This window comes from Jatropha curcas, chromosome 6, assembly GCF_041381405.1.
Source record: "Jatropha curcas cultivar XTBG-Jc1 chromosome 6, XTBG_Jcur_1.0, whole genome shotgun sequence".
Lineage (NCBI taxonomy): Eukaryota > Viridiplantae > Streptophyta > Magnoliopsida > Malpighiales > Euphorbiaceae > Jatropha > Jatropha curcas.
The window spans coordinates 12,129,738-12,201,826 of NC_143156.1; the positions used below are offsets into that span (position 1 = coordinate 12,129,738).

At 37.5% G+C, this 72,089-nt stretch overlaps 2 protein-coding genes and 1 long non-coding RNA gene across 5 annotated transcripts; 1 reads left to right on the plus strand and 2 right to left on the minus strand.

The window, feature by feature from the left end:
- Nucleotides 1–16,117: 16,117 nt before the first annotated feature.
- On the minus strand, nucleotides 16,118–18,234 carry LOC149495554 (uncharacterized). The gene is made up of 3 exons (XR_016321505.1): nucleotides 18,101–18,234; nucleotides 17,964–18,030; nucleotides 16,118–16,322 (listed from the first exon to the last, which is right to left on the minus strand). It is a non-coding gene; the product is annotated as an uncharacterized LOC149495554 (long non-coding RNA).
- A 7,583-nt stretch (nucleotides 18,235–25,817) lies between these two features.
- LOC105644235 (calcium and calcium/calmodulin-dependent serine/threonine-protein kinase) lies at nucleotides 25,818–29,920 on the plus strand. Its single transcript, XM_012229518.4, has 7 exons — nucleotides 25,818–26,659; nucleotides 26,768–26,822; nucleotides 27,462–27,572; nucleotides 27,746–27,978; nucleotides 28,602–28,809; nucleotides 29,595–29,654; nucleotides 29,744–29,920. Exons 1-7 carry the CDS (start codon nucleotides 25,965–25,967, stop codon nucleotides 29,918–29,920), a joined length of 1,539 nt encoding a protein of 512 aa, XP_012084908.1. The 5' UTR covers nucleotides 25,818–25,964.
- Nucleotides 29,457–35,750, minus strand: LOC105644234 (uncharacterized). Of its 3 annotated transcripts, XM_012229515.4 has the most exons (6): nucleotides 35,485–35,750; nucleotides 35,238–35,309; nucleotides 32,429–34,148; nucleotides 32,126–32,330; nucleotides 31,072–31,307; nucleotides 29,457–30,106 (listed from the first exon to the last, which is right to left on the minus strand). In XM_012229515.4, exons 2-6 carry the CDS (start codon nucleotides 35,262–35,264, stop codon nucleotides 30,099–30,101), a joined length of 2,196 nt encoding a protein of 731 aa, XP_012084905.1. In that variant the 5' UTR covers nucleotides 35,265–35,309; nucleotides 35,485–35,750; the 3' UTR covers nucleotides 29,457–30,098. The 3 variants fall into 3 exon arrangements, with proteins under 3 accessions (XP_012084905.1, XP_012084906.2, XP_012084904.1); XM_012229516.4 differs by lacking the exon at nucleotides 29,457–30,106 and having other exon boundaries at nucleotides 31,034–31,307; nucleotides 32,174–32,330; XM_012229514.4 differs by lacking the exon at nucleotides 29,457–30,106 and having other exon boundaries at nucleotides 31,034–31,307.
- Between the last annotated feature and the right edge of the window lie 36,339 nt (nucleotides 35,751–72,089).

Genomic DNA, 72,089 nt, shown 5'->3' on the forward strand with positions numbered 1-72,089 from the left:
AAGTAAAAGTGATTTCAAATAGGAATATGGTTCAACTTGCCCATTTGGAAGCAATATTTAATTTTCCTAAAAATTAATTTTTTTACAATTTATCTCCTAAACTTGTCCTAAAAAAATATATATAATTTTTCATAAAAAATAATTCTTAATATTTTTAACCAATAAAAATTATTTATAAAATTTAAAATTAAGAAAGAAAAATTATGTAAAAACATAATAGTAATTATAAAAAAATGCAGTGTCTTGTCTTTAATTTTAAAAAAAAATTAAACAAAATATTTGATCTAAAATTACAGAAAGAAAAACATTTGGTTTGAAAGTATTTACTATTTTTATTTAATTATTTCCTAATTATATTTTATCTAGATCAAGTATTTAATTATTTTTTAATTATATTTGAGTAAAATATTGGGCTTTTTGTTCTTTTAGTTCAAGTTCAAAGAGTAAATTGTTCAAAAAAGTTAATTTTTGAACAAATTAAATATTGTTCCTAAGTTCTAGAGGCAACCTAAGTTTTATTTCTTTCAAATAATAAATAAAAACTAGAAATCCTCATCTATTATGAAATAATTTGGAAACTCTTAAAGAATACTTCAATTGATGGTAAAAGTTTGTATGAAGAAAGAAATTTGATTATGAGCTATGTCAAAGTGAATGATGTTAGATAATCCGTGATCGCTTGTTACATGTTGCATTCATGATATACAATTAAACGTGGTTTATATTAGAAATATGTTATATAGGGGTGATGGTACAAATTGATGAATATATATGATGTGATTAAATAAGTCGGACTATCATTGGAGTTGTGGGAATTGAAGTGATGTGGATCACTTGGGATGAGAGCATGAGCATAGTAAGAATGTTGTCAATGGAGTGTAAGAGGAGGGAGTGACGTCCCTTTGTCCACTCTGTAACTTGATATGTATAATTGATATTTTAAAGGAAATTGTGAAAAGAAAATGAGCAAAATAGTATGAGGTTTAGGATTCATCTAGTTCGAATCAAGATTCCTAAATGCACGTGATAAGAACCATAGAATGTGGATTCTAATTATAAAGCATGTTTGGGTGTGTGTATAGTCCTTTTTGAAGGATGTGATTAAATGTCATATTATCATTGAAAGTTGTGGGGATTGGATGTTAGATTATTTAATAATCTGTATGTGTTCCGTGTGATTAAAGGGCTGGTTCTAATTAAGGTGGCCCAAGATGATGGTTATTGGGCTTAATGGATAAGAGTCAGTTAGAGTTTTAATATCCTTCCTATGCCTTATAAAAGTAAAAGGAATCGACAGCTTAGGGTGAATACAGAAAAGAAAACAAAATAGAGAGTGTGACGGCTACCTCAAACACATACGATGATAGCTTGTTTGAGAGAGCTCATAAAAGAAACTCCCGTAGCTGTTGATTATTCTCTGACCATTGAGAGAAAACTTACGGACAAAAGGCCAGAGGAAGAAACATAGATCTGCTGTTATGGTGAGAATCGAATTGCCGCAATGAGGTAACCCATAACATAGATCTGTTGTTATGGATCAAGGTACGCTTCTGTTTATTGTCTATTTCTATCAAACAAATTCTATGAACAATAGATCTGGGCTATATTAAAGATTATTTAACATGTGGTATCAGAGCCTGTACCTGTTCTAGATTTGTTTGATAGCGTTTTGTTTGGCTTAATTTATGGAAAATTAATTTCGTATTGTGATGATTGAACGAAGCCAAAATTATAGAAATTTGAAAACTGTTCGTTTTCTTTATAAATTATTTTGTTATAATTTATAGAGAATGGTTATGACATATTATTGTGTTATATCGTTAAAGTTTTGAGATCTTAATTCAATCTCATAAAAATTTTGCATAAATCAATGTTTAATGAATGGAAAACTTGTTAGTCATCAAAGTGGCCTTGTTTGGATTATTTTATACATTGATTATGCAGGTTTCAATTGTTCATGTTTGTGTGATGCCGTTAAATGACATGAAAGTTAACAGTGAACAATTGAGATCATTGATTATATTATTAGGTTACCCAAAGGTAGACCATTAATTATAATCAATGACATTAAAGAGACTTATCATTGTACTAATTAATATGAATGTATATCCAAAAATAACATGCATATTGTATGGAGCATTATTGAATGGTTGAAAGGAATAAAAAAAAACATAACTGGATTCCAGAAAGGTGCATAGGCATGCTGCAATGAGCACGGCCGTGGCCTGACTTCCAGAGAGAAGCACGGGTGTGCTGCAATGAGCACGGTCGTGCCCTAACTTCTAGAGAGAAGCACGGGGCGTGCTGTAGTGAAGCACGGGCGTGCTGTAGTGAAGCACGGGCGTGCTTCTCTCTGACTTACATAAAGGCTCACAAGTTGCTCCACAATGAAAGTCTATTTAAGTATTTTTTTTCTTCTTGGCATCATTATTGATTAAAGCTATGCTTTTAAATATTACCCAAAAGTGAATCTAGATGCATGATTAAAGTTGTTATTTGTTTGAATCCATTTTTGCTTACTCAAAGCATTAACGTATGAGTATATGTGTAATGTTGCAGCTTCCGTTAACATGTTTGCTATGGGCACTAGGTTGATTAAGTTCAATGGATCGAACTATGCTGATTGGTCCGAACAAATCCATTATCAGTTAGGAGTTCTGGACTTGGATCTAGCATTAGCCTCTGAAAAGCCAGCAGCCATTATAGAGACCAGCACTGAAGCTGACAAGTCTCATTATGAGGCTTGGGACGGTCTAACAGGCTAAGCTTGAACTTAATGAGGATGACAATGGCTGAAAATGTTAAGCCATCAATGCCTAGAACAGACAATGCGAGAGAGTACATGCTGAAAATTAAGGAATACTCTCAATCAGACATAGCTGACAAGTCCATCGTAGGATCCTTGATAAGTGAGCTAACGACCAAGAAGTTTGATTGGTCACAATCCATTCATGATCATGTGACTGGCATGCAGAATTTGGCAACCAAACTGAAATCAATGGGAATGGATGTGAGTGAATCCTTTTTAGTTCAATTTATTATTAACTCACTTCCTCTTGAGTTTGGTCAGTTCCAGGTGAATTACAACACCCTTAAGGAAAAATGGAACATTCAGGAAATCAAGGCCATGCTGATACAAGAGGAAGAGAGATTAAAGAAATTGAAGGAACACTCCGTCAATCTCACATTTCATAATGGAGCTAGCAGCAGCAACAACAAATCAAGGAAGAAAGGCAAGAAAAGGGACAGTGCCCCAATGAAGGTTAATGAGGGCCAAATCCATAAGGAATTGAAGTGCTACTTCTGTAGGAAGAATGGTCACTTCAAGAAGGACTGTCCTAAAAGGAAGATTTGGTTTGAAAAGAAAGGTATACTTTATGTTTCAGTATGTTTTGAATCAAATCTTATTGAAGTGCCTAATAATACCTGGTGGTTAAATTCTGGTGCAACTACTCATGTGTGTCATATTATACAAGGATTTCTTTCGATCCAACCCATAAATGAAACTGAAAAGTTCCTATTCATGGGAAACAGAATGAAGGCACGAATAGAAGGAATTGAGACTTATAGATTGATCCTGGACACTGGTTGTTATCTGGATCTTGAAAAGTGTCTCTATGTTCTTGAATGTGCTAGAAATCTAGTTTCTATAGGGAGGTTGGATAATGTTAGTTTCAGTTTTAAGATTTGTACTGGTATTTTTTCATTATACAAACATAAGTACTATTATGGTTCTGGTACTTTGATTGATGGTTTGTATCTTTTTAATCTTGATGCTGAATTTATTAAATCCCTATTTAATGTTGAACACAGTATAGGTAATAAACGTAGTGCACATAATGAATGTTCTGCTTTCTTGTGGCATCAAAGGTTAGGTCACATATCCAAAGAAAGGATTTTGAGGTTAGTGAAATGTGAAATCTTACCTCAATTGGACTTCACTGACTGGGATGTGTGTATTGATTGCAGTAAAGGTAAGCAAACTAAGCACACATTAAAGAATCCAGCCACAAGAAGCAGTGAATTGCTTGAACTTATACACACTGATATATGTGGCCCTTTTGATGTTCCCTCTTGGGGTGGTGAAAAATATTTTATTACCTTTATCGATGATATCTCATGTTACGATTATGTATATTTACTACATGAAAAGACTCAATCAGTGGATATCCTTCAGATATTCATTCATGAGGTAGAAAGGCAGTTAAATAGAAAAGTTAAAGTGGTGAGATCTGATAGAGGTGGTGAATATTATGGTAAATTTAATGAAAATGGACAATGTCCAGGTCCATTTGCAAAGTTCCTTGAAAGTTGTGGCATTTGTGCACAATACACAATGCCAAGTACACCTCAACAGAATGGTGTAGCTGAAAGGCGGAATCATACTCTTATGGAAATGGTTAGGAGTATGCTAAATAACTGTACTTACCTTTATCATTATGGATGCATGTATTAAAGACTGCTGCATATTTACTTAATAGGGTTCCTAGTAAGGCAGTTCCTAAGACCCTTTATGAACTGTGGACGGGAAGGAAACCTAGTCTGAGGCATCTTCATGTTTGGGGTTGTCCAGCGGAAGTAAGGATATATAATCCACATGAAAAGAAGCTTGATGCTAGAACGGTTAGTGGATTTTTCATAGGATATCCTAAAAAGTCAAAAGGGTACAGATTTTATTGTCCTAACCATAGTACGAGAATTGTTGAATCTGGTAATGCTCGGTTTATTGAAAATGGCCAAATTAGTGGGAGTAATGAACCATGTAAGGTGAATGTGCAAGAGATTCAGATTGAAAATCCAACTCAGATGGATTTTCCTAATGTCTCTTCTTCGGTTGTTGTTCCACTTGTTGTATCATAGTTTAACAACATGGTTGAACAACAAAACAACATTCTGAATCCACAAAATGACCATATAAATGATGAATCAGCAAATAATGAACAATTCACAAATGATCAAGTGGTTTCATAAGAAATAGTAGTACGGAGGTCACAAAGGCAAAGAAGGCCAGCTATTTCTAGTGATTATGTGGTTTACTCACTTGAGCATGAATGTGAATTGAGCATTGATAAGGATCCAGTCTCTTTCCAAAAAGCCATGGAATGTGATAATTCTGAAAAGTGGTTTAATGCCATGAAGGAAGAAATGGAATCAATTAGTGATAATCAAGTCTAGGATTTAGTCGAGTTGCCTGAGGGGTCAAAACAAGTTGGTTGTAAATGGACGGGACTCTAAGGGCAACATTGAAATATATAAGGCTAGACTTGTTGCTAAAGGTTACACTGACAAGGATGGCATTGATTATAAAGAGACCTTTTCTCCAGTTTCCAAAAAGGACTCTTTAAGAATTATTTTGGCTTTGGTGGCTCATTATGATCTAGAGCTTCACCAAATGGATGTAAAGACAACCTTTCTTAATGGTGACTTAGAGGAGGAAGTATATATGGAACAACCAAAGGGGTTTATGGTCACAGAAAAGGAAAACTTGGTGTGTAAGTTAAAGAAGTCAATATATAGACTGAAGCAAGCTTCCCGTCAATGGTATCTTAAATTCAATAATACCATCACTTCATATGGTTTTATAGAAAATACTATTGATCGATGTATTTATATGAAGGTTAGTGGGAGCAAGCTCATTATGTTAGTCCTATATGTTGATGACATTCTTCTTGCTGCGAATGATGTTGGGTTATTGCATGATGTAAAGGGTTTTCTCTCTAAGAACTTTGAAATGAAAGATATGGGAGAGGCATCCTTGTGATTAGAATAGAAATATTCCGTGATAGATCACAAGGACTGTTAGGATTGTCTCAAAGAGCTTACATTGATAAGGTACTAGAGAGATTCAGAATGGAAAAAATGCTCCACAGGAATGGTTCCAATTCAGAAAGAAGATAGGTTCAGCGAAATGCAATGTCCTAAAAATGATTTGGAACGTAAAGAGATGGATTCTATTCCATATGCATCAGTGGTTGGGAGCTTAATGTATGTTCAGACATGTACTCGATCGGATATTAGTTTCGCTGTAGGAATGTTAGGGCGATATCAAAGTAATCCCGGGATGGACCATGGAAAGCTGCAAAGAAAGTATTTACGTATTTACAAGGCACTAAGGATCATATACTCACTTATAGAAAGTCCAGCCATCTAGAAGTGGTGGGATACTCGGATTCAGACTATGCCGGTTGTGTAGATTCGAGAAAGTCTACATTTGGCTACTTGTTTCTTCTAGTTGGAGGAGCAGTATCATGGAAAAGTGGAAAGCAGTCTGTAATTGCTACTTCCACTATGGAGGCTGAATTTGTGACATGCTTTAAGGCCACTGTTCATGCATTGTGGTTGCGAAACTTTATCTCAGGTCTAGGCATTGTCGACAGTATAGCTAGACCATTGAGAATTTACTGTGATAATTCCGCAGCTGTCTTTTTCTCTAAGAATGATAGGTACTCTAAGGGTGCAAAGCACATGGATTTAAAGTACCTATCTATGAAAGAAGAAGTGCAAAAACACAAAGTGTCAATTGAGCATATCGGTACTGATCTGATGATAGCGGATCCGCTAACTAAAGGCTTACCGCCCAAAATCTTCACTGGCCATGTTGATAGGATGGGCATTATAGATAAGTCCTTGTTAGCATGATGTTTAAACTTGTATATATATATGCATATGGTTGTTTTGCTCATATTATTGTGATATTTGGGAATTCAATTAAAGATGTGTTTTGCTTATTTATGTGTTATCCACATTATAGTTGTATACAATAATGGTTTGAGTGAGATAACAATAACATTTGATTGTAACAATGTATTGTTTGTTGAATAGTTTCTCTATTAAAGTTTTATGAATTGAAGTGGTCTGAGATATATGGAAGGAATCATATCGATTAATGACTTGTGACCGCCATAATCCGATCATCTTAATTCAAATTAAAGTAAACATGATAGACTCAAGCACATGGGCCAAGTGGGAGATTGTTAGATTATTTAATAATTTGTATGTGGTCCATGTGATTAAATGGCTGGTTCTAATTAAGGTGGCCCAAGATGATGGTTATTGGGCTTAATGGATAAGAGCCAGTTAGGGTTTTAATACCCTTCCTCTACCTTATAAAAGTAAAAGGAATCGACAGCTTAGGGTGAACACAGAAAAGAAAACAAAATAGAGAGTGTGACGGCTACCTCAAACACATACGGTGATAGCTTATTTGAGAGAACTCATAAAAGAAACTCCCGTAGCTGTTGATTATTCTCTGACAATTGAGAGAAAACTTATGGACAAAAGGCCAGAGGAAGAAACATAGATATGCTATTACTATGAGAATCGAAATGCCGCAATGAGGTAACCCATAACATAGATCTGCTGTTATGGATCAAGGTACGCTTCGCTTATTGTTTATTTCTATCAAACAAATTCTATGAACAATAGATCTGGGCTATATTAAAAATTATTTAACATTGGAGTGATGTGGATCACTTGGCATGAGAGCGTGGGTATGGTAAGAATGTCATCAATAGACTATAAGAAGAGGAAGTGACGTCCCCTTGTGCACTCTGTAACTTAATGTGCATCATTGATATTGAAAAGGAAATTATGAAAATAAAATGAGGAGCAAAATGGTATGATGATCCGGGATACATCTAGTTTGAATAGGGGTGGGATTCCTAAATGCACATGATAAGAACCATGGGATGTGGATTGTGATTATAAAGCATATTTGGGGTGTGTGTATGGTCATTTTTGAAGGTGATCTCACAAATCAATTGCTACTTGATATGATTACTTGAAATTGTTTTACTTGTGTATAATGATTTTGACTTGCGCAAGGCTCTTATTCCTAAAGCGAGCTCAAATTGAGCTTAACTCAAACTCGAGCCGAGTTCGAGCTTTTATGGAGTCCATCTCGAGTCTAAAATTTTCATTCTCATTGAATTGTGAAACCGAGTTCAAACCGAGATAAATTCTATCGAGTCGAGCCAGATTCGAAGCTCTGCTTCACTCATTTACATCCTTAGATATGAATGAGAAATTTCGAGTTTGAGTCCTTTTAATCACAATTATTTTCACCAATTTGATGAGCTAAGAGGAGGGTTACTCTTATTGTATAGCCCGTAATATTATTTGGGCTTATTGGCCTCCAATGAATTTTTTAAAAAAAAAAAGCCTTAATTTCAATTTTAGTTGCATTTATTGACAAATGGTTACAAATGCAAGAATATAAAATTCGGTTGGTTACGTTAACTTTTTGTACTTGATGATAAAACTAAAATATGGTCATGCATGTGATTTAGATCCAAGAATACAACAACACAAACTCCAGTCAGTGTCGTACTTGCAATTTTATGCAGACCCACAAGCTTGATTCTAGTGAGCCATATACCGATTTTCGTTTCCCGAGTGGACCACGCCACGAAGGATTGACAATTGTATTTTCCATCACTAAATTCTAAATGATTGCAGATAATAAAAACTTTGGGTATGTTTGTTAAAATTACTATTTAGCAGTTATTAGTTGTTTTAGTAGTATTTGTTTTAACAATATTTAGTTTTAGTTATTTATTTATGAAACGCTAAAATTAAAAGTTATATGAGTTAACTTTTCAAAAAACGCTATTATAATCTCTAAAAGTTATTTCAAACGCTATGTTATCCTAACAACTTTTTAAGTAGCTATAGTTAAAATACTAATTAAAAAAATTATTATCGGACAAAGCCTTTATGTATTTCTCCTCACTTTTTACTTTTTTTTTTTTTCATAATTCCTACGAGGCCAAAATTATTTTTAATTTGGTTTATTCAATTTAAATGAAATCAAATTAATGGAATTATTTTTAATTAAATTTAACTGAATTATATAACTGAATTAAATTGGTCAAATTAATATTTTGTATTAATCTAGCAGAAATAAAAAGATATGGAAATCAAACTAAGCGAATGATTTTACCCGAAATTTCTCATTAATCGATTTTAACGAAATTAACTCTAATATTTATTTTTTAAAACACAAACGATGCAGTTTAATTATTCAGTTAATTTAATTACTTTAGTTTTAAATATAAAAAAACCACAACCGATCAACGAATAAATCTAAATTTATTAACCTAGCTGAAAAACAACGGTCATTGATCGAACCAAATTAGCCAAAGTAAAAAACTCAAATATTATTCTACATATTTATTTCTTTTGATATTATTATCCATGTTTAACTAAAAGATAAAAAATCAAAATTAAAAAAAAAATCTAGGCAGAATTTAAAAATAACTTGATTATACGAAAGTCAACTTTTCTTCTTTAATTTTTGTTATTTTGTATTTTAATTTTTAATTTTTGTCGTTTAGAAATGTGACGATATTTCTTTATTTTGTTTGAACAAAAATTAGATTTAATTGATACAATAGTAAAAATATTGTCAAATCAAAATTGGAGGCTTCTCTTGAATGTAGAAAATATTTTAATTTGGCAGGTCGACCATTTGGCCAACTTAATTAAGAGGGCCAATGATTAAAGCAATATGAAAAAACGTTTGAAGTCCCAATCGTTTTACTAATAAACTGGCAAAAAATGCAACAAAAAGGAATTTTAATTTTCTAGCAAAATTTTATAATCTCCTCTTGTGATTTGTTCTATTGGTTCTTCTGTCTCTAACGTTTTCTTAGTTAAAACATGAAACGTCTACAGAAGATTTCTTGTTGAGGTTTACGAGTTATTTGCGTAACTGCTGAATTGCGTGGGTTCCCTTGTTTTAACGCTGTTGTTGCTTGTGTGTTTTACTTTTTTATTTTTTATTTCCTAATAAAATATGGCCAAATACATAGATTTTTCCCTGAATTTTTAAAAAATAACCTATCACACCACCAATTTTATGAGGTCCAATTATACACCTTAAGTCTATTTTTTAAATCAGTTTTGCACCTCGCCGTATTGGCAGACAGGCGCGTATTACAGTAGCTTTGATTATGATAATTTAGTAGAAAGTGGGATCCATTTTAATTGAAAGTCAAAAGGTCCTAGCCCAGCTTTAAAGGCCCAGGATGTTGTCAGTAACTTACGTCCTAGTTTGTGTTTATTGGCTCTTCAATGTTGCTATATCCCTCGAATACTTTTTAAAATTTATATCCAAAGTCTCCTTCCACCTTTCTCTCTCTGTTCCTACTCAACGACTCTTTCCTTCTCAGAGATTTTGCTACTCAGAGATTTTAGTCCTTATTTCCTCAAAGTTCGAATTTCCATAAGATAAAAAAGCATGGATTGACCTTTTCCATGATTATTTCTACAGTTTCTGATTATTAAACTGCATAAAAATCTAAAAATTTAGATAGATCTTTTTGTGTTTGAAAAATGAAAAGTAAAAAGTAATCCTGGTTTTTGGGTTTCTAAATTGGGATTTTTTTGCAGCTTTGTTGTATGCTTTTTGTTTCGGTGATAGCTTTAGATTTATTGATTGCAAGTTTTTTAGTGCAATGGACTATTTTTAGCAATGGTTTTGATTCAATTGAATATGTGATGAACTGACTGTGTTTGGTCCTTGAGAAAATAGAGGAAAATGCTGAACTAAGAAGTAAACCTTAGTCGATTGGTTTTATCTCCCTCCAAAAGTTCACGAAGAAGAAACTCAATACATTTATTCTTGCACTCAAGTTATTGACATGAGAGGGGAAGAGAAGAAGAAGAGGGAAAGTGGAGGGAAAGCAATTGCAAAATAGAAGGAAAAATCTCCACTTAGAGCCGAGTTAGACAAGATTTTTCCAAGTTGGCCTTTATAAATTCAATTAACGTTCCTTTGAGTGATTGTATCCATGCACTGGTGTGTCAGCGTAGAGAACTGCAAGATTGATGCAAAAAAATGAACTTAGGGTGTATAATTAGTTCCCGCAAAGTTAGTGGTGTCTTAGGGTTATTTTTAAAAGTTTAAGACAAATATATGTATTTGGCCAATAAAATATATGCACATAAATTTATGTAATTTTACCTAAAAAGTCAAAGGTTTAAAATTTAAAATCAGACATTGTTTGAATATTTGAATATCATTTCTAGTCCAAGTATGGATTAATCCTATACAAATAAATGGGTGGAAACACCACGCGAGCAAACCAAATATACAAAACTAATTGTACAAAACATTTGCCTAAATAGACAAATTCAACTAGTGATATACAACATATTATCTTTCAATCAATAATTAAGTTTTTATGCTATATGTTGGGATGAGCATTGTTGAGGGTGGTGCAAAAATGGTTATTGTTGAGATTTATAAATAGGGGTGAGCAAAAGATCGATTGGTTATGCAAACCGAAAATTCCACACTCTATATACTAAAGCTAGTACTTGAATCGAACTGACTCAAAACGGTTCCGTCTTTTAATCAATTTTTATAATTTAGTTCGATTTTAAGTCTAACCGATTAATTTTTGCAAAACTGAATCGAACCAGTAGTAATCTTAGCTCAAACTAATTAACCCAACAAAACAAACTTCCATTAAGTAGACTGACCGAATCAAACTGAAATGGATTGGTAGTTTTACACACCCTTATTTATAAGTTATAACTGGAAGTAAGTTATTAAAAAAACTGCAAGTAAGCCTAAATTTTATATTTTTATTATTAATTTTTGAAAAAGGAATATTTTTCTTGTTAATTAAGTAATAAGCTTTTTATTTTGGTGTTCTTTTGATATTTTGACCATTTATCAATAAAAAAAATAATCAAATCAAATCTTCCGTTTATTTTCCAACTCCACAGTTTGGTTTCACAAACTTGAAAATGTCATAAAGTTGTTATTAAAACATACAAATTCAGAAGTATAATGATTCCCTGCAAACTTAACAGTGACACAAAGTCAAAGACAAATTTATATATATCGTCTTCATGTAATTAACCTTCAAATTAATTAAGGAAACTTTTAGATAAGAAAGGAGAAGGTTGAAATCGACTCATCTTTACACCACAGATTGTTGTTAGCTGTGGGAATTGCGAGAGATGATATTCCAACAATCAGCTCTATTTTTCTCACTTGATTTCGTACAACAGACCCAAGGTATAAAGAAATAGAGACTTGGATAGAGATGGCCTTTAGAGGGGAGCCAAAATCCTAGCTTCTCTAGCCTTGGCTCCCTTATAGATGGTGATTGTGGAGGAAAGAGTATGGCGCAATCGGGAAAGGAGAAGCGAAAAAATTTTAGATTTTCTCTATTTTGTATGATTAAATAATAAAAATTTAATTTTGATTTGAGTGGTTTGATATAATTTAATATGATTTGACTAGCTTTATATAGTTGGGTTCAACACTCTCTTGATTTATTTGATTTTTATAATTTGGCAACTTCGGTTTATTAATAATTAATGTAGATAGTGAGTAAGCATAAAATCCTAGAAGCCTATAATATATGCAACTTATTCCTGCAACTCTCCTAAAGCCCAAATCATGTCAAGGCCCAATCCACAAGTATTTATTTCAATATTCATTCGACATAAAACCATTATAAGTGGGCCTAATTCACTAACCTGTTAACCAAGGTTGTGCAACTACGGTTCCAGTACGGTTCTTTAGAAGAACCAAAACCGAACCAAAAATTTGGTTCTTTCATTTTAAGAATCGAAACTAAATCTGAAGGACTAAAAAATCAGAGTAAAACTGAACCAAATTTTCGGTATAGTTGTTCGATTTTTTGATTTCAATTCTTTTATTTTGGTTTTAGTTCCAGTTCCAGTTCTCTCATTGAAAATTATTATATCTTTAAAACACGTTACAAGGTTACTTTATATAAAAATATTTTAATATCAAAATGAAATTACAATATATGCTAATTAAAAAAAAGAATCATGCCGTACCTGGATATATGTTAAAAAATAATAATCAATAATGAAATTTCATTTTTATTTATTGTAAAAAGAAATTCCCATCGTTTTTAATCTCCAAGCAATCTTCAAAGTAATAACATAAATATTACAAATATTAAAAAATCATAATTAACAATTGAATAATGAAGTTTTATTTTATTGTCAACAAAAAGAATTTAAGTTCCATGAAACCTCCAAAATGATGTTATCTTCATTGTCGCATAAATGTGTTAGTAAATTAAGACTTTTTATAAAAATAACCTAAAAAATTTTTTTTATTTCAATTATAGATATAGTAAAATACTATACTAACATTAATGAATTATCGTACTGTTAAAATATCTATCTATATCTATCTATCTATATAAATATATAATTTTTAAGATATAAATATTTATGTGGCAATATATTAGAATATGAAACTGATGATGTGGCATTTTAATTTTGGTAATTAATAAAAATTAAATTTTTTATTAAATAATGGAGTTACAAACTAATAAATCTAATAGATGGTTTCATTATAATTAATATTTTTTACATTTAATAAATATTAAGATTTTTATTAAATAATTTTTCTATAAAAAAAACAATGGAGTTATAATAGAGTTATAGTTAATAAAATCAATTAAATAATGTAGTTACATTAACAAATAGAATTAAAATGTTAGTTCTAATTTACTAAAATTTATTTCATTAAAATTAATTATTCTTATACCTCATCTAATTTGGATATGAGAATTTAAAGAGAAAAATAATAATTAATTAACTATATTAGTTGAATTATAATGATTACTTGTAAGAATTAATTATGCTAATTAATATTTTAGTTTATTATTTGAGAATTTAAAAAAATTATAATCTTATTTTTCATTTTTTAATTAAAAATAAATAAGCAAAGTATTTAAATTAAAACAACGAATATAAATTACAAGAATTTTCTTGAAAATTACATTCATTTTAATTAAAAAATAGAAAATTATAGGATCCGCACATCGCGCGGGTACATGACTAGTGTATATATAATCATGAAGCAAAAAGAATCTTGACAAAGCTGACATGTCACTCTTTTCTTCCAGAATTTTTTGTTTTCTTTTTTTACAAATTTTTAAATTTTTCTTTTTTATTTTTCCTTGTTTTGATTAGACCATCTAAGAAACAATATTTTGATTGGACCATTTAAGAAATAATACTTAATAATAATAATTTTTAAAATTTTAATTTATCACTTGCTACTATTATTATCATCGTTTTAAATTCTAATGAGAAGCTTATTCGGCTAAAGAAGAGTTTATCAAAAAAACAAAATTAGTATAAAATTTATAATAATTACGAGAGACTAATGATAATCAGTATTTGGATTATTTATTTAATGGCATCATCTGTATTCCAACAAAATATTTCTAATAGTAGGGTTATAAAATGAAAAAATAATAGAAGAATTGAAAATATATAAAATAATATGTACTAATTATAATTTATGTATTATAAATTAGAAACTACAAAATATAATGCATAGTAACTAAAGAACCCATGCAAAGCGTGGGCTTTTGCCTAATAAATATATAAAAGTTCGATCAAATTTACTTATATGGCATGATACTGTGAAACTTAATTGGTGATGTAGAATTTTATTATTTTTTAAGTTTTTAATATTTATTATTTAATTATGTAATTTTAAAAAATTAAATTATAAAACTTTTCATTTTCTTTATTTCAATAATTAATAACCGTATAATAATTTTCTTTCATTAATAAAAAATCTTTGGTTTCAAATAATAAATTTTTTATATTGATAATAAACTATTAATTAATTTGTTCAATAATTGATAACCACATTGTAAATTGATTTAATATTTTCTTATAATATAATTTAATTATCCTTTATTTTTTTAAAAAAATTTAATTTTCTTTTGTGTATTATGTATATAAGTATAACATCTACTATATTTATCACAAAATTTTATTACCTTTTTTAAAGTTCTTCATTTTTTTATAGTGACAAAAATTACTTTGAGCAAAAGACGTTTAATGATCACTGATTCATGAAGTTTATTTCTTTTTTTCATTCAGGTAATTTTATGGTTTAAGTAAAATAGATTATTTCAATTTGCAAAAGCAATATTTATGTTTATTATTTTTATTTTAGTTAAGAAGGTAGATTTATTATTTTTAATTTGTTACGGTAGAGTATTTTTCTGATTTTTAAATTTATAGAAAGAGTTGGAATAAAAATTTTTGTTATAATACTCAAAGACTCAAAAAATATATTTTTTTAATAAAAAGAGTAAATAATACATATTATTTCTTATAAAGTTTTATTTAAACCTAATTCGTATCAATTATTTATATATTTTAAGCTTTTATTTATTATTATTATAGTCTTTTGTTAATCTTTTAATTTATCAAAAAATAAAATGTATTAATTACTAAAATGTGCAATTATTTATAATCTATAGATGAAATAGAATAATTAATCAATAAAATAATTTTTAAATAAATATCAAAATAATGTAACTCTTTCATAATAAATTATTTATAAGCATTAATTTGTACAACCTGTGGGATACAACTAGTTATATACAACAAGAGATGACCAGAGTCATTAAATATTAATTTTATGCATGATAAATAATTTTAATTTATACTTCATTTATATTATTAATTAAAGAATAGCAACTAATAAAGATTTTATTTTCAAATAATAAATTTTAATATCTTCTACAAATAACATACTATATTGAAATATTAAAGAAAAATTATATGGACAAATCGGTTTTTTTGGTTTGATTCGATTTTAATGTGGTTTCAGTGTGGTTCCAGTACGGTTCTTTATAAGAACCGAAACCAAAACCAAGATAATAAATCACATTCAATTCGATATGGTTCTACTCCTACTGTCTTGGTTCTTTTTCAATTCTGGTTCGGATTAGTATGGTTACTCGATTCGGATTTTCAGAAACCAGGCATAGCCCTATACTGCTAACCTTCTTATTCTCCATTACTCCTTATTCTTTTTAGTCATAACATTTATTTTATTGTAATTGGGAAATCCAATTTGATTAATACTACATCTATTTTAATATTATATATATAATATATAAAAGCAGAAAAGTCTATCTGATTGACAGCTAAACGTAAATCTCTCATATAACATCCCTTCCCGGTCCACCCGTTAACTCAAATGAACCGAGCTGAGACGCTACAATCTGGTTGAACCTATGTCCTTTCATGCTAATATCATGTTGTATGGTGAATATGATGTTAAGCTGTTGCTTTTTACATTAGGAAAATATAGATATGTACTTAATATTTACAAGACATGAGACTAATTTTCAAAATGAAATGGGCCCAACTGTGTGCCCTGTACATGCCATGATAAGGATAGACAGAATCAAAATATCAAAATGAGTAGCTACCCTGAAGACTGAGTCTTCCACAGATGAACTGCAGCAGTTGTAAGCTGATTCTCTACGGTCCAGTCTCGAAACCTACGAGTTAAATAAATAACTCGCTGAGCAAATAATGCTCAGTGGATATCTCAATTTAATAAGAAATAAAACAATAAACATATAAGTACACATATCATTATACTTTCATGATTTTACCTGCTGTTCATGATGCTGTATAAATTTTGCAACTTTTATTAACCATCGTATAATTTATAAATAATAAATCACATAACTGCATGGCTCCATAAGGTTATAGTGAAACCAAAGTGATAAGAAGAACTGTATGAACTGTATGAAACTGGATGAATACTGTATGGCTGGGCTGTTATGGCCCGTATATAAATCAGATCCACTCAATAGTCTGTAGCTGGAGTACCAAACTGTATGGGGCGCAGATCTGCTATCCTATGTCGCGACATAGTCTTATCTACGTGGTTTCTGCCTAACCTTAATGGAGCATATTATGTGTATTGTGATAATACAAGAATTATTTAGAAACTATCTAATGAGGAATAATGCATACCATTGATAACGTATAAAGTAACTTGCATGGAAATACTCTAGCTATTGCACCCTCGATGCAATTCTTACTACCATTTATGTAACTAAATTTTACCATTCAGATTAAGGAAATTCTTAGTTTGAATTTAAGTTCACTTAGAAGGTAAAATGCAGTAATAATTTTAGGGTGAATGAATCTACATATGCATTCCAACATCATTTCTAATGTGTTCTTGAAATCTGCCAGACAGCCTGTACATGTTTCACAAATCCTAGCATAACTCTTTCTGTATACGTCCAATTTAGGTTATTCTAAATTCTATGGTTAGCTAACATCTTAAGGTACAAAGTTTTCTTCTATCACATCTCTTAATTACGTTGGCAAGGTAGTTACATATTGAGCTCAATTAGCAACTGCCAGTCTGCCCTGCTATTGGTTTCCAGCCTGCTCAGTTTATACTATTTTGGTCATATCTCTCAATTTATAACTCCAATTTAGGTGATTCTACATTCTATGGTTAGCTAACACATTAGGCTACAAATTTGTCTTCTACCACATCTCTTAATTACATTGGTAAGGTAGTCAAACATTGAGCTCAAGTAGCAACTGTCAGTCTACCCTGCTATTGGGTTCCAGCCTGCACAGGTTATACTATTTTGGTCACAGATCTCAATTTATAACTCCAATTTAAGTGATTCTGAATTCTATGGTTAGCTAACACATTAGGGTACAAATTTGTCTTCTACCACATCTCTTAATGACATTGGTAAGGTAGTCAAATATTTACCTAAATGAGCAACGTTCAGTCCGCCCAGACTGGTGGTTTCCAGCCTGCCTAGTCTGTACTATTTTGGTCATATCTCTCAATTTATAACTCCAATTTAGGTGATTCAAAAACTCATGGACATCTAAAACATAGAGGAACAAATAACTCTTCTATAACACTCCCTAATTCCATCGTTAAACAGAGTCAAAATCAGGGTTAAGTTACTAGTCAGTGATCCAACAAACCTGGTTTAGCATGAATTCAATGTCTACTTCATTCATTCAATTCATCCCATGCTTTATCAACATTTACAGACCTCTAATTCAACATTCAGCAACATATCTTTGCATTATCCACATACTACAGAAGTGTTCATGCAAGAAAATATGAAAAACTAAAAGAGATATCAAACCTTTAACCAAAAGAGCTTTAAATCTTCTTATTAGCTTCCTTTTCCTCCAACTTTGAGCTCCCCTCTCCTATACATCATAACTCTTATAAATCATCTAAAATATCACAAAAGTATGAAATTTAAGAAAGGCTACTTACTTGGATAGAGTTCTAGGTTGAATTTAGTGTTTAAATCACATGAAAAGTGATGGAGAAAGGAAGGAGATGAAGAGAAAGATAAGAGGAGATGAAGAGGAAGATGGAGATGAAGAAGAAGACGTTGAAGATGAAGATGAAGAAAATGAAGAAAGCAAACTGAAATGGAAGTCTCGTGTAGTCCAAATATATCTTTGATTGTGTGTTAAAAATTACCAAATAGTACCTAAATTTTCCATATGTTACGTTTTAATACCTAAACTTTCTATTTTAGTGCAAGTAAGTCCTACTCCTTATACTTTGATCTTTTTGTTTCATTCAAGTAAGTCTACTTCTTTTACTTATTTATGGTACATCCCATTTTACCCCACTCTGGCGTTAACTGGTTTCTAGTTCGACCCGACTCGACTCATGTATATGCAACGATTCGATTCAGTAGGATGTTACATCTCAAATTGCCAAATGTTGGGAGCGCAGTTATTTAGCATAATTATAAGAAGATCAATTATTTTATATTTTCAGATAATGTCTTTATCAAGATAATATCTATTAGTTATATCCCATCAAGATAATGCTATTAAATTAGATTAAAATACATATAATCCAAGCTATTAAATTCAATTAAATGATTCTTTCAAAAAAATTAAATTAAATGAGTATTTCTAATCATTCATTAATAAAAAAGACACAAATTTTATTTAAAAAAAAAGACACACTTCCTTTTTTTCTTGGTAATAAAAAAAAAAACATTGGTTGATTAGCTTGTTATATGGAGTAGTCTCGTAAACTAGAAGCTAAGTTGCATTAATACATGATATGAGATATGGGAATGTACGGATACGATAATTTTTTAAAAAATAGGACATTCACTCTTATGACATACTACACTAAATAAATATAATACATTAATATTTCAAATAAATAAATAATCATTTATAATAAATCATATATCTAAATAAAAAATATTTTAATTTCTTATTTTAATATAATTAATTAAATTTTCAAAATTATTATAACTATAGAAAAATACATTAATAGTGTGTGTACATTTTTTAATGCAGGCCATATCATGCTGACTTTTGCTATTGTATATCTTGGTGAAAGGTTTCGCATGACACTCAAGAAGACAAATTTAGCATTGCAATTTTTTCAGCATTTCTCAATGAAATATAATTTTGTAATGCATTACATGATCATTTTATTATACAATTTTTAGGGATGTCAAAATTGTCATACACTCGAATACGATTAATCTAGCATGCGAAATAAACGGGTTAGGGTTAAGGTTAAATTGGTATTAAAAATCATAAACAGGTCACTCATTTATGACAAGAATATAAACGTGTCGTGTCATGGGTTGACATGCGGGTTAGGCAAGTGACCCATTTATTTAAGATAGACATAAATACTCCAACTAAAATTCTATTTAAACTTTATTGTTGTGTTAATTTTTTTTTATTTTAGTTGTGAATCTTGAAGAATCTATGCATTATATATATAAAAATTTATAAATATAACTTGAGTTAATTAAAAATATCATAAGAAAATTAGGTGGGTTGTATATAGGTCAACATGATCCACTTAACGTGTTTATGATATTGGCGGGTTACTAGATGGGTTGCACAGGTCGTATACGGGTCAACACGACCCGCTTAACCTGTTTATAATATTAGGTGTGTTACACGTGTCGTGTTCGTGTCACACGTCGTATTTGTATTAACAAATGTGACACAATTATTAAATGGTTGTGTTCGTCTTGACTCTAATCGCGCCACATGTTAGGCAAATTTGTGTTGTATACGAGTCAACACGACCTGTTTAATCTGTTTATAATATTAGGTGTGTTACACGTGTCGTGTTCGTGTCACACGTCGTATTTGTATTAACAAATTTGACACGATTATTAAATGGTTGCGTTCATATGGACTCTAATCGTGCCACATGTTAGGCAAATTTGTGTCGAACCCAACACGTCGACTCATTTTGACATTTCTAAGAATTTTATTATTTTTGAATGATGTTATAAAAATTATTTCATCCTTTAATATTGCTTCGTGCATCGCGTGAGTTCTAACACTAGTTATGTGATTAAAATACATAATTAATGAAATTTATTTGGTATATGATTAGAAATTACATTTATGCGGGGGAGAAATGCGGAGTTGTAGGTAATCAAGAAAATCTTGCATTCTTAGAAAATTTTAACACAGGAATGAACATTTCAATACAATGACACTATTAAATTATAAATAACCGTAAGCAATCACATAAATGAACTCAATAAAAATTTATATATTCAAGGATAAAAGCATATGAAACTAATTTTGCATCATCCATTGAAAATTTAAAAATAATCCTTAATCTAAAATATCTTAAATAATAATATACCACCAAATATTTCATTGAAATTGTTCAAAATGCCTTCAAGCTTTTAATTAAATTTTTAATTTTTCTATTTAGAAATTTAAAATACTGAGAGTTTTAGGTGTTGTCTCCACTATAATTTTTGAAAATGGTTATTTTCCTTTTATATATATTTTAAATGGTACTTTGATTAAAATCTAAACTTTGTCCAAATTACCAACATATCTCCAAACTTTCATTAATTTTAATTTTTTAATATTGTAAAAAGTCGATTATAGAATTGAATGAGAGATTAATTATTAAATGAATACTCGACATCTTATATTGAGTATTGTATATTTAGTGATGTTGATAATGAGATATTTGTGAAATAGTTTTTTAAAATATAAAGATTCTCATATATTAAATTAATTACAGATGTAATTAAAAGTTGCATTTTAGTCTCTCTACATGAGAGTGTTATCTTGCCTCCTTTCAAGTCTACTTCTACAATTTCAAACTAATTAGAATCATTAATGGCGTCATCTTCTTCGAGTGATAGAGTCCTTTCTCAAAGCCTAATCAAACTATCTCTTAAGGAAAAAGAGGAGGATGGCGAGCTGGTCATGGATGGTGAAGCAGTCACTGAGACTCCGTAGAATTCTGGATTATGACTTGTTGGTAGGTTCTTAATAGAGCGGATAATAAACTATATTTAGAAAAAAATAAAAAAATGGAAACAAGTCAATGGCTAAAACTCTCACAAGGAAAAAGGAAACATTGTAAAATAGAACCCCATGGATATAAGGTTAATCCAATGGCTCAAGCAGGTCCCCTCATTATGTTTGATAATGCTAAAGCAGTGCGTCCTTGAGTCCAAGCCCGTCGAGGACTATGAGTTGCTTGAGTTGGAACTGTCATGGACTGGGCAATCCATGAACAGTCAGGTCCTGTGGGATCTAGTTACTTTGCATTAGCCCATGTTTATATTTTTAATTGAGACGAAAGCAAGTATGAAGTAGAGTAGAAGCAATAGTGTTTCTTTGGCTTATGTTGGAAGTTTTGTATTAGATTGTGTGGGCTTAAGTGGTGGTCTTGCATTCTTGTGGAAAGTTAAAGATTCAACCTAATTAATTAGTTTCTCTCAGTACCATATTGACATTAAAATTCTTCTCCCAGATTATTGCCAATGGAGACTTACAGGCTTCTATGCTCGACCTAAACGGAAGAATCGAAAACAATCCTAAGCTCTCCTTAAATCCCTCGGTAGCTAGTCTGATCTCCCATGGTGTTGCTTAAGTGATTTCAATGGCCTCTTATGTGAATCAGAGAAGTGGGGCTGAATACCACACACTTAATGGCTTCTAAATGGGTCTCGACATGCAGTGGAGGATAGTGGGTTATTTGATATTGGACTGGAAGGGCATTTGTATACATGGGAAAGAGGGATGGGTACCGTTAATTGGGTTGAACAAAAATTGGATATAGTTTTAGCCTTTGCATCATAGATCGACAATTTTGGGGATTGGAAAGCTCTTAATATTTCAACCACCTCATCAGATCACTCGCCCGATCTTTCTCAACTCCTCTATTGCGTCGAATAGAAAAGCGAGCAACAAATATCAGTTTGAGAATATTTGGTTGTGCGATCGGGAGTGCAGGATATTGGTGAAACAAAGTTGGTCCTACGATCCATCCCCTCATGTTCTCTAAACAATTATCGATTGTGGATAGACCTTTAGTACTTGGGGTGGTGGCTTCCTCAAACAGAAACAGAAACAGCTATTCAAAATCCAAAAGTTAATGGCTCGTTTGCGTCCTCGACGTGACACAGTCTCGCTAGAGCAATATGAATTAGCCAAGAAACAACTTGATCAATGCTTAGAAGACATGAAGCTATATCGGAAGCGAAGATCAAAGTTGTTTTTGTTAAAAGAAGGGAATTCGAATTCCAAGTTCTTCCATTCTTGTGCTTCTAATCAGAAAAAAAAGAATTCCATCTCTAGATTGTAGGATAAAAATGGTGTCTGGAGGGAACAGGGTGTGGTTCTTAATGAAATCACGGTGAATTATTTTAATAATCTGTTTGTGATAAGAGGATGTCAGGGATAAGCCATTTTGATTGTGTGTTAGCTTTAGTGTCAGAAGAGGACATCCGAGTTCTTAATGAAGTGTTTACAAGAAGGGAGTTAAAGAAGCCATTTTGCTAACCTCACCTCATCTCATTATCACAGAGCACATTTGTGCCCGGCAAGTTGATAAAAAAATAATATATTGTTATCCTATGAGGTAATTCATTACCTTAAGGGTAAAATCCAAAAGCACGGGTGAGGTAGCTCTGAAGATAGACATGAGCAAAGCATATGACCGGATTGAATGGGATTTCTTAAAAAAGATGATGTAACATATGGGTTTCAGACAGAGATGGTGCGAGTTGGTGATGAGTTGTGTATCCACGGTCAACTATTCTATCCTCCATTCAGGTCAAGAGTTGGGTCTGATCATCCCATAGAGAGGTTTGAGGCAGGGGTGCCCTCCATCTCCCTACCTCTTTATTATATGCTTAGAAGGTTTATCAGCTCTTCTTCGTGAAAAGAAAAGGAGGGGAGGTATTCATGGTTGCCCTATATCGACAGGGGCTCCTTCCATCTCCCATCTCTTTTTTGCAGATGACAACTATCTTTATTTTCATGCTACTCCGACTGAATGTCTCTACATAAAAGATTGCCTTATAACTTATGAGAGAGCTTTTGGCCAGCTTGTAAACTTCCAAAAGTCTTCTATATTTTTTAGCACCAACACTCGGGCACAAATGAGAAGACGTATCCGTGGTATGCTTTAGGTAGTTGAGATGGATGAGACAGACAACTATCTTGGACGACCTTCCTTTATCGGAAGGAATAAACAAGCTGCATTTGCTTTTTTATAGGATAGAATTCGGAAACACCTACAAGGTTAGCAAAAAAAGCTATTATCAAACGCTGGCAAAGAGGTTCTCTTGAAATCTGCGATTCAAGTGATTCCAACTTATACTATAAGCGTATTTTTTCCTTTCCACAGACTGTGTGCCAGGACTTGCAGCGGGTAATGAATAGATTCTGGTGGAATCATGGTTTGTTAAACCAAAGAGGGATACAATGAAAGAGTTGGGAGAGAATGTGTTGTAGCAAAGTGATGGGGGGGATTGAATTTCAAAAGTATTCATGAATTCAATATAGCATCGTTAGGCAAACAGGTCTAGAGGATCCTTACCTAGCCAGAAACCTTGATGGCTCAGATCTACAAGGTACGTTACTTCCATGCGTCATCAATAGAATTGGGTTCAATCCCTAACTATATCTACGAAGCTTGTTAGAAGCAGTCTCGATGGTAAAAGAACACTCGATCGAGAGAGTAGGTAATGGTAAGTCCATCTCTATCTGGACTGATCCTCGGCTCATGGATTCGAAGAACACTAGGGTGAATACACCTTTTCCTCCTTACTGTGAATTCTTTACTGTTAGTTCCCTTATTGCTGAGGGTGGAGGTCGTTGGCGGGCTGAGATAGTGCACCAATTGTTTAACATAAAGACAGGCAGTGGATTTTCTAGATTCCCCTGAGCACTAAGAGCAAAGAAGATGGCTGGTTATGGAATATTGACAAAAAGGGATGCTATTTTGTCAAAAGTGCTAATAGGAAGTTATTATGAATTTCCCAACAGTTACTACAGTTGAGTTTCAAAATTTTGGCAAAAGGTTTGGAATTCAAAAATTCCAAACAAGGTCAAGGTTTTTATTTGGCGTATTTGCAACTCTTGCTTACCTGCTAATTCATTACTGATTAGAAAGGGTGGGGAAATGGATAGTACATGTTGTGTTTGTGATATTGGGATGGAGGATCTCTCACATGCATTTCTAGATTGTAGTTTTGCTAGGGAATGTTGGCAGCAAGCTCTCCCTAGTGTATTGATTGTGTATGACCTGCATAGAGAAGCTTCTCCTATAGATTGAGTCTCCAACATTTTTATGGTATTGCAGTTAACAGATGTACAGTTGTTCTACATGATACTGTGGGCTTTATGAAGGAACAGAAATAAGAAGTTGTGGCAGCAGGCCCAAGTCTTCAGAAATGTACAACACCAATAACAAAATGGGACTTCTGTTAAATGGTCCAAGCCACCAGCTGGGTTTTTAAAGTGTTACATTGACGCATCTCTGTGTCAAGGCGTTGTGGCTGTGGCAGTTATCTGGGTTGTCCGAAATGAGGCAAGGAGGGTGCTACATGCGTGTCAGACTTGCCTACGAGGTGCACAAGACTCCACAACTGCAGAGGCCTTATCTTTCTGGGAAGCCCTTTGCTGGACAAGACTAGATATCAACACAAAGTCATCTTCGAAATTGATTCTCTACAATTAGCTCAAGTTTTTCACAGCAGAAACGATGATTGGTCTTACCTTGCAGACATGTGAAAGACTGTTAATATTTGTTTAAAGAACTAGTAGCATGTTCTGTTGTTTTTACTAAAAGATCAACCAATAGAGTTGTCCATATTTTAGCAACCCACGCTTATTCACTGTCTAGTCTTAAAAAGTGGGGTCATCTCCCTCCTAATTTCATTGTTCAAGCTGTTTTAGATGATTTAGTTGAATGAATTACTCATTTACTTTTTTTTTTAAAAAAAAAGAAGTATAATATCATGTCAAAACAATATTACAACTATTACCTCGAATTTTTTTATGCTACGTTTATTTTTATTTATTGTTAAATATTCTTGAGCTAGCTTACTCAAAACTATTTTACTTCTTCTCCTAACCAACTTACTCAAAAAATGACATTTTAAAATTGCAATATCAGTCAATAGTTTTATTAACCATATAAAAAATCATTAGGACTCGGACCCATTAAAATTCATGTATCACTCTTGAAATCGTCTCATAATCAAAGGTATGAGGGCACAAACTAAGGTATAACCTAACAGTAGGTGTATATATGACTTAATAATACATTTAGATTCGAATTGTATCTCTCCCAATACTAAAAAAAAAGCTATGAGCAACGTTGGTTGGGATGGAGCGGTTAGAACTTTTTCTCCCTTAACCAAAGGTGTCTTGAATATGAAAATTGCCATATTAAAAGGGTCATTCCCTTTATGGACCCTGTAATCTGGTCGAACATCCTAGTTCAGTGGGCTTTTGGATACATGTGGTATGAGGATCGGCAGAGAAAAAAAAAAAAAACTCATGTATTCTCATCCTCCGTCGCCTGTGATAATTTTTTAAGAAAGAAAAACAAATAGTTGACTCCGTCATTGTCTCTTATTCCTCACCTCTTATTCTTGAGTTTATTCGATTTGTTTCCATCTGAACCTAAATCATATTTTATTGCATAAACTAATGAAAAATCAGCTATCAAGCTGATCTCATTTACACTAATCCGCGTTTCAACTTGTCTCTAATTACACATTAATCATTTCTTTAAGAAAAGGAAGAAAATTTTGCTCTTAAAGATTCCATTTCCATTATTGGGTTAGGTTGTTTCCATCTCCATGGGAGAAGAAGCAAGAAAACTTTCAAACGAATATGAAGTTTCGGAAATTCTTGGCAGAGGTGGATTCTCAGTTGTGAGAAGAGGTATAAATAAGTCAACATCTAAGCATGTAGCCATAAAGACACTAAAAAGATTAGGAGCAGCCACATCACCATCACCATCTCGAACTACGTTTCCGGCATGGAAGAAGCAGCAGCAGCAAGTTTCGATATCAGACAAGCTGCTTACAAATGAAATGTTGGTTATGAGAAAGATAGTAGAAAACGTATCACCTCATCCTAATGTGATTGACCTTTATGATGTGTATGAAGATCAAAACGGTGTTCATCTTGTGTTAGAGCTTTGCTCCGGCGGGGAGCTGTTTGATCGGATTGTTAGGAAGGATAAGTATTCTGAGCGAGAAGCAGCTACCGTCGTTAGACAGATTGCAAAAGGATTAGATGCTCTTCATGGTGCTAATATTGTTCATAGAGACTTGAAGCCTGAAAACTGTCTTTTCTTGAATCAAAAGGATGATTCTACTCTGAAGATTATGGATTTTGGTTTGAGTTCTGTAGAGGAGTTTACGGATCCAGTTGTTGGGTTGTTTGGTTCCATTGATTATGTTTCGCCGGAGGCTCTTTCTCAGGGTAAAATTACTTGCAAAAGTGATATGTGGTCTTTGGGAGTGATTTTGTATATTCTGCTCTCAGGGTGAGTTTTTTTCCTTTTTTTCTTTTTCTTTTCTTTTTCTTTTTTTGACTTTTCTAAATAAAGTTTAAATGATTTTTATTTCTTTTTCTTTTTTCATAATGTTTTCAGGTATCCACCATTCATTGCCCAGTCAAATAGGCAAAAGCAACAGATGATAATTGCTGTATGTAAATTTTACCGTTTGATAAAATGAATTTTTATAAAATTTGAAGGAATTGGTTTAAAATTCGCATTTTATATTTGGTATAAATAAAATTTTATAGTTCCAGTGAAATTAGGTATGCTGAAATCAAATATTTTTTGAATTGATGAAAAGCGATGGCATTTGAATATTTTATAAATTGTAGAATTCCTTTATTTGATTGAGATAGATAAGTTATAACCCAAGAAACTGATAAATTACCTGATGGCTTCCATTCTATCATTTCAGAAATTCTTCCTCGATTTCTCAATTCCATCATTTTCAAATTGCTTAATTTTGTTTTAAAAATATCTTTTAAATTTATGAATTTTGTTTTTCCAATTAAAAAATGGAATATGAAGTCCATAAATTTCACGTCCCATCCATCCAAATGACAAATGCCACTAAAGTGGACAGAATTTACAAATGAATTACAAACTTAAAAGCACAGGTCAAAGTACAAGCAAAAAAAAGCTGTATGTTTAAAATGAATTGTAAAGTTAATAAAAAAAATACGTAAATTTATTTTAAAATGAATTTTTTGATAAAAATTATTTTGAAATGAAATGAATTCCATATGAACTATATCAAACATTGTGTTATACTCTTTATGTGGTACAGGGTGATTTCAGTTTCTATGAGAAGACGTGGAAGAATATTACATCCTCAGCAAAGCAATTGATTACTGATCTTTTACACGTTAATCCTGATAGAAGGCCAAGTGCTCAAGATGTAACAACATTAATTTCTACTCTATTCTTTTTTTTATTTTTAACCTGAATCTATTATCAGACCGTATTTACACTTACTGCTAGGCTATATCTTGATGTGCATTCATACTCTATTCTTTCTTACAAACCATCCGTAACATGCATTAATTGTACAAAATTCGACTGTGATGACAGATTCTAAGTCACCCATGGGTTATAGGTGATTCGGCGAAAGAGGAGCAGATGGACCATGAGATCATCTCCAGACTGCAGAATTTCAATGCCCGTCGCAAACTTCGTGCTGCAGCAATAGCAAGCGTGTGGAGCAGCACAGTGTTTTTGAGAACCAAGAAGTTAAGGTCCTTATTAGGTTCCCATGACCTTAAAGATGAAGAAATTGAGAATCTTAGGATACATTTTTCAAAACTGTGAGTATTCCTCGCTAATTTTAATACCAAGTAAGTTTTAATCTTAATCTAGTTGATTGGGCTACATAAATTTATCATTTCGACATCACTAATTAGCATGTTATTTTTCAAAAAACTTTCCTCTATCTGTTTTATCAGCCTTCACCGTCATTATTATTAATAATCCCATATTGATCAAATACTAAATTAGGGTTGTGCAAATATTGAACCGAATCAAACCATAAAAACTGAAATAATATTTTTTAAAAAAAAAAATCAAAATAAACCAGTCAATTCGATTCAGAATATGTCAGTTCGATCAAATAGTTTTATTAAGAAAATAAATGCTTTGTAATGATCGATAGAAAGACCGAACATCGAACTTATAAAAGATTGAAAACCTAAACAAAATAACCAAAAATAATTCGATATAATTCTATATTCATTTTTTTTTCAAAAGTTACTCACCCCTATATCAAATTCATAAATGTCCTATAAGAATTGAAAGCTAGTAAGCTAATTATTTAATACTATTTGAGCATTGATTAGCCTAAGCTCAACTTAGAGCTTTTGAGTCTCGAAAGTTCCATAAATTGATCTATTAATTAATTAATTTCTTTTTTTTTTTTTGGGGTGGTTTGCAGATGTGCAAAAGGTGACAACGCCACCCTGTCAGAATTTGAGGAAGTGCTAAAGGCAATGAAAATGTCGTCTCTAATACCTCTGGCAGCTCGCATCTTTGATCTGTTTGACAACAATAGGGATGGAACAGTCGACATGAGAGAAATACTCTGTGGCTTCTCTAGCCTTAGGAACTCCCAAGGAGATGCTGCTCTCCATCTCTGCTTCCAGGTTCTCTTCTCATTTCACTAACGCACATATTTTATTCAAGTAACAAAACTTGGTAAAAATAATAGATTTTCCCCACTAAAATTCAAGAAACATGATTGAGAATCCAACTTATTTTAAACCCTTTCATTATGTTTTGAATATATGAATTTCATGAAAATTTTATAAAATACATAAATGTTCATTTTTTTGTGTTTGAAATCTGAAAAGAAAAAGCAGATTTTAATTCCATGCAGTTATAGATGGCTAAGCTAACACAATTTCTATTTAAATAGGGGAATTTACAAACAAATTCCATAAAACTAGCAACCTCTTTTTCTTTTGTCTTTTGACAAAATTACTATTCTTTTCCTATTATTAAATTATTATGTAAAGGATAGAGAATAAAAACAAACGAAATTATATTTATAAATTTATTTTGGATATAATTTTTTATTTATCAAACATGAAAAATTCATTTATAAAAATAAATTACTAAGTGAATTATGCGATTCGGTTATTCCAAACATAATATTATTTGTTAATGAAATAAAATACTGATTCTTTCTTATGAGACATGTTTGACTCATTAAAATGTTAATAGTTTAGTGATATTCTATATTTTCTTAATTCAATTTCCATAATTTGGCTTCACAAAAGAATTCCCACAATAAGTTACAAAAAGTTTTTTTCATTCAATTTCTATAATCACAATTTAATACACCATCCAGACATAGTCCTCGTAAACATGATACAATAAAATTTTTCAACTACAACAGATCCAACTAATTTGCACGTATTGCCTATAGATGTATGATACAGACAGATCTGGATGCATCACTAAGGAAGAAGTAGCGTCCCTGCTGAGGGTAACGCCAGTTTCTTTACTCTTTGTGCAGCTTTGTATTTTTTTACTGCTATGAGAAATGGGTTGTTGACATTAACTTTGCTTAAGCAGGCTTTGCCAGAAGATTGCCTTCCAGCAGATATAACAGAACCTGGAAAACTGGACGAAATATTTGACCGGATGGATGCCAATAGTGATGGAAAAGTTACCTTTGATGAGTTCAAAGCAGCCATGAAGAGAGACAGCTCCCTGCAAGATGTGCTTCTCTCATCGCTTCGCCAACAATAATTCTTATTTTCCAATTATGTTATTTGCTCTCCCCAAATTTTGTCTTTAGACATTTCCTCGTTACGGCAATAGAAAGCTGCAACAGAATACTTTTTGCCAGTTGCAAGTAGACAAGGAGTCACAACTTTCTCATTCCAATGCTTTAAATGGGTTTCACTTTAGCAGCAGAAAACCTTTGTCAACTACCTGACATACGTTAGACACAGACCAACAAGTTATCATTAATTTGTTAGATATTTTCTCATTATTAAATAATTAATAGATACAACCCGAAAAATATATCTAATTTCCACTTCAACCAGGATAACTTATTTTTTTGACTAATTTTCTAAACACTAAAAAATATGGAAACTATTTTTCATAAAACAGAGGGATGCTTATATTCAGCTTAACCACCAGATCTTGGCAACGATCATGTACCCTTTTATATGAATAATTGCCTTCATCTGTTTGCTGCACCAAAGGTCCCATTTGGATAAATGGTTGTTTGAAATTATTGTGGACTTGAATTTGAATTCTAAATGTAAAATCATAAAATATATATATATATATACACACACACACACACACAAAATATAAAATTCTAAATACTCAATCATGTCAAATAACTATTTATTCAAATTCAAATGGACCTTAATATTATTGAGTTTGGGAATAGGAAATATGGTGCAAGTCTTCAAACAGAATTGAGTTTTGCTGTTGTGAGCACGTTCCCCATAAAAACATTATAAGTGAACGTGCTCTGCAATATGAGAAATAGCAGCTGAAAAATACACCTACAAGTAATAAAAATGGTAACAATGCACTATAAAAACTCAATCGAACAGCTAAGACATGCTCATAACATCACAAACCAATAGAATTTCAATTTAATTTTTGGTATTAAAAAAGATTCAAAATTTTTATAGTATTTTTCTATTTGAATAACTTAAATTTTAAATGTTCCTAACTTTGAATATAATTTTTAAGAATAACTAAGGTTTAGATATCCTTTTTGCAAGGCCCCAAATGGAATCTTGCAAAATCAAAACAAAATTAGGAGAATATATTCCCTAAATCCATCCGTTCTATTATAAGATTGACCAACAGATGGCAAGCAATTAAAGATTGATAAATATAAACCAGTTACTATAAATCATCTCCATCAATACCTTTTGTCAGATCACTGCTCCTATCATCAGTACTGTCATTAGAATCATCCATGTCATTCCCTTGGCGAATCCCACAGGCTCTTTCATGGGGAACTGTTACATCCATCCAACTGAGATCCTCACCCTCCATGGTTCCCAAGTCCTCCACCCAATCTGCCATGTTCACATCAACAGCCTCCAAGCATACAGAATCAAGGGTACCTCTTGTGCGCCAGGACTTAGTTGTTTCTATTGGCCTGCTTGCACGGAAATGAACCAGCATTAACATTCCTTAGGAGGGTCTTAAATGAAGACACATGTATTATGCAGCACATAATGCACAAGGAATACTAATAAGCTAATAAGCAAAACATTGAAAAAAGCTTGTAGCCAAACTGATAATGTGGACACTCATTGTGGGACGAAAAAGATATCAACCCATAAATTGTCTGCTCTATATTTTGCAGAAATCCTTCCCCGTCCCAAGAGAAGCAGGAAAAAAACTGCTCTTCAAGTTCTCAACTTATGACTCAAATCCCAAACCAATTTAATGCACAGTGTCTATTTTCACATAGGCTGACCCCATTTACCTTAGATCAGAAACTCCTTCCTATAAACTGTTTCATTTAATTAAGGATCACATATGATGTCTTAGATTTACCACCGCAAGGATGATAACAAATAAATAATTAACCTAATATCCATGGAAGATTTAATCAATGAGCTTCCTTTATTGTCCTGGATTATTTCCCTATGTTATCATTTTTATTTCAGGATAACATTGCAATATAACACAACACTGAGAAGGGGGCCATACATGGGTTTGATGCTTGCCTAAAATTTTAAGGCATAGCAGTCTCCCAGTCCAAGCTTAGAAGACAGAGAAGTAAAAAAAATAATAATAAAAATAAAATAAAATTCATATAACTAATCCAGATCCTAGCCCAAAAATAATGTTTCAGATACCAGAAACTCTTTTCAAAAAGATTTAATTAATTTTTAAGTTTTTTTACTATTTTCACCCACACACAAGATTCATATTTAAGTTTTAGTAGCAAGCTGCTGGGAAAGTTACCTCTCCTTAAGGTACAAGTTATAATGAATAAATAAGAGGTCGTTCAACCTTTGCTGCTCCAACCGGTTTCTCTTCTTTGAAAGGACATGCTCGAACAAGTTCCATCTCCTCTCACATCGGATGATGCTGCAGGTTTGACTTAATATCCTTATAGCTAACCGCTGCAGCTCAGGGTAATCAACTGCATAAAGCGACCACCAAGTAGCTGTATAAACAGAAAAATCCATTTAGTACTTAATCAGAAAACTAGAACTTAAATTGTAGAGTAAAACACACTTTTACCAACTTTGACAGAGAGCTAACCTGGGGCTAATGACTCTCGACCACGTAATGCCACAGGTCGACCAAAATCCCCCACAGCTTCCTCATAACATTTTATCTGGCTCGTAATCATGACTTGGGCAGACAAATTAGGCTCTAAGGTTTCTATGCAATCAAGTAAACCTTTTTGGATGATTTTGTTGGATGAGAAACTGGGTTGATAGAATACAGATGGGTTGAGATAGTGTGCAGCTGCATGAAGAGGACTATGGAATTCCTCTTGCCAAACATGATCAATGACCTTCAAGTGAGATATGTAATTTAATTCCTTGTCATTGAATGCAACATTAATGCTTTTTTTTGCCTTTTCCATCACATCATATATATATCCCACAGGCGGTTTATCTGGACAGTCCATAAATTGTAAAGCAGAAAGTAGGGGCTTTGCAACATTCAAAGTTTGATCACATAGAGACCAGAAAAGTGGGTCCACCAAAATTTCGGCAACCTCAATTCCTGCTCTTTGCTTAGAAAAAGAAGACTGCATCCAAGAGGCACTGGTAAACATTTGGTGCAGATGTTCCCTGAAAGATACAATGGTTTGCAGTGTTAAAAAGATAGAAGCAAACCTTGTTCTTGCAAGCTGGATAATATCTCTTCCACCTGTTCTCTTTCTCATCAAATTGAGGACCCAACCATTGTTATATATGAACTGTGTTATCCTTTTAGCCTTTGCTAAAACATCTTTAACTTCATCACTTTCTCCAATTTCTTCAAGCATTAGGTCAATGCAGTGTGCTCCACAGGTGCTGCAGAAAAAGGTCTTGTATTTCTCGGCTAAGAGTTTTCCGGCAGTTTTGTAACTGGGAGAAGTATCAGTCACAAAATTGACAACGTTTTTGGGTCCAACTTCTTGAACAACACTATCAAATATGCTAAGGAGTGCTTCAGCAGATTTTGTGACATCTGATGCATCCACAGATTTGAGGAACACGGTACCCTTGGGACAATAAACAAAAAAGTTTATCACTGTGCGATCAAATCCATCCACCCACCTATCAACTAACAGTGAACACCCAGTCACTTCCCAGGACTTCCTCAGTTCTGCAGAATAGTCCCTTGCTTCCTGAATACCTCTGTTCAATAATTTACCCGTCAAAGAATTATAAGAAGGCATCTTATAACCAGGGCCAACAGCAGCAATACTATCAGCCATCTTCTGGAAATAATATGAATTTGCTGCAGTGAATGGTATGCCAGCTTCATAAAAGAATCTAGCAACAGCAACATCAGCCAGCTCTATGTTCTCTTGGGAACCAAAACTCTGGCGCATATTTCGAGAAGCAACAAAATTTTGCCTCTTGCGTCTCTTTGTTCGATTTGATGTCCCTTCCAAAATATTTTTACCCCTTCTCCTGCTAGCCATCTTCTTCAGTGGCCCTAAATCTTCATCATCATCTCCTTCTCTATCTTGCAAGTAAGACATATGGGAAGTCTTAGTGCCGTTTGCTTCTTTTTGCTTTTTTAACTTCTCCAAAACCTTGAAACCTAAGTGTTGTTGAATCTGAACCTTAACATATTCAGGTACATCCTCACATGGAGCTACATTCCCTCTTTCTCCAGCCAAATGTTGCTTCAATCTGGAAATTCCCCCTCCAAGAAAAATTTTATGACAGTATTTGCACTTGATTTTTTGTCGACCACCATTCACCATAGTTCCATGGGCCCATCCAGGATCAGTAGCTCGGGGAGGAGCCAAACTCTGAGGCAGGAGGAGCAAAAATACAAGAAAAATTCAGTTGTAATTGAATTTTCATGTTTGAATTCACTACAGAATTCATTTAAAATAGGCCTAATGGCTTAATATACCCCAAACCTTACAACTTTTTGCAACTCTACCTATAAAAATTCAACTGATTATACCACAATTTGAAATGTTGTTTGCAATTATACCCTACTGGTCCAAAAATGACAAAAAAAAACAAGAAGATAAATTTGTTTAACCCGAATAAGAAAAAATTAAGTTCCTAATATTTCTCCCTCGCTCCTCTCCATCTTCACTAACTTGCCATCCCTTTCTCTCTCTAATATACAGAAGAAAAAAAAAAATAAAAGAAAATCATTATTAGGAAATTTCTAAGAACCATTTAAGAAATCAAAATGAATTAGAAATTTTGGAATGCTGAGAGTATTTCTAGGCCATTTTGGTGGTAATGATGGTGATAATGACAACTAGGAAGTTCTTGAAGTGTATTTGACGATTTTGATAGCATTTGCATGGTGGGTTCTTGATTTTTGGTTTTTACTTGTACAATTGGATTTGAAACTTGAAAAAGAGAAGTATTGGGCAATGATCAATAACGAGTTTCTATCAATCGATTCATATAGAGATGCAGGTAGTGTGAGAAGGAGAGAGACAATGGATGAGCAAAAAGTAGTGGGAAAAGAAACGAGAGAAATTAAAAGATAAAAATATTTTTTAATCATATTTAGAGTATAGCATTATTATTTTTACAATTTTTAACCAGTAGGGTATCATGGCAAAAAAACGTTCCAATTTGCAACATAATAACTTGAATTTTTTAAATTAAGATAGAATTACAAAAAGTTACAGAGTTTGAAATACATAAAACCCCATTAGGCCTTTAAATATTTAGCTTTACCAACTTGTTACTAATACATTAGCATGTGTTATTGATAAGTTAAGCGTTCATTTGCAAATTCTATCAGTTTGCAGAATTTGATACACAATTCCATTAAAAATATGTAATTCTAAATAAAATTTTCACATATTCCAAACATGAAAATGCAATAAAAATGAAATTCAATTATACCAAATAAGCTAACTCACTTGGTTCTCTTTGTATTGTAGAGCCATCAAAGTCCCAAAAAGCTCGAGTCTCCACCATGAAAGGTTAATACTCTAGTAATATGATATCAGAACCACAACAAACAATAAAACGGTTACTGTAATGCTTCATTTACATTGATAAATACATCACTTACAGTAAATCACCTGCACTAAAGCTACAAAGCTAAGACTATGTAAATTCAAAAAAGAAAAACGAGAGGGAGAACTCATCAAGTAATTCGCTTACTCAGAGGGAAACTTCCGATACGATATCGGAAATAGCTGACTTGTCCACCGATGCCGAAAAATGTCGAAACAATAGAGTAACACTTTGGAGCGGAATCGGCAGGTGCTTGGGTCCAGAATTAACCGCTAATATCGTCAGCACCGAAGTTCCTATCGCCGAAAATTCAATAGCCGGTAACGTAGATTCAGTGAGAAGAAGCTATAAACGGAGGTAAGAAAAGGGGCAGATTTCGTCGTCTCGTTTCGTTTCCTAGTGCCGTCACGTGCAATTTTTTATTTTTTTTTATTTTCAATGCAATTATAGGTAGTAGGATACGGGCTTGGGCTTGAATATTTTGTCCAAGTCCAGCCCGTTTTAATGAATAGGATGGAGTTGTGCTAAACTCCAACTTGTTTCAGGAATGGTCATGATTCTATCAAATCGAAAAATCTACGTAAATTAATTGGTTTGATTTGATTCACTTTTTCTTTTTTCTTTTTTTTTTTAAATGAAGAATACTTCATTAATCAATATTATAAGCATCCAATAAACAAGGGGAGTAGACTCCCAAATATTCAGACGAGCATAACTAACAGAGGCTCTGGCTAAGGAATAAGCCCCAACACTTGCATGTGTTCTAATCTACTTAACATTAATATAAGACCTAGTCAAAATAAGTTGTCTACAATCAGACACAGTTAAACCAAATTCAGAAATATCAACCAAAGTCAAATAAATGGCATGGGCTAAAACTTGGCAATCAGTAAAAATGATACCACCAATGGGAGAATGGGAACAAACATAAAGAAGGCAGTGATGAAGCGCAATAGCCTCAACAATTCTAGGTTCGCCATGACCTTCCTGGAAGCCTGAGATTACACGAATAAACTTGCCTTCCAAATCCTCAATCACAACCCCAAACCCGACCATGTCTTGAGCTTGGAAGCATGTGCCATCAATAAATGCTTGCCAATTAGCTTATGCGCCTAAACTTATCCTTGCACTATCAGTAGCCCCACTCACACTAGGTGCACTGACATTAGTGAGTAAAGTTGACGTAAGCCTCCATTCCTGCATGTAAGAGTAGGTAACAGCATGCACACGAGAGGGAACAAGCCACTTTTGCTTCCACAATAATTCATTCCCAGCAAGACATATCTTCCACGCAATAATCGCAAACATTTTAGCTGCATCCCTTCTGTTTTGATCATAAACCTAAAAGAAAGTTTAGTGAAAGAGATATCTGGCTCATCGATGGCGATACCCCTATCCCAAGCTTCTAATGCCCAAACACACCCAATCAAAACGTGATCTATTTCCTCCACCGAATCGCAAAACAGACAGCCACGATTAAGCTCAACCCCTCTTCTACTTAATGCTTCCTTAGTAGGGAGGACCCCACGCATAGCTTTCCACATAACATCACGAACCTTAGGGGGAATATCTAATCTCCAAATCCTACTCCAACCACCATGTTGTGAATGTGTAAAACCTCTCCCTAAAATACGTTCACAAACATGGTATCCCAATTTCACAGTATAGAAACCCTTTTTATCAAAGTGCCACAATAATGAATCCTCCCTAGCACTAATGCTAAAAGGAATATTAAGAATGGCCCGCACATCTCTTAAAGAAAAAGGTTCATAAGTTTCTCCACATCCCATTCCTTACCCCCATTCCTAAAAGGATCACATACCCTCAACATCCCATTAATATAACTACCACCCTCATCCGCTAGGAAAGAATCACTTTTGGGGATCTAAGGATCAATAGCTACAAATATATTTTTCTTGTTACCCACTCTCCATCTAACCCCTTGTTTAAGAACATTAACCGAAGACAAAATACTTTGCCAAATAAAACTAGGATGATTACCTAAAGGCATTAAAAAAATCCCCACGTGAAAAATATTTAGCTTTAAAAACCTTATAGAAAAGTGGCATAGCCAAATTAAAACAATGGGGATCTCTAAAACACATATCTGCCTCCCTTTTATCTCCACACATCTTGTCCCAAGAAATCTAATTAATACACCTAGACCCATCCCTCTTACCCCTCCACTAGAATCTATTCATCATAATTTGAATATCTCAACATATTGACATTGTGAACCCCTTCCCCAAAAGCACATAGGCATGTGATGCTTATGATGAATGAGAAGAAATACACGTGATGTGTGTGAGTCGCCACCTTGTTTAATTATTTTAGGGTAAACTTGGAAAAAACCCTAAGTGACTCCATTTTTAATTAACCTAGTTACTAGATTAATCATCCCAATGTTTAAGGCACAATCTACGAACCCGAGGTGGATCCCGAGACCATGTCATGCTGATTGACTAACCAAAAAGAGTGAATGCTTTGCAAGGTGAATGATGTAATTGGACCAAATGAAATGTTTATGTGATTTTGATGATTTCGACTTGCCACCCGGGGTGAAATCCCGAATGTGCCTACGTACTTCCGTTTGAATGGAAGATCAAAGTCAACGTAGTTCGATAGGCCTTCTTTGAAGGGCTTTGAATGGGTATGCTTTATGCATGAGTGTGTATGCTTTGTGCATGAGTGTGTATGCTTTGTGCATGATTTTGTGTATGCTTTGTGCATTTTTGTTTAGGCATTTTGCTAAAAGATCGATTGATTCGATTAGGCGTTCGTTGCCAAATGTGTTGGTTTTAAGGCATTTGTGCCAAAAACGGTTGTCGGGCGATTTGTCACCAAAGTCGTTGATTTTAAGGCTCTTAGCCAAAATGGTTGATTTAGGCAATCTGTTGGCCAAAATGATGTGATTGGGCGATTGTCGCCAAAATGATTGATTTTAAGGCCTTTGGCCAAAAAGTGTTGATTTAAGCAATTCGTTTGCTAAAATGTGTAATTTAGGCGATTGTCGCCAAAATGATTGATTTTAAGGCCTTTGGCCAAAATGAGTTGATTTAGGCAATTAATTTACCAAAATGTTCGATTTAAGCGATTTGTCGCTAAAATGGTTGATTTTAGGGCCTTTGGCCGAAAATTGGTTCATTTTAAGGCATTTTGCCAAAAATGTCGATTTTACGGCTTTGAGCCGAAAATGGTTGATTTTAAAGGCATTTTGCCAAAAGATTGATTTTAGGCGATTTGTCGCTAAAAAATGGTTAATCTCATTTATAAGCAATTTGTTTGCTAAAAATCGATTAGACCGTAGGCAATTAGTTGCCAAAATTGATTGATTAAATGTGGGCAATTTTGTTGCCAAAAAACGTGATTAAATGAGGCCGTTAGCCACAATTATTGATTAATTGGACTTTTAGGCGAGATTGTTCGAAATAAAGGCAATCGAACCATAGTTATTAATTAACTAGGCTCTTTAACCAATATTGTCGGATTTAAGCTTAACTACCACGGTTATTAATTAACCGGGCGTTAAACTTAATCATATTTTATTAAAGCAGTTTATTTGCCAAAAATGATAACATGAATGCATTTATGCAGTTATAGAATTATTGAGAGTAGAAGAGAAATATGCATGAAGTACTATAATTAAATAGGCAGAATTTTATTTGCGTACCTGATTTAATCGGCGACCACTTCTTAATTCCAGATTTAAGCTCCTTGCTTGGGAATTAATTAATTTTAATTTGTTCAATTTTTAGTGTTCAAACATCACAATAAAAATGCAATAAAAATTAAATTAAATGCAAAAAGCGGTAAAGAAAACGCAAGGAGCGTGAGAGGGAGAAGGATTCGTCCGTCAACACAGACAGGGGTGTCAAAATTGGACTGAAAATGGCCTATTTATAGGCCATTTTCGGGTCCAGGGCGGCAGGTGCCGCCCAGTCGGTGGGGCGGCAGCTGCCGCCGTGTCCGGCGGCCGGCGCCGCCGTAGCTGGTGGTGGCCACCATGTCTCGCTCCGGGAGCTTTTTTGGGAGTTTCTGACCTCCAAAAATCATTCCGGGACCGGTTCTGCGATCCTTGTGAAATTCCGGACGTTTCAAGTACCATATTGACATATTTTCGGTGAACTTTCAAAATGGCCTTCGGTCCGGCCGGACTGTTTGCAGTCCGGCATTGACACTGTAGAAAAGTCAAATTTACTGTAGAAAAGTCAAATTTACTGTAGCAAGGTCAAAATTTGAGTATTCACAGTTGCCCCCCACTGGCTATCATAAAAATGATTTATGAGAGCCAGTGGCTGTCTGAAGGAGCAAATTTTGAAGGCGAAACTCGGACCTTGGGCCAAATTGGGATTATGGGGCCTTGGGCTGAGTTGTGAATTTTCGGACCCTAGGCCGAGTTTTGAATTTCGGGCCTTAGGCCGAATTGTGAATTTTCAGGCCTCTGTGGCCGAATGTGATTTTTCGGGCCTCTGTGGCCTGAATGTGATTTTTCGGGCCTCTGTGGCCTAAATTGTGATTTTTCGGGCCTCTGTGGCCTGAATGTGATTTTTCGGGCCTCTGGGGCCTGAATGTGATTTTTCGGGCCTCTGGGGCCTGAATGTGATTTTTCGGGCCTTTGTGGCCTGAATTGTGATTTTTCGGGCCTCTGGGGCCTGATTGTGATTTTTCGGGCCTCTGTGGCCTGAATTGTGATTTTTCGGGCCTCTGGGGCCTGAATGTGATTTTTCGGACCTCTGGGGCCTAAATGTGATTTTTCGGGCCTCTGTGGCCTGAATTGTGATTTTTCGGGCCTCTGTGGCCTGAATTGTGATTTTTCGGGCCTCTGTGGCCTGAATGTGATTTTTCGGGCCTCTGGGGCCTGAATGTGATTTTTCGGGCCTCTGTGGCCTGAATTGTGATTTTTCGGGCCTCTGTGGCCTGAATGTGATTTTTCGGGCCTCTGGGGCCTGAATGTGATTCTTCGGGCCTCTGGGGCCTGAATGTGAATTTTCGGGCCTCTGTGGCCTGATTGTGATTCTTCGGGCCTCTGGGGCCTGATTGTGATTGTTGGGCCTCTGCGGCCGAATGTGATTTTTATTTTATTATTATTTTTTTTTTATGAAATGATCAAATGCATGGAATTATATTTGCAACTTAAAGATGTTTTAGCCTCTTTGAGGAGTTAAAAAGAAATTTTGCCTCTTAGAGGACTTGAAAAGATGTTTTGCCTCTTAGAGGGCTCGAAAAGAGATTTGTTTTTTTTTTTGTGTTTTTTTTTTTCTTTGAGAACCAAGGGTCCACCTAAAGTCGAAATGATCAAATGGCTTGGTTTTGGATGAAGAATGGTTGGCTATTGGTTAGGGTTTCACCCTAGGTTTTATGTAAAAAGAGGTCGACGATAGTTGGGTTTCACCCTGGGTTGTGTATGTTAACACTTGCCCCTGAATCCGACCTGGAGGATTTCGCCCCCTGTTTGATGCCTTTATTAGCTGAAATAGAATTTCTTCTTAATGAAAGACTAGAAATTCCGTGATTACTTCTGTGATGGGAGAATGGTGAAGGTTCTTATCACTTCTTGCCCCCAGAATGGTGCTGACCATGGAATACTTCAAAACATTGGTGTTGTACTTGTCCAATCGATTGAGGAATCAAAGAGAACAAAGTCACTTATATGACTCGAGGAAACAGACAATGTTGATGACATCGCTCGTCTGAAAGGATCGAAGAAACGATGGTCCGAGTGGAGACGAGGTATTAAAGAATTACCTCTCAACGATTATGTTTGACATTTTTAGGGTTGTTTTGGAAACCCCGGGGATTGACATTTTCCTCTTTTTTTTTTTTTTTTTTTTTTTTTTTTTTTTTCGAGGAATGACTCAAAGAGTGACGCTTTCAAAATGAACTTTTGAGAATGACTCAATTTTTTGTTACTCCTTGTGGAATGACCACTGGTGATGGAGACTTGATTTTAGAGACTCGATTTAGAGACTCAAATTTTTCTTGTAGTGAATTTTGACTCGAAGGAACTTAGTGTTCATCCTACAGAAATGGACTCTCTAAAAGAATTCATGAAAGCACTTTTTGTTTTTTTTTTTTTTTTTTTTACCTAGTAGCCACCCTTTCGGGTTTTCGACTCTAGCAGGCTCTTTGCCCTAACTTTTGCCTAGACCGCCCTTTCGGGTTTTCAGCCTAGCGGGCTTAATTCTTGCCTGAAGCCGCCCTTTCGGGTTTTCAACTCCAGCTTTTATTTTTTTTTCTTCGCTTTTATTTTTTTATATATATATATATATATTTTTTATATTGGCAAAGAGAAAATGCTTTTTATGATGCAAACTTATGTTTGTGACCGCGCCTTTGTGGCTGCCTACGTATCTCCAAGAACTCTTCGGGGGATGGGGAGAATCAGGTCTTTCGTAGTTCCTTCAGGGATGCGAACTTCGTGCTCGGCTGGTGCGGAATTCATTTTCGACTTGATGTGAGTGCGGAATTCCTTTCCGTCTTGGTGCGGAATTTATTTCCGACTTACTGGTGGGGCAAAATTCAATTTTGCCTTAATGCTGATTGTGGAATTCATTTCCGATTTGATTTCTTCGCTGGATTCCTTCCCGGCTTGATGTCTTTGCGGGATTCCTTCCCGATTTGATGTTGATGCAGAATTCATTTCTGACTTGATTTCTTCGCGGGTTACCTTCCCGGCTTGATGTCTTTGCGGGATTCCTTCCCGACTTGATGTTGATGCAGAATTCATTTCTGTTTTGATTTCTTCGCAGGATTCTTTCCCGGCTTGATGTCTTCGCGGGATTCCTTCCCGGCTTGATGTCTTTGCAGGATTCCCTTCCCGACTTGATGTTGATGCAGAGTTCATTTCTGACTTGATTTCTTCACGGGATTCCTTCCCGGCTTGATGATGTTGAATCAACTTATTGACTCGAGCTCGTATGGTAGTGATGACCCTAGGCGAATCTGATTTTGTTGTTGTAGTGGTTTTACCACTGGTTGACTGAAATATGACTTGTATTCATCACAAAGAGTTTTGAATACCCACATTGTGGTGGTAACTTGAGTGGCTTGAGTGTCGAAGAAGCTTTTATGCTTTTGTGGCTTCGCCATGTTTGAATTCTTGAGGTTAATTTGATTCCTTTTCTTGAACTTTATCTTCCTCTGAATTTGAAACTTATTTCCTCAATGGTTCTCCTCTCCATAAGGAATTTTGAGGAGACTCTTCCTTTTCCTTGTTTTGAGAAATGGTCCTTGTTTATTAAGGACACTTGTATTTGTGCCATGCTTGGCGCTTGATTTTCAAGGTGTTTGTTGTCATCCAATTTGTGGAAATGACTACTTTTAACTTGCTTTTTCAAAATGTGAGCAGCCGCTTGGTCTTTGTCCTTATGGCTGAAATGATTTGTCCTCTACCCTTGATGGGCTTGAATTTGTCGGAGAGTTTGTAGTTGACCCGTTCTTGACAACTTGATTTCCTGTAGCTTTGATTTCTTTCTTTTGTGCAGAAGTTCCTTTTGACCCATTTTTTTCTTTTTGCTTTGTTTGCTTCCTTTTGACCAGGGGTTCCTTTTGTCCCGTTTTTCCTTTTGCTTACTTAGAAGCAGCCTCTCCATAAAGAATTTCGAGGCAACTTGATTCTGAGATGACTTGAGTAGTGTATGGATAGCATTGCGACTTCGTGCAGACCCAACCCAATTCCAAGCATAACTTCTTTATTCTGTTGCTTTTAAGCTCAAAATTCAGACACCTCTCTATCGGAGCATCTTCCATCCTTGGGTTTTCGGAGAAACCATTCTGGCCCTAACCCCTTCAATCGGCTTTGTCTCGGTACTGTTTTAAGTCTTGCGTACCCTTTGCTGGATCCTTTCCATGATTACCCTTCAAAACTTCCCCTTTGATGGTGCTTCTTAAGATGCCCCCAGCTTTGATTGATGCAGAGCAAATGAATGGATGAATGCATTTTTCTTTGCCAATTTTTATTATCTTTTTTTTTTATCATCATTTTTTTTATTATTTTTTTGATTTTTTTTTTTTTTGTGCTTTCACAGGAAAAGATAGAGAGAGAGTATAAACATGATTGGAACGTAAACTGATCCCTTTTTATTGATAAGACAAAATTTGTGTACAAAAGACACTTAGATTTACAAATTTGAATTGAATGAAAACTTGAATGGAAATGAAAATGAAAAGAAAAAAGAAACTAGGCCCTAAAAGATAGACTCTAGGTGGACTATGATGGACTAGGATCGGATTGACTGTAGTGACTTTGTTCTTCTTGATGCTTCAATCAATCAGACATGTTGTTGTTGGTCTTGAACAATTCTTTTGTTCTTTTGGAGGTTTGATCTCAACCTTTTCAGACACAAACTTCATTCATTTCTAAGAAAAAGTTCGAAAGGATCGAACGATTCTTGTTCGGCAATTTTTTTTTTTTGCATTAATCCCATGGTTAGGCAAGGGATTGGTTGTTATTCAGCTTGCTCTTGGGGATGATAGACCCATTGTCAACCAGGTCTTGTAGACGGTTTTTCAAAGTCCAGCATGATTCGGTCTTATGCCCATGTCCTTGATGGTACTCACAGTATTCATTGGCTTTGAAATTCCGGGGCAGGGGGTTTGGTAATGGCCTTGCTTCTAAGGGCTTCAGTAAATTTGCTTTCATTGCTTCTCGGAATACCAAAAGGATTGGCATGTCGAGATCAGTATATTGCCTCCTTGGCTGATTGTTTCCCAAATTCCCAACACGTAAAGGATTCGTGGGGATTATACTGGCTATTTCATTTGTCTCACTAGACCCAGCATGATTCTGCTTCTTGTATGAGTCTTCTTTGAGCCGACCCAACTGGATTAAGTCTTCCACCTTAGTTGCAGTCGCAATGAGCGATTGGAACGTAGGCAAGTACTGTGTTTGAAGCTGTGACTGGTAGACAGGCAGTAAATTCTTGATTATTATGTCAACTTGTTCCTGTTCAGAGGGTCGGTTGATCATTTGAGCAGCTTTGGCTCTCCACCTCGAAAGGAACGAGGAGAAGGGCTCATTGTTCTTTTGTTTAGTGGTTTCCAGCTCCCTCCGGGTAACATCCACTTCGATATTATAATGATACTGCGTGTTGAAAGCATTGCATATGTCCTCCCAATTCTTCATTTTGGAATGATCCAAGCTTACAAACCATCTTAATGCAGCACTAGTCAAAGATTGCTGAAACAACTGAGCAAGGAGCTCGCTGTTCAGGCCAAAGGGGTTGAGGGCACCCACATACATTTTCAAGTGAGTTTTTGGACAAGTAGTTCCATCGAATTTGTCCATGTTGGGCATTTTGAATTTGGTTGGCAGTCTTGCTTCGGGGAACAGAGACAAGGAGTCCATGTCCACCACTTCTTTGTGTGTCTTGAGGGCGGTAACAGACCTTTCTAAGAGTTCTAGCTTTTCTCTCATTTTCTGAGCTTCTAGCTCAGAGGCAGTTTTGGAAGGCATGTCATCCAAGTTAAGGATAGGGTTTGAGGATGCAGATGCAGCACCAGGTCCTTGATTGGAGGCAGCATGATCATTTCCCCCAACTGGAGCCCCATTTCCATTACTACCGCCTAGTTCAGCTAATAGGGCAATTCTTTGGGCAGCCAATGCCTCATTCATTCTAGCCTCCATTCTGGCTTCCAGTTGTTCAATGAGGTTTTTGATGTCAATAAGGGATGCCATTGGTGCAGTTGAAGTTGGTGGGGTTGGTGATAGCACTGTAGGTGTGGCTGGGTACGGGTGGTCCTTGGAGGGGTACCTGTGAAAGGACATAGTCAAAATGATTAGACTATCCTATATAAGGTGTTTGCATAGGGTATGTGAGATACTGTGAGGTAGGGTAATGTTGGTATGCTAGGACACCTAGGATAGGACCCAACGGGATATGATATGTAAGGTAGAATGTTTAGGGCTGGATACCTCGACTTTTCGAAAGGCCCTAAGTTCTCAAGAAATTTTTTTTTTTTGGGGCCTTAGGGGCCAAAATGTGAATTTTTGGGCCTTTGAGGCCAACATGTGAGTTTTTGGGCCTTAGTGGCCAAATTGTGAATTTTTGGGCCTTATGGGCCAACATGTGAGTTTTTGGGCCTTAGTGGCCAAATCGTGAATTTTTGGGCCTTATGGGCCAAATGGGAATTTTCGGGCCTTTAGGGCCAAATCGAGATTTTTTGGGCCTTAGAGGCCAAAATGTGAGTTTCTGGGCCTTAGTGGCCAAATTGTGAATTTTCGGGCCTCTGTGGCCAAATTGTGAAGTTTTGGGCCTTAGTGGCCAAATTGTGAATGTTTGGGCCTTAGGCCAAATTGTGAATTTTTTGGGCCTTTGGGGCCAAATTGGGAATTTTTGGGCCTTCATGGCCAAATCGAGATTTTTTGGGCCTTTGTGGCCAAAATGTGAATTTTTAGGCCTTTGTGGCCAAATCGGAAATTTTAGGACCAAAATGTGATTTTTCAGGTCTTAGGGACCAAAATGTAAGTTTTCAGGTCTTAGGGACCAAAAATGTGAATTTTCAGGTCTCAGGGACCAAAATGTGATTTTCCAACTTTGAAATGGAAAAATTTTTTTTTTTTTGAAATATGGGATGAATGCGTGAATGCGCACAACATCACAACATAATCCATTTTTAATGGAATGATTCAGCATCATCGGGTGCATACAGTCCTAAAGGATAGGTTCTATAGGCTATGACACAAATAGAGAATTGGCTTATTAAGGGACCCTTGAACCTCGAGCATGGATATACCTAACCACATGTGAAACAAAGAGTTTCGCGTGGGTCCAACGGTACGCATACTCATGGGCCACCTCCAAAAGAATTAGAGATGGTTTGCGGTAACAGGGAGGACGCTTTGGCTGTCCGTCGGCATAATCAAAGAGACCTGCCAATCAGCGCTACTCGCTATCCAGACTCAGAAATTTGAACAGAAGAGAAGAAATTCATTTGAAGTTCATTTTTTATGCAATGGAGAAAAAGATTCTCAATCGTGCAAATAAATCAACAAGTTTTAATGTCTTAATTAAAATTTTCAATTAAGTTCAAATTTCCTCATCAAGTATTCTTAAAGAAAGAACACTTGATTCGTGCTAGGATACCCTGCAAAACAAAAGCATTGTAAAATAATACCCTAAAGAAGGGCGGGTTAGTTTACACAACAATCGTAGTCCGCTTTATGCAAAATGATTACATAAATCCCCAGCAGAGTCGCCAAACTGTGAACCCCTTCCCCAAAAGCACATAGGCATGTGATGCTTATGATGAATGAGAAGAAATACACGTGATGTGTGTGAGTCGCCACCTTGTTTAATTATTTTAGGGTAAACTAGGAAAAAACCCTAAGTGACTCCATTTTTAATTAACCTAGTTACTAGATTAATCATCCCAATGTTTAAGGCACAATCTACGAACCCGAGGTGGATCCCGAGACCATGTCATGCTGATTGACTAACCAAAAAGAGTGAATGCTTTGCAAGGTGAATGATGTAATTGGACCAAATGAAATGTTTATGTGATTTTGATGATTTCGACTTGCCACCCGGGGTGAAATCCCGAATGTGCCTACGTACTTCCGTTTGAATGGAAGATCAAAGTCAACGTAGTTCGATAGGCCTTCTTTGAAGGGCTTTGAATGGGTATGCTTTATGCATGAGTGTGTATGCTTTGTGCATGAATGTGTATGCTTTGTGCATGATTTTGTGTATGCTTTGTGCATTTTTGTTTAGGCATTTTGCTAAAAGATCGATTGATTCGATTAGGCGTTCGTTGCCAAATGTGTTGGTTTTAAGGCATTTGTGGCAAAAACGGTTGTCGGGCGATTTGTCACCAAAGTCGTTGATTTTAAGGCTCTTAGCCAAAATGGTTGATTTAGGCAATCTGTTGGCCAAAATGATGTGATTGGGCGATTGTCGCCAAAATGATTGATTTTAAGGCCTTTGGCCAAAAAGTGTTGATTTAAGCAATTCGTTTGCTAAAATGTGTAATTTAGGCGATTGTCGCCAAAATGATTGATTTTAAGGCCTTTGGCCAAAATGAGTTGATTTAGGCAATTAATTTACCAAAATGTTCGATTTAAGCGATTTGTCGCTAAAATGGTTGATTTTAGGGCCTTTGGCCGAAAATTGGTTCATTTTAAGGCATTTTGCCAAAAATGTAGATTTTACGGCTTTGAGCCGAAAATGGTTGATTTTAAAGGCATTTTGCCAAAAGATTGATTTTAGGCGATTTGTCGCTAAAAAATGGTTAATCTCATTTATAAGCAATTTGTTTGCTAAAAATCGATTAGACCCTAGGCAATTAGTTGCCAAAATTGATTGATTAAATGTGGGCAATTTTGTTGCCAAAAAACGTGATTAAATGAGGCCGTTAGCCACAATTATTGATTAATTGGACTTTTAGGCGAGATTGTTCGAAATAAAGGCAATCGAACCATAGTTATTAATTAACTAGGCTCTTTAACCAATATTGTCGGATTTAAGCTTAACTACCACGGTTATTAATTAACCGAGCGTTAAACTTAATCATGTTTTATTAAAGCAGTGTATTTGCCAAAAATGATAACATGAATGCATTTATGCAGTTATAGAATTATTGAGAGTAGAAGAGAAATATGCATGAAGTACTATAATTAAATAGGCAGAATTTTATTTGCGTACCTGATTTAATCGGCGACCACTTCTTAATTCCAGATTTAAGCTCCTTGCTTGGGAATTAATTAATTTTAATTTGTTCAATTTTTAGTGTTCAAACATCACAACAAAAAATGCAATAAAAATTAAATTAAATGCAAAAAGCGGTAAAAAAAACGCAAGGAGCGTGAGAGGGAGAAGGATTCGTCCGTCAACACAGATAGGGGTGTCAAAATTGGACTGAAAATGGCCTATTTATAGGCCATTTTCGGGTCCAGGGCGGCAGGTGCCGCCTGGCTGGGCGGCAGCTGCCGCCCAAGAGGCTGGGCGGCAGGTGCCGCCCAATCGGTGGGGCGGCAGGTGCCGCCCATGCTGGGCGGCAGCTGCCGCCGTGTCCGGCGGCCGGAGCCGCCGTGTCCGGCGTCCGAGCCGCCGGACACGGCGGCTCCGGCGCCGCCGTAGCTGGTGGTGGCCACCATGTCTCGCTCCGGGAGCTTTTTTGGGAGTTTCCGACCTCCAAAAATTATTCCGGGACCGGTTCTGCGATCCTTGTGAAATTCCAGACGTTTCAAGTACCATATTGACATATTTTCGGTGAACTTTCAAAATGGCCTTCGGTCCGGCCGGACTGTTTGCAGTCCGGCATTGACACTGTAGAAAGGTCAAAATTTGAGTATTCACAGACATGGAAATTAAAAGCACACTCATATAGTAGGATGGTATCGCTTGAGCCACGGATTTCAATAAAACCTCCCTAGCCGCCCTTGATAAAAATCTAGTCCGGCCTGAATTGTGATTTTTCGGGCCTCTGTGGCCTGAATGTGATTTTTCGGGCCTCTGGGGCCTGAATGTGATTTTTCGGGCCTCTGTGGCCTGAATTGTGATTTTTCGGGCCTCTGTGGCCTGAATGTGATTTTTCGGGCCTCTGGGGCCTGAATGTGATTTTTCGGGCCACTTTGGCCTGAATGTGATTCTTCGGGCCTCTGGGGCCTGAATGTGAATTTTCGGGCCTCTGTGGCCTGATTGTGATTCTTCGGACCTCTGGGGCCTGATTGTGATTGTTGGGCCTCTGCGGCCGAATGTGATTTTTATTTTATTATTATTTTTTTTTTTATGAAATGATCAAATGCATGGAATTATATTTGCAACTTAAAGATGTTTTAGCCTCTTTGAGGAGTTAAAAAGAAATTTTGCCTCTAAGAGGACTTGAAAAGATGTTTTGCCTCTTAGAGGGCTCGAAAAAAGATTTGTTTTATTTTTGTGTTTTTTTTTTCTTTGAGAACCAAGGGTCCACCTAAAGTCGAAATGATCAAATGGCTTGGTTTTGGATGAAGAATGGTTGGCTATTGTCCACCATGTCTCGCTCCGGAAGCTTTTTTGGGAGTTTCCGACCTCCAAAAATCATTCCGGGACCGGTTCTGCGATCCTTGTGAAATTCCGGACGTTTCAAGTACCATATTGACATATTTTCGATGAACTTTCAAAATGGCCTTCGGTCCGGCCGGACTGTTTGCAGTCCGGCATTGACACTGTAGAAAGGTCAAAATTTGAGTATTCACAGACATGGAAATTAAAAGCACACTCATACAGTAGGATGGTATCGCTTGAGCCACGGATTTCAATAAAACCTCCCTAGCCGCCCTTGATAAAAATCTAGTCCGGCCTGAATTGTGATTTTTCGGGCCTCTGTGGCCTGAATGTGATTTTTCGGGCCTCTGGGGCCTGAATGTGATTTTTCGGGCCACTTTGGCCTGAATGTGATTCTTCGGGCCTTTGGGGCCTGATTGTGATTGTTGGGCCTCTGCGGCCGAATGTGATTTTTATTTTATTATTATTTTTTTTTTATGAAATGATCAAATACATGGAATTATATTTGCAATTTAAAGATGTTTTAGCCTCTTTGAGGAGTTAAAAAGAAATTTTGCCTCTAAGAGGACTTGAAAAGATGTTTTGCCTCTTAGAGGGCTCGAAAAGAGATTTGTTTTATTTTTGTGTTTTTTTTTTCTTTGAGAACCAAGGGTCCACCTAAAGTCGAAATGATCAAATGGCTTAGTTTTGGATCAAGAATGGTTGGCTATTGTCCACCATGTCTCGCTCCGGGAGCTTTTTTGAGAGTTTCCGACCTCCAAAAATCATTCCGGGACCGGTTCTGCGATCCTTGTGAAATTCCGGACGTTTCAAGTACCATATTGACATATTTTCGGTGAACTTTCAAAATGGCCTTCGGTCCGGCCGGACTGTTTGCAGTCCGGCATTGACACTGTAGAAAGGTCAAAATTTGAGTATTCACAGACATGGAAATTAAAAGCACACTCATACAGTAGGATGGTATCGCTTGAGCCATGGATTTCAATAAAACCTCCCTAGCCGCCCTTGATAAAAATCTAGTCCGGCTTGAATTGTGATTTTTCGGGCCTCTGTGGCCTGAATGTGATTTTTCGGGCCTCTGGGGCCTGAATGTGATTTTTCGGGCCTCTGTGGCCTGAATGTGATTTTTCGGGCCTCTGGGGCCTGAATGTGATTTTTCGGGCTACTTTGGCCTGAATGTGATTCTTCGGGCCTCTGGGGCCTGAATGTGAATTTTCGGGCCTCTGTGGCCTGATTGTGATTCTTCGGGCCTTTGGGGCCTGATTGTGATTGTTGGGCCTCTGCGGCCGAATGTGATTTTTATTTTATTATTATTTTTTTTTTTATGAAATGATCAAATACATGGAATTATATTTGCAATTTAAAGATGTTTTAGCCTCTTTGAGGAGTTAAAAAGAAATTTTGCCTCTAAGAGCACTTGAAAAGATGTTTTGCCTCTTAGAGGGCTCGAAAAGAGATTTGTTTTATTTTTGTGTTTTTTTTTTCTTTGAGAACCAAGGGTCCACCTAAAGTCGAAATGATCAAATGGCTTGGTTTTGGATGAAGAATGGTTGGCTATTGTCCACCATGTCTCGCTCCGGGAGCTTTTTTGGGAGTTTCCGACCTCCAAAATCATTCCGGGACCGGTTCTGCGATCCTTGTGAAATTCCGGACGTTTCAAGTACCATATTGACATATTTTCGGTGAACTTTCAAAATGGCCTTCGGTCCGGCCGGACTGTTTGCAGTCCGGCATTGACACTGTAGAAAGGTCAAAATTTGAGTATTCACAGACATGGAAATTAAAAGCACACTCATACAGTAGGATGGTATCGCTTGAGCCACGGATTTCAATAAAACCTCCCTAGCCGCCCTTGATAAAAATCTAGTCCGGCCTGAATTGTGATTTTTCGGGCCTCTGTGGCCTGAATGTGATTTTTCGGGCCTCTGGGGCCTGAATGTGATTTTTCGGGCCTCTGTCGCCTGAATGTGATTTTTCGGGCCTCTGGGGCCTGAATGTGATTTTTCGGGCCACTTTGGCCTGAATGTGATTCTTCGGGCCTCTGGGGCCTGAATGTGAATTTTCGGGCCTCTGTGGCCTGATTGTGATTCTTCGGGCCTCTGGGGCCTGAATGTGATTTTTCGGGCCTCTGTGGCCTGAATGTGATTTTTCGGGCCTCTGGGGCCTGAATGTGATTTTTCGGGCCTCTGTGGCCTGAATTGTGATTTTTCGGGCCTCTGTGGCCTGAATGTGATTTTTTGGGCCTCTAGGGCCTGAATGTGATTTTTCGGGCCACTTTGGCCTGAATGTGATTCTTCGGGCCTCTGGGGCCTGAATGTGAATTTTCGGGCCTCTGTGGCCTGATTGTGATTCTTCGGGCCTCTGGGGCCTGATTGTGATTGTTGGGCCTCTGCGGCCGAATGTGATTTTTATTTTATTATTATTATTTTTTTTTATGAAATGATCAAATGCATGGAATTATATTCGCAACTTAAAGATGTTTTAGCCTCTTTGAGGAGTTAAAAAGAAATTTTGCTTCTTAGAGGACTTGAAAAGATGTTTTGCCTCTTAGAGGGCTCGAAAAGAGATTTGTTTTATTTTTGTGTTTTTTTTTTCTTTGAGAACCAAGGGTCCACCTAAAGTCGAAATGATCAAATGGCTTGGTTTTGGATGAAGAATGGTTGGCTATTGTCCACCATGTCTCGCTCCGGGAGCTTTTTTGGGAGTTTCCGACCTCCAAAAATCATTCCGGGACCGGTTCTGCGATCCTTGTGAAATTCCGGACGTTTCAAGTACCATACTGACATATTTTCGGTGAACTTTCAAAATGGCCTTCGGTCTGGCCGGACTGTTTGCCGTTCGGCATTGACACTGTAGAAAGGTCAAAATTTGAGTATTCACAGACATGGAAATTAAAAGCACACTCATACAGTAGGATGGTATCGCTTGAGCCACGGATTTCAATAAAACCTCCCTAGCCGCCCTTGATAAAAATCTAGTCCGGCCTGAATTGTGATTTTTCGGGCCTCTGTGGCCTGAATGTGATTTTTCGGGCCTCTGGGGCCTGAATGTGATTTTTCGGGCCTCTGTGGCCTGAATTGTGATTTTTCGGGCCTCTGTGGCCTGAATGTGATTTTTCGGGCCTCTGGGGCCTGAATGTGATTTTTCGGGCCACTTTGGCCTGAATGTGATTCTTCGAGCCTCTGGGGCCTGAATGTGAATTTTCGGGCCTCTGTGGCCTGATTGTGATTCTTCGGGCCTCTGGGGCCTGATTGTGATTGTTGGGCCTCTGCGGCCGAATGTGATTTTTATTTTATTATTATTTTTTTTTTATGAAATGATCAAATGCATGGAATTATATTTGCAACTTAAAGATGTTTTAGCCTCTTTGAGGAGTTAAAAAGAAATTTTGCCTCTTAGAGGACTTGAAAAGATGTTTTGCCTCTTAGAAGGCTCGAAAAGAGATTTGTTTTATTTTTGTGTTTTTTTTTTTCTTTGAGAACCAAGAGTCCACCTAAAGTCGAAATGATCAAATGGCTTGGTTTTGGATGAAGAATGGTTGGCTATTGTCCACCATGTCTCGCTCCGGGAGCTTTTTTGGGAGTTTCCGGCCTCCAAAAATCATTCCGGAACCGGTTCTGTGATCCTTGTGAAATTCCGGACGTTTCAAGTACCATATTGACATATTTTCGGTGAACTTTCAAAATGGCCTTCTGTCCGGCCGGACTGTTTGCAGTCCGGCTTTGACACTGTAGAAAGGTCAAAATTTGAGTATTCACAAACATGGAAATTAAAAGCACACTCATACAGTAGGATGGTATCGCTTGAGCCACGGATTTCAATAAAACCTCCCTAGCCGCCCTTGATAAAAATCTAGTCCCGCCTGAATTGTGATTTTTCGGGCCTCTGTGGCCTGAATGTGATTTTTCGGGCCTCTGGGGCCTGAATGTGATTTTTCGGGCCTGTGTGGCCTGAATTGTGATTTTTCGGGCCTCTGTGGCCTGAATGTGATTTTTCGGGCCTCTGGGGCCTGAATGTGATTTTTCGGGCCACTTTGGCCTGAATGTGATTCTTCGAGCCTCTGGGGCCTGAATGTGAATTTTCGGGCCTCTGTGGCCTGATTGTGATTCTTCGGGCCTCTGGGGCCTGATTGTGATTGTTGGGCCTCTGCGGCCGAATGTGATTTTTATTTTATTATTATTTTTTTTTTATGAAATGATCAAATGCATGGAATTATATTTGCAACTTAAAGATGTTTTAGCCTCTTTGAGGAGTTAAAAATAAATTTTGCCTCTTAGAGGACTTGAAAAGATGTTTTGCCTCTTAGAGGGCTCGAAAAGAGATTTGTTTTATTTTTGTGTTTTTTTTTTCTTTGAGAACCAAGGGTCCACCTAAAGTCGAAATGATCAAATGGCTTGGTTTTGGATGAAGAATGGTTGGCTATTGTCCACCATGTCTCGCTCCGGGAGCTTTTTTGGGAGTTTCCGACCTCCAAAAATCATTCCGGGACCGGTTCTGCGATCCTTGTGAAATTCCGGACGTTTCAAGTACCATATTGACATATTTTCGGTGAACTTTCAAAATGGCCTTCGGTCCGGCCGGACTGTTTGCAGTCCGGCATTGACACTGTAGAAAGGTCAAAATTTGAGTATTCACAGACATGGAAATTAAAAGCACACTCATACAGTAGGATGGTATCGCTTGAGCCACGGATTTCAATAAAACCTCCCTAGCCGCCCTTGATAAAAATCTAGTCCGGCCTGAATTGTGATTTTTCGGGCCTCTGTGGCCTGAATGTGATTTTTCGTGCCTCTGGGGCCTGAATGTGATTTTTCGGGCCTGTGTGGCCTGAATTGTGATTTTTCGGGCCTCTGTGGCCTGAATGTGATTTTTCGGGCCTCTGGGGCCTGAATGTGATTTTTCGGGCCACTTTGGACTGAATGTGATTCTTCGGGCCTCTGGGGCCTGAATGTGAATTTTCGGGCCTCTGTGGCCTGATTGTCATTCTTCGGGCCTCTGGGGCCTGATTGTGATTGTTGGGCCTCTGCGGCCGAATGTGATTTTTATTTTATTATTATTTTTTTTTTTATGAAATGATCAAATGCATGGAATTATATTTGCAACTTAAAGATGTTTTAGCCTCTTTGAGGAGTTAAAAAGAAATTTTGCCTCTTAGAGGACTTGAAAAGATGTTTTGCCTCTTAGAGGGCTCGAAAAGAGATTTGTTTTATTTTTGTGTTTTTTTTTTTCTTTGAGAACCAAGGGTCCACCTAAAGTCGAAATGATCAAATGGCTTGGTTTTGGATGAAGAATGGTTGGCTATTGTCCACCATGTCTCGCTCCGGGAGCTTTTTTGGGAGTTTCCGACCTCCAAAAATCATTCCGGGACCGGTTCTGCGATCCTTGTGAAATTCCGGACGTTTCAAGTACCATATTGACATATTTTCGGTGAACTTTCAAAATGGCCTTCGGTCCGGCCGGACTGTTTGCAGTCCGGCATTGACACTGTAGAAAGGTCAAAATTTGAGTATTCACAGACATGGAAATTAAAAGCACACTCATACAGTAGGATGGTATCGCTTGAGCCACGGATTTCAATAAAACCTCCCTAGCCGCCCTTGATAAAAATCTAGTCCGGCCTGAATTGTGATTTTTCGGGCCTCTGTGGCCTGAATGTGATTTTTCGGGCCTCTGTGGCCTGAATTGTGATTTTTCGGCCCTCTGTGGCCTGAATGTGATTTTTCGGGCCTCTGGGGCCTGAATGTGATTTTTCGGGCCACTTTGGCCTGAATGTGATTGTTCGGGCCTCTGGGGCCTGAATGTGAATTTTCGGGCCTCTGTGGCCTGATTGTGATTCTTCGGGCCTCTGGGGCCTGATTGTGATTGTTGGGCCTCTGCGGCCGAATGTGATTTTAATTTTATTATTATTTTTTTTTTTTATGAAATGATCAAATGCATGGAATTATATTTGCAACTTAAAGATGTTTTAGCCTCTTTGAGGAGTTAAAAAGAAATTTTGCCTCTTAGAGGACTTGAAAAGATGTTTTGCCTCTTAGAGGGCTCGAAAAGGGATTTGTTTTATTTTTGTGTTTTTTTTTTCTTTGAGAACCAAGGGTCCACCTAAAGTCGAAATGATCAAATGGCTTGGTTTTGGGTGAAGAATGGTTGGCTATTGTCCACCATGTCTCGTTCCGGGAGCTTTTTTGGGAGTTTCCGACCTCCAAAAATCATTCCAGGACCGGTTCTGCGATCCTTGTGAAATTCCGGACGTTTCAAGTACCATATTGACATATTTTCGGTGAACTTTCAAAATGGCCTTCGGTCCGGCCGGACTGTTTGCAGTCCGGCATTGACACTGTAGAAAGGTCAAAATTTGAGTATTCACAGACATGGAAATTAAAAGCACACTCATACAGTAGGATGGTATCGCTTGAGCCACGGATTTCAATAAAACCTCCCTAGCCGCCCTTGATAAAAATCTAGTCCGGCCTGAATTGTGATTTTTCGGGCCTCTGTGGCCTGAATGTGATTTTTCGGGCCTCTGGGGCCTGAATGTGATTTTTCGGGCCTCTGTGGCCTGAATTGTGATTTTTCGGGCCTCTGTGGCCTGAATGTGATTTTTCGGGCCTCTGGGGCCTGAATGTGATTTTTCGGGCCACTTTGGCCTGAATGTGATTCTTCGGGCCTCTGGGGCCTGAATGTGAATTTTCGGGCCTCTGTGGCCTGATTGTGATTCTTCGGGCCTCTGGGGCCTGATTGTGATTGTTGGGCCTCTGCGGCCGAATGTGATTTTTATTTTATTATTATTATTATTTTTTTATGAAATGATCAAATGCATGGAATTATATTTGCAACTTAAAGATGTTTTAGCCTCTTTGAGGAGTTAAAAAGAAATTTTGCCTCTTAAAGGACTTGAAAAGATGTTTTGCCTCTTAGAGGGCTCGAAAAGAGATTTGTTTTATTTTTGTGTTTTTTTTTTCTTTGAGAACCAAGGGTCCACCTAAAGTCGAAATGATCAAATGGCTTGGTTTTGGATGAAGAATGGTTGGCTATTGTCCACCATGTCTCGCTCCGTGAGCTTTTTTGGGAGTTTCCGACCTCCAAAAATCATTCCAGGACCGGTTCTGCGATCCTTGTGAAATTCCGGACGTTTCAAGTACCATATTGACATATTTTCGGTGAACTTTCAAAATGGCCTTCGGTCCGGCCGGACTGTTTGCAGTCCGGCATTGACACTGTAGAAAGGTCAAAATTTGAGTATTCACAGACATGGAAATTAAAAGCACACTCATACAGTAGGATGGTATCGCTTGAGCCACGGATTTCAATAAAACCTCCCTAGCCGCCCTTGATAAAAATCTAGTCCGGCCTGAATTGTGATTTTTCGGGCCTCTGTGGCCTGAATGTGATTTTTCGGGCCTCTGGGGCCTGAATGTGATTTTTCGGGCCTCTGTGGCCTGAATTGTGATTTTTCGGGCCTCTGTGGCCTGAATTGTGATTTTTCGGGCCTCTGGGGCCTGAATGTGATTTTTCGGGCCACTTTGGCCTGAATGTGATTCTTCGGGCCTCTGGGGCCTGAATGTGAATTTTCGGGCCTCTGTGGCCTGATTGTGATTCTTCGGGCCTCTGGGGCCTGATTGTGATTGTTGGGCCTCTGCGGTCGAATGTGATTTTTATTTTATAATTATAATTTTTTTTTTTTATGAAATAATCAAATGCATGGAATTATATTTGCAACTTAAAGATGTTTTAGTCTCTTTGAGGAGTTAAAAAGAAATTTTGCCTCTTAGAGGACTTGAAAAGATGTTTTGCCTCTTAGAGTGCTCGAAAAAAGATTTGTTTTATTTTTGTGTTTTTTTTTTCTTTGAGAACCAAGGGTCCACCTAAAGTCGAAATGATCAAATGGCTTGGTTTTGGATGAAGAATGGTTGGCTATTGTCCACCATGTCTCGCTCCGGGAGCTTTTTTGGGAGTTTTCGACCTCCAAAAATCATTCCGGGACCGGTTCTGCGATCCTTGTGAAATTCCGGACGTTTCAAGTACCATATTGACATATTTTCGGTGAGCTTTCAAAATGGCCTTCGGTCCGGCCGGACTGTTTGCAGTCCGGCATTGACACTGTAGAAAGGTCAAAATTTGAGTATTCACAGACATGGAAATTAAAAGCACACTCATACAGTAGGATGGTATCGCTTGAGCCACGGATTTCAATAAAACCTCCCTAGCCGCCCTTGATAAAAATCTAGTCCGGCCTGAATTGTGATTTTTCGGGCCTCTGTGGCCTGAATGTGATTTTTCGGGCCTCTGGGGCCTAAATGTGATTCTTCGGGCCTCTGTGGCCTGAATTGTGATTTTTCGGGCCTCTGTGGCCTGAATGTGATTTTTCGGGCCTCTGGGGCCTGAATGTGATTTTTCGGGCCACTTTGGCCTGAATGTGATTCTTCGGGCCTCTGGGGCCTGAATGTGAATTTTCGGGCCTCTGTGGCCTGATTGTGATTCTTCGGGCCTCTAGGGCCTGATTGTGATTATTGGGCCTCTGCGGCCGAATGTGATTTTTATTTTATTATTATTTTTTTTTTATGAAATGATCAAATGCATGGAATTATTTTTGCAACTTAAAGATGTTTTAGCCTCTTTGAGGAGTTAAAAAGAAATTTTGCCTCTTAGAGGACTTGAAAAGATGTTTTGCCTCTTAGAGGGCTCGAAAAGAGATTTGTTTTATTTTTGTGTTTTTTTTTTCTTTGAGAACCAAGGGTCCACCTAAAGTCGAAATGATCAAATGGCTTGGTTTTGGATGAAGAATGGTTGGTTATTGTCCACCATGTCTCGCTCCGAGAGCTTTTTTGGGAGTTTCCGACCTCCAAAAATCATTCCGGGACCGGTTCTGCGATCCTTGTGAAATTCCGGACGTTTCAAGTACCATATTGACATATTTTCGGTGAACTTTCAAAATGGCCTTCGGTCCGGCCGGACTGTTTGCAGTCCGGCATTGACACTGTAGAAAGGTCAAAATTTGAGTATTCACAGACATGGAAATTAAAAGCACACTCATACAGTAGGATGGTATCGCTTGAGCCACGGATTTCAATAAAACCTCTCTAGCCGCCCTTGATAAAAATCTAGTCCGGCCTGAATTGTGATTTTTCGGGCCTCTGTGGCCTGAATGTGATTTTTCGGGCCTCTGGGGCCTGAATGTGATTTTTCGGGCCTCTGTGGCCTGAATGTGATTGTTCGGGCCTCTGGGGCCTGAATGTGATTTTTCGGGCCACTTTGGCCTGAATGTGATTCTTCGGGCCTCTGGGGCCTGAATGTGATTTTTCGGGCCACTTTGGCCTGAATGTGATTCGTTGGGCCTCTGGGGCCTGAATGTAAATTTTCGGGCCTCTGTGGCCTGATTGTGATTCTTCGGGCCTCTGCGGCCGATTGTGATTTTTATTTTATTATTATTATTTTTTTTTTATGAAATGATCAAATGCATGGAATTATATTTGCAACTTAAAGATGTTTTAGCCTCTTTGAGGAGTTAAAAAGAAATTTTGCCTCTTAGAGGACTTGAAAAGATGTTTTGCCTCTTAGAGGGCTCGAAAAGAGATTTGTTTTATTTTTGTGTTTTTTTTTTCTTTGAGAACCAAGGGTCCACCTATAGTCGAAATGATCAAATGGCTTGGTTTTGGATGAAGAATGGTTGGCTATTGTCCACCATGTCTCGTTCCGGGAGCTTTTTTGGGAGTTTCCGACCTCCAAAAATCATTCCGGGACCGGTTCTGCGATCCTTGTGAAATTCTGGACGTTTCAAGTACCATATTGACATATTTTCGGTGAACTTTCAAAATGGCCTTCGGTCCGGCCGGACTGTTTGCAGTCCGGCATTGACACTGTAGAAAGGTCAAAATTTGAGTATTCACAGACATGGAAATTAAAAGCACACTCATACAGTAGGATGGTATCGCTTGAGCCACGGATTTCAATAAAACCTCCCTAGCCGCCCTTGATAAAAATCTAGTCCGGCCTGAATTGTGATTTTTCGGGCCTCTGTGGCCTGAATGTGATTTTTCGGGCCTCTGGGGCCTGAATGTGATTTTTCGGGCCTCTGTGGCCTGAATTGTGATTTTTCGGGCCACTTTGGCCTGAATGTGATTCTTCGGGCCTCTGGGGCCTGAATGTGAATTTTCGGGCCTCTGTGGCCTGATTGTGATTCTTCGGGCCTCTGGGGCCTGATTGTGATTGTTGAGCCTCTGCGGCCGAATGTGATTTTTATTTTATTATTATTATTTTTTTTTTATGAAATGATCAAATGCATGGAATTATATTTGCAACTTAAAGATGTTTTAGCCTCTTTGAGGAGTTAAAAAGAAATTTTGCCTCTTAGAGGACTTGAAAAGATGTTTTGCCTCTTAGAGGGCTCGAAAAGAGATTTGTTTTATTTTTGTTTTTTTTTTTTCTTTGAGAACCAAGGGTCCAGCTAAAGTCGAAATGATCAAATGGCTTGGTTTTGGATGAAGAATGGTTGGCTATTGTCCACCATGTCTCGCTCCGGGAGCTTTTTTGGGAGTTTCCGACCTCCAAAAATCATTCCGGGACCGGTTCTGCGATCCTTGTGAAATTCCGGACTTTTCAAGTACCATATTGACATATTTTCGGTGAACTTTCAAAATGGCCTTCGGTCCGGCCGGACTGTTTGCAGTCCGGCATTGACACTGTAGAAAGGTCAAAATTTGAGTATTCACAGACATGGAAATTAAAAGCACACTCATACAGTAGGATGGTATCGCTTGAGCCACGGATTTCAATAAAACCTCCCTAGCCGCCCTTGATAAAAATCTAGTCCGGCCTGAATTGTGATTTTTCGGGCCTCTATGGCCTGAATGTGATTTTTCGGGCCTCTGGGGCCTGAATGTGATTTTTCGGGCCTCTGTGGCCTGAATTGTGATTTTTCGGGCCTCTGTGGCCTGAATGTGATTTTTCGGGCCTCTGGGGCCTGAATGTGATTTTTCGGGCCACTTTGGCCTGAATGTGATTCTTCGGGCCTCTGGGGCCTGAATGTGAATTTTCGGGCCTCTGTGGCCTGATTGTGATTCTTCGGGCCTCTGGGGCCTGATTGTGATTGTTGGGCCTCTGCGGCCGAATGTGATTTTTATTTTATTATTATTATTTTTTTTTTATGAAATGATCAAATGCATGGAGTTATATTTGCAACTTAAAGATGTTTTAGCCTCTTTGAGGAGTTAAAAAGAAATTTTGCCTCTTAGAGGACTTGAAAAGATGTTTTGCCTCTTAGAGGGCTCGAAAAGAGATTTGTTTTATTTTTGTGTTTTTTTTTTCTTTGAGAACCAAGGGTCCACCTAAAGTCGAAATGATCAAATGGCTTGGTTTTGGATGAAGAATGGTTGGCTATTGTCCACCATGTCTCGCTCCGAGAGCTTTTTTGGGAGTTTCCGACCTCCAAAAATCATTCCGGGACCGGTTCTGCGATCCTTGTGAAATTCCGGACGTTTCAAGTACCATATTGACATATTTTCGGTGAACTTTCAAAATGGCCTTCGGTCCGGCCGGACTGTTTGCAGTCCGGCATTGACACTGTAGAAAGGTCAAAATTTGAGTATTCACAGACATGGAAATTAAAAGCACACTCATACAGTAGGATGGTATCGCTTGAGCCACGGATTTCAATAAAACCTCTCTAGCCGCCCTTGATAAAAATCTAGTCCGGCCTGAATTGTGATTTTTCGGGCCTCTGTGGCCTGAATGTGATTTTTCGGGCCTCTGGGGCCTGAATGTGATTTTTCGGGCCTCTGTGGCCTGAATGTGATTGTTCGGGCCTCTGGGGCCTGAATGTGATTTTTCGGGCCACTTTGGCCTGAATGTGATTCTTCGGGCCTCTGGGGCCTGAATGTGATTTTTCGGGCCACTTTGGCCTGAATGTGATTCGTTGGGCCTCTGGGGCCTGAATGTAAATTTTCGGGCCTCTGTGGCCTGATTGTGATTCTTCGGGCCTCTGCGGCCGATTGTGATTTTTATTTTATTATTATTATTTTTTTTTTATGAAATGATCAAATGCATGGAATTATATTTGCAACTTAAAGATGTTTTAGCCTCTTTGAGGAGTTAAAAAGAAATTTTGCCTCTTAGAGGACTTGAAAAGATGTTTTGCCTCTTAGAGGGCTCGAAAAGAGATTTGTTTTATTTTTGTGTTTTTTTTTTTCTTTGAGAACCAAGGGTCCACCTATAGTCGAAATGATCAAATGGCTTGGTTTTGGATGAAGAATGGTTGGCTATTGTCCACCATGTCTCGTTCCGGGAGCTTTTTTGGGAGTTTCCGACCTCCAAAAATCATTCCGGGACCGGTTCTGCGATCCTTGTGAAATTCTGGACGTTTCAAGTACCATATTGACATATTTTCGGTGAACTTTCAAAATGGCCTTCAGTCCGGCCGGACTGTTTGCAGTCCGGCATTGACACTGTAGAAAGGTCAAAATTTGAGTATTCACAGACATGGAAATTAAAAGCACACTCATACAGTAGGATGGTATCGCTTGAGCCACGGATTTCAATAAAACCTCCCTAGCCGCCCTTGATAAAAATCTAGTCCGGCCTGAATTGTGATTTTTCGGGCCTCTGTGGCCTGAATGTGATTTTTCGGGCCTCTGGGGCCTGAATGTGATTTTTCGGGCCTCTGTGGCCTGAATTGTGATTTTTCGGGCCACTTTGGCCTGAATGTGATTCTTCGGGCCTCTGGGGCCTGAATGTGAATTTTCGGGCCTCTGTGGCCTGATTGTGATTCTTCGGGCCTCTGGGGCCTGATTGTGATTGTTGAGCCTCTGCGGCCGAATGTGATTTTTATTTTATTATTATTTTTTTTTTTTATGAAATGATCAAATGCATGGAATTATATTTGCAACTTAAAGATGTTTTAGCCTCTTTGAGGAGTTAAAAAGAAATTTTGCCTCTTAGAGGACTTGAAAAGATGTTTTGCCTCTTAGAGGGCTCGAAAAGAGATTTGTTTTATTTTTGTTTTTTTTTTTTCTTTGAGAACCAAGGGTCCACCTAAAGTCGAAATGATCAAATGGCTTGGTTTTGGATGAAGAATGGTTGGCTATTGTCCACCATGTCTCGCTCCGGGAGCTTTTTTGGGAGTTTCCGACCTCCAAAAATCATTCCGGGACCGGTGCTGCGATCCTTGTGAAATTCCGGACGTTTCAAGTACCATATTGACATATTTTCGGTGAACTTTCAAAATGGCCTTCGGTCCGGCCGGACTGTTTGCAGTCCGGCATTGACACTGTAGAAAGGTCAAAATTTGAGTATTCACAGACATGGAAATTAAAAGCACACTCATACAGTAGGATGGTATCGCTTGAGCCACGGATTTCAATAAAACCTCCCTAGCCGCCCTTGATAAAAATCTAGTCCGGCCTGAATTGTGATTTTTCGGGCCTCTGTGGCCTGAATGTGATTTTTCGGGCCTCTGGGGCCTGAATGTGATTTTTCGGGCCACTTTGGCTTGAATGTGATTCTTCGGGCCTCTGGGGCCTGAATGTGAATTTTCGGGCCTCTTTGGCCTGATTGTGATTCTTCGGGCCTCTGGGGCCTGATTGTGATTGTTGGGCCTCTGCGGCCGAATGTGATTTTTATTTTATTATTATTTTTTTTTTTTTATGAAATGATCAAATGCATGGAATTATATTTGCAACTTAAAGATGTTTTAGCCTCTTTGAGGAGTTAAAAAGAAATTTTGCCTCTTAGAGGACTTGAAAAGATGTTTTGCCTCTTAGAGGGCTCGAAAAGAGATTTGTTTTATTTTTGTGTTTTTTTTTTTTTCTTTGAGAACCAAAGGTCCACCTAAAGTCGAAATGATCAAATGGCTTGGTTTTGGATGAAGAATGGTTGGCTATTGTCCACCATGTCTCGCTCCGGGAGCTTTTTTGGGAGTTTCCGACCTCCAAAAATCATTCCGGGACCGGTTCTGCGATCCTTGTGAAATTCCGGACGTTTCAAGTACCATATTGACATATTTTCGGTGAACTTTCAAAATGGCCTTCGGTCCGGCCGGACTGTTTGCAGTCCGGCATTGACACTGTAGAAAGGTCAAAATTTGAGTATTCACAGACATGGAAATTAAAAGCACACTCATACAGTAGGATGGTATCGCTTGAGCCACGGATTTCAATAAAACCTCCCTAGCCGCCCTTGATAAAAATCTAGTCCGGCCTGAATTGTGATTTTTCGGGCCTCTGTGGCCTGAATGTGATTTTTCGGGCCTCTGGGGCCTGAATGTGATTTTTCGGGCCACTTTGGCTTGAATGTGATTCTTCGGGCCTCTGGGGCCTGAATGTGAATTTTCGGGCCTCTGTGGCCTGATTGTGATTCTTCGGGCCTCTGGGGCCTGATTGTGATTGTTGGGCCTCTGCGGCCGAATATGATTTTTATTTTATTATTATTTTTTTTTTTATGAAATGATCAAATGCATGGAATTATATTTGCAACTTAAAGATGTTTTAGCCTCTTTGAGGAATTAAAAAGAAATTTTGCCTCTTAGAGGACTTGAAAAGATGTTTTGCCTCTTAGAGGGCTCGAAAAGAGATTTGTTTTATTTTTGTGTTTTTTTTTTCTTTGAGAACCAAGGGTCCACCTAAAGTCGAAATGATCAAATGGCTTGGTTTTGGATGAAGAATGGTTGGCTATTGTCCACCATGTCTCGCTCCGGGAGCTTTTTTGGGAGTTTCCGACCTCCAAAAATCATTCCGGGACCGGTTCTGCGATCCTTGTGAAATTCCGGACGTTTCAAGTACCATATTGACATATTTTCGGTGAACTTTCAAAATGGCCTTCGGTCCGGCCGGACTGTTTGCAGTCCGGCATTGACACTGTAGAAAGGTCAAAATTTGAGTATTCACAGACATGGAAATTAAAAGCACACTCATACAGTAGGATGGTATCGCTTGAGCCACGGATTTCAATAAAACCTCCCTAGCCGCCCTTGATAAAAATCTAGTCCGGCCTGAATTGTGATTTTTCGGGCCTCTGTGGCCTGAATGTGATTTTTCGGGCCTCTGGGGCCTGAATGTGATTTTTCGGGCCACTTTGGCCTGAATGTGATTCTTCGGGCCTCTGGGGCCTGAATGTGAATTTTCGGGCCTCTATGGCCTGATTGTGATTCTTCGGGCCTCTGGGGCCTGATTGTGATTGTTGGGCCTCTGCGGCCGAATGTGATTTTTATTTTATTATTATTTTTTTTTTTATGAAATGATCAAATGCATGGAATTATATTTGCAACTTAAAGATGTTTTAGCCTCTTTGAGGAGTTAAAAAGAAATTTTGCCTCTTAGAGGACTTGAAAAGATGTTTTGCCTCTTAGAGGGCTCGAAAAGAGATTTGTTTTATTTTTGTGTTTTTTTTTTCTTTGAGAACCAAGGGTCCACCTAAAGTCGAAATGATCAAATGGCTTGGTTTTGGATGAAGAATGGTTGGCTATTGTCCACCATGTCTCGCTCCGGGAGCTTTTTTGGGAGTTTCCGACCTCCAAAAATCATTCCGGGACCGGTTCTGCGATCCTTGTGAAATTCCGGACGTTTCAAGTACCATATTGACATATTTTCGGTGAACTTTCAAAATGGCCTTCGGTCCGGCCGGACTGTTTGCAGTCCAGCATTGACACTGTAGAAAGGTCAAAATTTGAGTATTCACAGACATGGAAATTAAAAGCACACTCATACAGTAGGATGGTATCGCTTGAGCCACGGATTTCAATAAAACCTCCCTAGCCGCCCTTGATAAAAATCTAGTCCGGCCTGAATGTGATTTTTCGGGCCTCTTAGGCCTGAATGTGATTTTTTGGGCCTCTGTGGCCTGAATTGTGATTTTTCGGGCCTCTGTGGCCTGAATGTTATTTTTCGAGCCTCTGGGGCCTGAATGTGATTTTTCGGGCCACTTTGGCCTGAATGTGATTCTTCGGGCCTCTGGGGCCTGAATGTGAATTTTCGGGCCTCTGTGGCCTGATTGTGATTCTTCGGGCCTCTGGGGCCTGATTGTGATTGTTGGGCCTCTGCGGCCGAATGTGATTTTTATTTTATTATTATTTTTTTTTTTATGAAATGATCAAATGCATGGAATTATATTTGCAACTTAAAGATGTTTTAGCCTCTTTGAGGAGTTAAAAAGAAATTTTGCCTCTTAGAGGACTTGAAAAGATGTTTTGCCTCTTAGAGGGCTCGAAAAGAGATTTGTTTTATTTTTGTGTTTTTTTTTTCTTTGAGAACCAAGGGTCCACCTAAAGTCGAAATGATCAAATGGCTTGGTTTTGGATGAAGAATGGTTGGTTATTGTCCACCATGTCTCGCTCCGGGAGCTTTTTTGAGAGTTTCCGACCTCCAAAAATCATTCCGGGACCGGTTCTGCGATCCTTGTGAAATTCCGGACGTTTCAAGTACCATATTGACATATTTTCGGTGAACTTTCAAAATGGCCTTCGGTCCGGCCGGACTGTTTGCAGTCCGGCATTGACACTGTAGAAAGGTCAAAATTTGAGTATTCACAGACATGGAAATTAAAAGCACACTCATACAGTAGGATGGTATCGCTTAAGCCACGGATCTCAATAAAACCTCCCTAGCCGCCCTTGATAAAAATCTAGTCCGGCCTGAATTGTGATTTTTCGGGCCTCTGTGGCCTGAATGTGATTTTTCGGGCCTCTGGGGCCTGAATGTGATTTTTCGGGCCTCTGTGGCCTGAATTGTGATTTTTCGGGCCTCTGTGGCCTGAATGTGATTTTTCGGGCCTCTAGGGCCTGAATGTGATTTTTCGGGCCACTTTGGCCTGAATGTGATTCTTCGGGCCTCTGGGGCCTGAATGTGAATTTTCGGGCCTCTGTGGCCTGATTGTGATTCTTCGGGCCTCTGGGGCCTGATTGTGATTGTTGGGCCTCTGCGGCCGAATGTGATTTTTATTTTATTATTTTTTTTTTTTTTATGAAATGATCAAATGCATGGAATTATATTTGCAACTTAAAGATGTTTTAGCCTCTTTGAGGAGTTAAAAAGAAATTTTGCCTCTTAGAGGACTTGAAAAGATGTTTTGCCTCTTAGAGGGCTCGAAAAGAGGTTTGTTTTATTTTTGTGTTTTTTTTTTCTTTGAGAACCAAGGGTCCACCTAAAGTCGAAATGATCAAATGGCTTGGTTTTGGATGAAGAATGGTTGGCTATTGTCCACCATGTCTCGCTCCGGGAGCTGTTTTGGGAGTTTCCGACCTCCAAAAATCATTCCGAGACCGGTTCTGCGATGCTTGTGAAATTCCGGACGTTTCAAGTACCATATTGACATATTTTCGGTGAACTTTCAAAATGGCCTTCGGTCCGGCCGGACTGTTTTGCAGTCCGGCATTGACACTGTAGAAAGGTCAAAATTTGAGTATTCACAGACATGGAAATTAAAAGCACACTCATACAGTAGGATGGTATCGCTTGAGCCACGGATTTCAATAAAACCTCCCTAGCCGCCCTTGATAAAAATCTAGTCCGGCCTGAATTGTGATTTTTCGGGCCTCTGTGGCCTGAATGTGATTTTTCGGGCCTCTGGGGCCTGAATGTGATTTTTCGGGCCTCTGTGGCCTGAATTGTGATTTTTCGGGCCTCTGTGGCCTGAATGTGATTTTTCGGGCCTCTGGGGCCTGAATGTGATTTTTCGGGCCACTTTGGCCTGAATGTGATTCTTCGGGCCTCTGGGGCCCGAATGTGAATTTTCGGGCCTCTGTGGCCTGATTGTGATTCTTCGGGCCTCTAGGGCCTGATTGTGATTGTTGGGCCTCTGCGGCCGAATGTGATTTTTATTTTATTATTATTTTTTTTTTTATGAAATGATCAAATGCATGGAATTATATTTGCAACTTAAAGATGTTTTAGCCTCTTTGAGGAGTTAAAAAGAAATTTTGCCTCTTAGAGGACTTGAAAAGATGTTTTGCCTCTTAGAGGGCTCGAAAAGAGATTTGTTTTATTTTTGTGTTTTTTTTTTCTTTGAGAACCAAGGGTCCACCTAAAGTCGAAATGATCAAATGGCTTGGTTTTGGATGAAGAATGGTTGGCTATTGTCCACCATGTCTCGCTCCGGGAGCTTTTTTGGGAGTTTCCGACCTCCAAAAATCATTCCGGGACCGGTTCTGCGATCCTTGTGAAATTCCGGACGTTTCAACTACCATATTGACATATTTTCGGTGAACTTTCAAAATGGCCTTCGGTCCGGCCGGACGGTTTTGCAGTCCGGCATTGACACTGTAGAAAGGTCAAAATTTGAGTATTCACAGACATGGAAATTAAAAGCACACTCATACAGTAGGATGGTATCGCTTGAGCCACGGATTTCAATAAAACCTCCCTAGCCGCCCTTGATAAAAATCTAGTCCGGCCTGAATTGTGATTTTTCGGGCCTCTGTGGCCTGAATGTGATTTTTCGGGCCTCTGGGGCCTGAATGTGATTTTTCGGGCCTCTGTGGCCTGAATTGTGATTTTTCGGGCCTCTGTGGCCTGAATGTGATTTTTCGGGCCTCTGGGGCCTGAATGTGATTTTTCGGGCCACTTTGGCCTGAATGTGATTCTTCGGGCCTCTGGGGCCTGAATGTGAATTTTCGGGCCTCTGTGGCCTGATTGTGATTCTTCGGGCCTCTGGGGCCTGATTGTGATTGTTGGGCCTCTGCGGCCGAATGTGATTTTTATTTTATTATTAATTTTTTTTTTTATGAAATGATCAAATGCATGGAATTATATTTGCAACTTAAAGATGTTTTAGCCTCTTTGAGGAGTTAAAAAGAAATTTTGCCTCTTAGAGGACTTGAAAAGATGTTTTGCCTCTTAGAGGGCTCGAAAAGAGATTTGTTTTATTTTTGTGTTTTTTTTTTTTTGAGAACCAAGGGTCCACCTAAAGTCGAAATGATCAAATGGCTTGGTTTTGGATGAAGAATGGTTGGCTATTGTCCACCATGTCTCGCTCCGGGAGCTTTTTTGGGAGTTTCCGACCTCCAAAAATCATTCCGGGACCGGTTCTGCGATCCTTGTGAAATTCCGGACGTTTCAAGTACCATATTGACATATTTTCGGTGAACTTTCAAAATGGCCTTCGGTCCGGCCGGACTGTTTTGCAGTCCGGTATTGACACTGTAGAAAGGTCAAAATTTGAGAATTCACAGACATGGAAATTAAAAGCACACTCATACAGTAGGATGGTATCGCTTGAGCCACGGATTTCAATAAAACCTCCCTAGCCGCCCTTGATAAAAATCTAGTCCGGCCTGAATTGTGATTTTTCGGGCCTCTGTGGCCTGAATGTGATTTTTCGGGCCTCTGGGGCCTGAATGTGATTTTTCGGGCCTCTGTGGCCTGAATTGTGATTTTTCGGGCCTCTGGGGCCTGAATGTGATTTTTCGGGCCTCTGTGGCCTGATTGTGATTCTTCGGGCCTCTGGGGCCTGATTGTGATTGTTGGGCCTCTGCGGCCGAATGTGATTTTTATTTTATTATTATTTTTTTTTTATGAAATGATCAAATGCATGGAATTATATTTGCAACTTAAAGATGTTTTAGCCTCTTTGAGAAGTTAAAAAGAAATTTTGCCTCTTAGAGGACTTGAAAAGATGTTTTGCCTCTTAGAGGGCTCGAAAAGAGATTTGTTTTATTTTTGTGTTTTTTTTTTCTTTGAGAACCAAGGGTCCACCTAAAGTCGAAATGATCAAATGGCTTGGTTTTGGATGAAGAATGGTTGGCTATTGTCCACCATGTCTCGCTCCGGGAGCTTTTTTGGGAGTTTCCGACCTCCAAAAATCATTCTGGGACCGGTTCTGCGATCCTTGTGAAATTCCGGACGTTTCAAGTACCATATTGACATATTTTCGGTGAACTTTCAAAATGGCCTTCGGTCCGGCCGGACTGTTTTGCAGTCCGGCATTGACACTGTAGAAAGGTCAAAATTTGAGTATTCACAGACATGGAAATTAAAAGCACACTCATACAGTAGGATGGTATCGCTTGAGCCACGGATTTCAATAAAACCTCCCTAGCCGCCCTTGATAAAAATCTAGTCCGGCCTGAATTGTGATTTTTCGGGCCTCTGTGGCCTGAATGTGATTTTTCGGGCCTCTGGGGCCTGAATGTGATTTTTCGGGCCTCTGTGGCCTGAATTGTGATTTTTCGGGCCTCTGTGGCCTGAATGTGATTTTTCGGGCCTCTGGGGCCTGAATGTGATTTTTCGGGCCACTTTGGCCTGAATGTGATTCTTCGGGCCTCTGGGGCCTGAATGTGAATTTTCGGGCCTCTGTGGCCTGATTGTGATTCTTCGGGCCTCTGGGGCCTGATTGTGATTGTTGGGCCTCTGCGGCCGAATGTGATTTTTATTTTATTATTATTTTTTTTTTTTATGAAATGATCAAATGCATGGAATTATATTTGCAACTTAAAGATGTTTTAGCCTCTTTGAGGAGTTAAAAAGAAATTTTGCCTCTTAGAGGACTTGAAAAGATGTTTTGCCTCTTAGAGGGCTCGAAAAGAGATTTGTTTTATTTTTGTGTTTTTTTTTTCTTTGAGAACCAAGGGTCCACCTAAAGTCGAAATGATCAAATGGCTTGGTTTTGGATGAAGAATGGTTGGCTATTGTCCACCATGTCTCGCTCCGGGAGCTTTTTTGGGAGTTTCCGACCTCCAAAATTCATTCCGGGACCGGTTCTGCGATCCTTGTGAAATTCCGGACGTTTCAAGTACCATATTGACATATTTTCGGTGAACTTTCAAAATGGCCTTCGGTCCGGCCGGACTGTTTTGCAGTCCGGCATTGACACTGTAGAAAGGTCAAAATTTGAGTATTCACAGACATGGAAATTAAAAGCACACTCATACAGTAGGATGGTATCGCTTGAGCCACGGATTTCAATAAAACCTCCCTAGCCGCCCTTGATAAAAATCAAGTCCGGCCTGAATTGTGATTTTTCGGGCCTCTGTGGCCTGAATGTGATTTTTCGGGCCTCTGTGGCCTGAATTGTGATTTTTCGGGCCTCTGTGGCCTGAATGTGATTTTTCGGGCCTCTGGGGCCTGAATGTGATTTTTCGGGCCACTTTGGCCTGAATGTGATTCTTCGGGCCTCTGGGGCCTGAATGTGAATTTTCGGGCCTCTGTGGCCTGATTGTGATTCTTCGGGCCTCTGGGGCCTGATTGTGATTGTTGGGCCTCTGCGGCCGAATGTGATTTTTATTTTATTATTATTTTTTTTTTTATGAAATGATCAAATGCATGGAATTATATTTGCAACTTAAAGATGTTTTAGCCTCTTTGAGGAGTTAAAAAGAAATTTTGCCTCTTAGAGGGCTTGAAAAGATGTTTTGCCTCTTAGAGGGCTCGAAAAGAGATTCGTTTTATTTTTGTGTTTTTTTTTTCTTTGAGAACCAAGGGTCCACCTAAAGTCGAAATGATCAAATGGCTTGGTTTTGGATGAAGAATGGTTGGCTATTGTCCACCATGTCTCGCTCCGGGAGCTTTTTTGGGAGTTTCCGACCTCCAAAAATCATTCCGGGACCGGTTCTGCGATCCTTGTGAAATTCCGGACGTTTCAAGTACCATATTGACATATTTTCGGTGAACTTTCAAAATGGCCTTCGGTCCGGCCGGACTGTTTTGCAGTCCGGCATTGACACTGTAGAAAGGTCAAAATTTGAGTATTCACAGACATGGAAATTAAAAGCACACTCATACAGTAGGATGGTATCGCTTGAGCCACGGATTTCAATAAAACCTCCCTAGCCGCCCTTGATAAAAATCTAGTCCGGCCTGAATTGTGATTTTTCGGGCCTCTGTGGCCTGAATGTGATTTTTCGGGCCTCTGGGGCCTGAATGTGATTTTTCGGGCCTCTGTGGCCTGAATTGTGATTTTTCGGGCCTCTGTGGCCTGAATGTGATTTTTCGGGCCTCTGGGGCCTGAATGTGATTTTTCGGGCCACTTTGGCCTGAATGTGATTCTTCGGGCCTCTGGGGCCTGAATGTGAATTTTCGGGCCTCTGTGGCCTGATTGTGATTCTTCGGGCCTCTGGGGCCTGATTGTGATTGTTGGGCCTCTGCGGCCGAATGTGATTTTTATTTTATTATTATTTTTTTTTTATGAAATGATCAAATGCATGGAATTATATTTGCAACTTAAAGATGTTTTAGCCTCTTTGAGGAGTTAAAAAGAAATTTTGCCTCTTAGAGGACTTGAAAAGATGTTTTGCCTCTTAGAGGGCTCGAAAAGAGATTTGTTTTATTTTTGTGTTTTTTTTTTCTTTGAGAACCAAGGGTCCACCTAAAGTCGAAATGATTAAATGGCTTGGTTTTGGATAAAGAATGGTTGGCTATTGTCCACCATGTCTCGCTCCGGGAGCTTTTTTGGGAGTTTCCGACCTCCAAAAATCATTCCGGGACCGGTTCTGCGATCCTTGTGAAATTCCGGACGTTTCAAGTACCATATTGACATATTTTCGGTGAACTTTCAAAATGGCCTTCGGTCCGGCCGGACTGTTTTGCAGTCCGGCATTGACACTGTAGAAAGGTCAAAATTTGAGTATTCACAGACATGGAAATTAAAAGCACACTCATACAGTAGGATGGTATCGCTTGAGCCACGGATTTCAATAAAACCTCCCTAGCCGCCCTTGATAAAAATCTAGTCCGGCCTGAATTGTGATTTTTCGGGCCTCTGTGGCCTGAATGTGATTTTTCGGGCCTCTGTGGCCTGAATTGTGATTTTTCGGGCCTCTGTGGCCTGAATGTGATTGTTCGGGCCTCTGGGGCC

Excerpts from the sequence above, each read along its gene's own strand:
- LOC105644235 (XM_012229518.4), top strand. The coding sequence starts at position 25,965 with ATGGGAGAAGAAGCAAGAAAACTTTCAAACGAATATGAAGTTTCGGAA. Across the intron at positions 27,979-28,601 it reads AGGATACATTTTTCAAAACT|ATGTGCAAAAGGTGACAACG; the intron begins GTGAGTATTCCT and ends GGTGGTTTGCAG. Across the intron at positions 29,655-29,743 it reads AAGTAGCGTCCCTGCTGAGG|GCTTTGCCAGAAGATTGCCT; the intron begins GTAACGCCAGTT and ends TTGCTTAAGCAG.
- LOC105644234 (XM_012229514.4), bottom strand. The coding sequence starts at position 35,264 with ATGGCTCTACAATACAAAGAGAACCAA. Across the intron at positions 32,331-32,428 it reads TCGAGAGTCATTAGCCCCAG|CTACTTGGTGGTCGCTTTAT; the intron begins GTTAGCTCTCTG and ends CTGTTTATACAG. Across the intron at positions 31,308-32,125 it reads AACTTGTACCTTAAGGAGAG|GCCAATAGAAACAACTAAGT; the intron begins GTAACTTTCCCA and ends CCGTGCAAGCAG.